This window comes from Pimephales promelas, chromosome 11 (genome assembly GCF_988280905.1).
Source record: "Pimephales promelas chromosome 11, fPimPro1.hap1.1, whole genome shotgun sequence".
Taxonomy (NCBI): Eukaryota; Metazoa; Chordata; class Actinopteri; order Cypriniformes; family Leuciscidae; genus Pimephales; species Pimephales promelas.
The window spans coordinates 20096838-20168926 of record NC_142779.1 but is presented as its reverse complement, the minus strand read 5'-3'; the positions used below and the strand labels follow the sequence as shown (position 1 = coordinate 20168926).

General features: G+C 38.9%; 1 protein-coding gene and 1 long non-coding RNA gene across 4 annotated transcripts; both read left to right on the top strand.

Moving 5' to 3' along the window:
- Positions 1–223: 223 nt before the first annotated feature.
- Positions 224–2529, top strand: LOC148977170 (uncharacterized). The gene is made up of 3 exons (XR_016145652.1): positions 224–375; positions 2251–2320; positions 2402–2529. It is a non-coding gene; the product is annotated as an uncharacterized LOC148977170 (long non-coding RNA).
- Positions 2530–36881: 34352 nt separating this feature from the next.
- Positions 36882–59229, top strand: LOC120464051 (uncharacterized). Of its 3 annotated transcripts, none has more exons than XR_005618595.2 (17): positions 36882–37863; positions 37987–38037; positions 44820–44920; positions 45059–45188; positions 45478–45527; positions 46121–46226; positions 46628–46786; positions 46892–47009; positions 47136–47197; positions 47321–47446; positions 47921–48000; positions 48110–48241; positions 48511–48707; positions 50487–50616; positions 52867–53051; positions 55069–56337; positions 57793–59229. XR_005618595.2 is itself a non-coding variant. In XM_039653369.2 (16 exons), the coding sequence occupies exons 1-16, from the start codon at positions 37092–37094 to the stop codon at positions 55250–55252; spliced, it is 2586 nt and encodes an 861-aa protein (XP_039509303.2). In that variant the 5' UTR covers positions 36882–37091; the 3' UTR covers positions 55253–59229. The 3 variants fall into 3 exon arrangements, 1 of the variants encoding a protein (XP_039509303.2); XR_005618593.2 differs by having other exon boundaries at positions 46118–46226; XM_039653369.2 differs by having other exon boundaries at positions 46118–46226; positions 55069–59229.
- The last annotated feature ends 12860 nt before the right edge of the window (positions 59230–72089 follow it).

Here is a 72089-nt window from a genome sequence, read left to right as displayed (position 1 = left end):
ATAGTCTCCCTGCATTAGTCAGATTCTTGATTTGTCAAGGTGGTCCAGGTGGCCCTCAATTTGCGAGAGAGTCTACCGTTTGAACTCGGTCGGAAGGGTCTTTGTTCCCATTCTTATTGTCATTGACATTTATTGTCTGTGGTTGTTTTGTCAAATTCCTCTGTACTTCTGTCAAACATTCCTCTCCCTCCATTGCCTACTCTTTTTCTTGTTTCTCATTAAAAGTTCAGGGGGAGACAGATGGAGAGGAGGGAACATAGCTTGTTTGGTGCTGGCCCAGGGGCCTCGCGCTCTGTTGTGGGAAGCAGCGTGAACGGTTAATGGAGGGAGGTCTCACTCAGGGGGAGATGACACCCACAGTTACAAAGGAATGAGGTACTGTAACGCACATTGATGTCAGAATGTGAAGTGAAAAGTATGCTGCCCTTTTGGACAGTTGGAGAGGTGACTCAGGTGACAGGACGAAAGGAGAGCAGTTTAAATGCCTCTTTATGGCTCTGGCTGGACCGCTTCCCGACCTCCTGCATCTCTTCATGAAACAAAGCAGACCTTCCTTACATGAAAAGCTGCAGTGACAGCACCTGGTTGTTATTTGGCCTAATGGACTGAAAGCTTACTCACCAGAGAGAAAATCAACTTGGGGGGGCTAGCTGTTTTGTTGCGCACTCACCCGCTACTCCTTTTTTTGATTTCATCTCTCTCTCTTTTTAACAAGGTTATTGCAGTTTTACAAATTGCAACTTTTTTATTTTACTACTATTTTTAAATGAGTATGATGTTTTAGTTTAGGTCTAGTTAGTTTCACTAACCAATCAGCCATTTGTGCACAGCATTTAATCTGGTACTTGACAGTCATTCTAAATTAGCTGTGTATTGGGACTATATTTACACTACCATTCGTTCAAGGATCTAAGATTTTTTTTTTTTCAATGGAGAAAGTATATAGTATATAGTCTCTTCTGCACACCAAGGTTTCTTATTTGAATATATTTTAAAATGCAATTTATTCCTGTGATGCAAAGCTGAATTTTCAGCATCATTACTCCAGTCTTCAGTGTCATATCATATGATCCATTTAGAAATCATTCTTATATGCTGATTTGCTACCCAAGAATCATCGATTATTATTATCAATGTTGACAACAATTTATTTTCAGGGTTTTTTGATGAATAGAAAGTTCAAAATAGATAGACAGCCTTTGTAACATTGTAAATGTCACTTTTGGTAAATGTAATGCATTCTTGCTGAATAAATGTTTTAATTTCTTTAAAAAATTCTTACTGTGCACCAACTATTGAACAGTAGTGTATAATGTTACAAAAGCTTTCGATTTCAGATAAATGCTCTTCTTTTGAACTTTCTATTCATAATATATATATATATATATATATATATATATATATATATATATATATATATATATATATATATATATATATAATGTTTTTAAATACGTTTTCATCTTTTAGCCTTGACAGTTTAGTATCTAATAATAATCATAGCATAGCTATTCTGGTTCTCGTGTGTCTCCGCCTGTGTTCACCTCATAAGCTCTGTAGTCTACATACTGTAAAGTATCTACGTTTCCTCAAGTGAGAGAGAGGCCCACATGAAGTATGGTTCACGAGATCCACCAATGACTTGCGCATATCCACCACCTCTTTCCCCTGACCACTGACAGACAGCAGCCCAGAGTGTGTGCAGACTGTGCACGCACATATAAATGATTTCACCGACAGCCCTCTCACACGAGACTTGTTGTTTTGATGCGTGTCTGTGCGTTCAGAGTATACCTAACTTTTTTACCCCCCCTTCCACCCTGTCTTTTCCCTCTTCTCATATGTTTTTTGCGGGTCTGTGCATGGAGAATACTGACATGAGATTTCCTGCCAGTGTGTTTTTCCTGTTCAAAGCGCTATTACTTCATTCAAAGTGTTTTTTCGCTCTCTTTTTTGGCACTGTGCACATCCATCATCAGATTCCTTGAGGACGGAGCTCTTTGTGGACACACAGCTCATATGTCTAAAAATCTGAAAGGTCCAGTCGATTATTCCTTAACCTTGCCCTACCCTCCCATATCCTGGGAGAGACCGTGTCTCTTTCCATTGTAAAGTGGTTTAGATTACACTGTCTCATTGTTGATTTCTGTCTCTTTCATCCTCCGTAACTAAAATGACAAACACATTTCTCTTTTAACTTGCAGAACACAGTTCATTTGTCATATCTCGCTTGCATCTCCCTCTCTCCAGGCCTGCCGTAAAGATACAGCGGCTCAAAGGGGAAACGGCTTCGCTCTGCAGTCAGGGGCCTCCTAACAAGGTATCTGTGTATCTAATATTCACCATGTGTTTTGATGTTTCCACTGGAGGTCTTCGTAAAAATAATTTTTTCCTCATCAAGACACGAACTTGAGAAAGTGAAAACAGGAGAGGAGCAAAAACAAAGGTCTGACTGTAAAACCCAGAAAACTTCCAGCTCAGCATTCGCTCCTTTAAATCAAAGTGCCGCTGCAGAGACCAAACAGTGAGTCAGACACTGGAGGTAACACAATTTCCATGCAAATTCTCCATGCTTAATAAATCCAAGTTGTCGAAAACCACCCTTCGCGAGTGGCGATGGCCCCACTCGCACGCCTCCTCCGAAACCGTCTTTCCATTCCCCTTCTAGCCGTCTCTCTCTCTCTCTCTGTTTAACAGTTGAAACTTGAAGAAAAGGATCAATAAAACATTACGTTTCATCATTTTTTCCATTCTTTAATTTTCACCACAAAGCTGACATGTTTTAAGAGGTGCAACCTAATATTGCCTGAACTCCAGGACCCACCACAAAGATCTCTGGGTAACGGCTATGGGAGGAAGTGCACAGACAGGAAGACGGGCGTGTATGGAAAAGCACACTCTGCTTGGCTGCAGCACACCCTTAAGTAACAACACATGGTAGCGGAAGAATTCTTCTCGTTGACGGTCGCGGGAACGTCGCCCTGTCGCTGCGGACACTTGGCTACCCTGTGTCCATGTCGGAGGACTGATAAGACTAGCCGTACCTAATTCCTTTCCATGTTCTCATCTTGGAGTAGGCATCACAATGGGTATGATTCATTGGGTAATTCCGACAGCTACTGACTTGGCTCCCGCTCGCATTTGGGAAGAATGTGACCTCACAATACTGTTCTTTCAAAGGCCTATCCCTGTCTGTTCTTCTCCCAGACCCGGCCTGAAGCACGCCTCTGTTCCCAGAGTGGGAAGTGGGGAGAAACAGAGGGAGAGAAATAGTGGAGAGAGGGAAACTGTGTGTGTGTGTTTCTCTAATAGCCAGTACAGAGGAAGGCAGGTCAGTGTCGTTGCAAAAGCAAGCATGCACAGACAGTGAGTGAGAAGAATAATGCTGTCCATGGCATGCATATGGACCTCTGCATGTCCTGCTAAATGCTCTGTGCAGTTGCATATGTGTTTCTTAAAAAAATTCTAGTTGTCTAAAATGGGCAGTTGTATTAAATCAGAAATTACTGTTACAATTGGCAGAATTCATATTTGAAGAATTGGCTCCCTTGAATTGAAATGTTTATTTGAATTGTATTTGCCATACCACAGGAAGTTGAAATGAAAGATGACATTACTGAATTATTTGCAATAATATATTATATAGATTGGCGGCACGGTGGCAAAGTTTTACTCTTGTCTCACAGCAAGAAGGTCCATGGTTTGAACCCCAGCTGAGCCAGCAGTCCTTTCTGGTTAAAGTTTGCATGTTCTTCCCATGTCAGCGTGGGTTTCCTCCACAGTCCAAAGACATGCAGGTTAGTTGGATTGGATATGCCAAATTGTTGTGTGAGTGTGAATGTGTCAGGTAGGGCATCCGATGTAAAACCTGTGCCAAATCATATGTATTTGTGTGAAGCGGACCCTGCAAATTAGTCGGAATAATGCTAGGAAGATGGATGAATATATTATAAATCATTACTTGAGACATACATTTTTTTTTCAGTTGAATGATACAATTTCTTCCATCATTCAAAGCTTTTCTTGATGAACATTAAATTCAAATTTGAATTGTGACTCTACATCCTGTTTATTAAATCGGGATTTTAAAAGTTGACAACCCTAATTACACTGGAGTACTTTATTTCAGATCAATTAGTGCTACTAATTAGTTTTCCTGAATCACAAAGCCAGTTGTTGTTTTTATTATTATTATTATTATTATTTTTTTTTAAATTCAAATCAGACATGGATAATTACAGCTATATAGAATCTGTTTTTCTTTTCGATAAGAAGATCTTAAAGTCCCCCTGTGGTGAAAATCAAGCTTTTATATGTCTGTGTGGTGTTTTAAAAAGCTTTAAAACAAACCATGTACAAATGCATAAATCAAAACAATTGCTGGGCATGTTCTCCTTAAAACTGCAGTGAACCAAAGACAGTCTCAAAAAATAATGTCGGTTGGAAATCGCTGGTGTTTCTGACGTCACAAACTACTTTGTATCCAATCAGGTCAACGTGTATTAGTCAATGAGGGGATCTCTGAGCGGATATGAGTGAGTGGAGGCGGGGCTAACTAAATGAGGCAATGGTGTAGAGATACATTCAAGCTATTTTAAGACATGAAGACATTTTTTTTTCAAGGAAAAATATAAATTTAGTGATCAAAGATGAGTTAAGGAATACAATTATTTACTACAGGGGGACATTAAGACATTAAAAAATTATACATAAGAATTAAAGCAAGACAAAATATTTTAGAATTGCATAAATATATGTCTTTGAGTTCTTACATATATATCAATAGTTTTAAATATTTATACTGTATGATTTAATTCTCACTCATTCTCACAAATTCTTATCATATATGTTGTTATAAATTGCAGACCCTTCAATGTGCACAGAATATTATTTTGCATAAGTCATATACAAACCATAAAATAGCAGCATATTTTAGATGTATCAAAAATCTGGCACACCAAGTTCTGGAGCCTTTGCTAATGGGCTGTGTTTCTCAAAAGCATTGTGAGCTAAGTTGATCGTAGAGATGATTGGCAATGGTTCTACAATTTACTTATTGGCTTACAATACTTTTAGGAAATGCCCTGATGAGTTAAATCAAGTGTGTTAGATATCACAGACGTCCAAAATCTTTTTTTTTTTTTTTTTGTGGATCATTTCCTGGCAGAAAATGGCCCATACTTTTTCCATTTTCTGTATATATATATATATATATATATATATATATATATATATATATATATATATATATTGCTTAAAGTGTGAGAGAAAGAGAGAAGGCTGGGGGTGATGCTATGGAGTTTCCTCTTCATGGGCCACCAACTTACTCAACACAAGCCTTTTTTTGGTAAACACATGCTTTTCAGTCACATCACAGATACACATAATAGACAATAGACTCTCCAGCCTGTCACTCACTAACTGGGTCACTCAAAACAGCTGTACAGACTTTAGTCTGTTGTTCACCCACACATCTCCCATGGCAGGCCAAAACCACCACATGGTTTGTCATCCATCTCTACGCCAACTGTGCACGTTAGATCTCAAATAAGTCATCCATCTCTTTCATATTAGGCGTCTCACCATACAAACAGCTCTGAGTCATATCCTAAACTTCTTCAACTTTATTTCAAAATCATCATGTTTTATAGAAACTCTACAAGTGAGCACCTTCAATCAGCACTAGACCAAACAAATAATTCTTAAATATAAGTTGCATAGCCATTTAAGTCATTTGTTTTATCCCTTAAACTGTGCTGCTAGAAAAGAATGAGACATTTTGGGGCGGACAATGCATTGGCAGGAGAAGAAAGGTTGAGCGAATTGTTAAAAATGGGCTCCTGGGCAATCTCTCAATTCTTCCATAAGTGCACACCGCTTAGCTTTGAACCGATCTAATCAAGACAACACACTCTTATTTGCGCTGTTAGTCACTTCGCTAAGTGCTAAGTAAGTTGATTTCCTGTAATTGTCTCATTTGGTCAGTGAAAGAAAACTGGCCCTTAGTCATATGCAAAACAACCTCCAAGGAGACCAGGCTTGGCTTTTTATTTTTGGCTCCCAAAAAATATCAACTTTTTTTTATTTATTTAAATGCATTAATGATAATTAATTATCTAACTGAAGTGGCTATTGTAACAAATATACTTTGATTTGAAGGGAATCCGGGCTTTTAGACGACCATTGAGTGTGGAAAAATGTGCAATTTTTGGAAGTCTCAAAAAAAGAATGTCTGCTTTTCAGAAGCGATGATTTCAAGATCCGACAATTAATCCTTATCTGGACCAAGAATGAATGTTTGATATCTGGATATTTACTGAAGGTACATTGTTTTACTTGGAGTTATAGCATTTCTGATTACTGGTGTTAATGGAAGCTTTGAAACTCATGTTCTGATACATCGTTAAATACAACAAAAAAAAAGTCAAATATTTTATCATCTTGTATAGCACTGCATTAAACTTGATGTTTAGAAGGAAAGTGATTCACTTAAAAGGCTTTAGTGAATGTTATTCCTTAAAAAACCTTTTTATTAGCATAGTTGGATTACTATAAAATACTATAAATAACTTTAAAGACATTGTGAGGAGTTTTGCACATGGTCTTGTTCCATAAGAGCCCTTAAAATCCTGTTCAAATGCATGAGACAAACCTACTGGAATCCATACAGAATAGCTGTTGGTTTGACAGGCAAGTAGACTAGACATCCATTTTACAAAAATAGAGCTTGGTTTATTTCCAAACAGGAGTAAAAAAAAAAGTTAAATAAATCTCATGAGGCAAGTCCAACACCAGAGCGCTCCAGAACAGCCCAGGAGGTCAGATAGGAAAACCGTCCAGTACAGATATAAATCCAATAATAGGAGCAGATGATGTCACCCCAAATGTTTTTATTTTTTATTATTTAATTCTTGAGAAAAGTTTTGTCTGAGCTTGTTAAATGTCTACATCAGTGTGTTTTATTGGATCCCTAAAGTAGCCATAATTGCTTGTAATGCAACACACAGTAGATCTGGCAAATACATATGAACAACACCGCTGCAATAGCAATGGTTTATTTTATATACACAATTAAAGTACGTGTATGTAGCCTTTTACTTCCTGTATAGACACAATAAATAATATTTTCACTTCAAATTTTAACATTCAACAAAAACAATGTTGCTGTTACTATTTACAAAGACAAAAAAAAAAAATACTGTTTAATTTTACAACGTGGCTTGCACGTCCAATGAAACAGCATGGCATAAAGCAACTGTTGTTAAGCATCCAGAAAAAGATGCACTATACTCTAAATAAATAGTTAAAGCCTGGGACTGCAGAATTAGCTAGCTTCCCCGTGATTAACCAGTTTGAATACCTCATAATAGAGTTTCTGTCATCATAGCTTCCCAGACATATCCTTCGAAGATTTCTATCTGCAATGCAAACACACCCTGGGAAATATCATGCTAATCACTGTGATTCCAACATGTGCCTCATTTTCCGCTGGGAGTAATTTATCTAGAGCTTAATGCACAAATGAAAACAACTAAATCATCTATTGAGGTAAAGAAGAAAAATTATGGAGGCCATGCTGGTAAAACCACAGATTAAATATGCTTAATAGTATGTTGTGTGCAAGTACTGTAAGTGCTCTGAGAAAAATGACTTCTTAATGAAATTTAAAATGGTCCTGTTTGACTTGTCCTTTATAACTACTATCTTACAAGATTGTTTTATGTTCTTAAAACAATGCCAGTGGGGCAAAAGGCAATTTGGCGTCTCAAACGCAAGACAAAGAAAATTAACTGATTGAGAAAAAGATTTTTTTAGGATTTACTACTATTCCACAATGAATGCATTGCAAGTTTTGGCAGTTTTGCTGCACCCCTGCACATTTTTAAAGCGCTGATGATTCATAGATTGCGAATGATCCATCTGTTAAGTCAATCAGTAGTGCAGTCGCTGAGTCAGTGTCTGATCACAAAACCTCAATCGACAACAGGATGACAATACATGCTGAAGCCTTTCCTGTCAATGAAACTACATATTGTAGAAGAATAAATAGGGAACACTTAATATGCAGTTGGGTTAAATGAGGGGTTATACTGAGTGTAAGGATTGAGAGAAAGAAAGAAAGAAAGAATCGGTATCTGTATCTGTATGTAGAAAGACAAAGGAGGAAAGATATTAGAAGTCTTGCATTTACGTTCCTAGACCACATTTGAATGACTGAACTGTCATATCTAAGCATTTTCATTTAGAGCAGGCCTAAATGTTTATATATTGGTTGATGGGATTATTCTTTAATGCATTCCTAATCGTATTACTCTGTAAGTGTTGACTGAGCAATTCATTTCCTCCATGGATTTATGGCAGCTTCCAGATCGGCTGGCTAACAATCATGCAGACTTGCCTAGAGCGATTCCTCAAGTGTAGCAAACCCACAGAAGGAAGGGCAAAGGTCATCGGCCTGCCATTAGTGGTTCATGGAGTTACTAATTTCCCATTATGTTTCAAGGCTGGAATTAAACCTGTTAGTATCATTTATGGATGATGGATGGATGGATAGACATAGTGATGCTCATGTGTGTTGACCTACTTTATTATGAATCCCCCACATGTGTACAGATGCATATGTGCAGTGATGTCAGCACAGTCCGATATGGGTCCATCTGTCCCTCTTTAATCAGCTTTAGCTCAAAGAGGCTTCAGCCCGTCTCGTCTCTGCTCCTGCCATTGCAGTATCTGCTTTAAACACTCTCAGCCACACCGCTCTTTAGCACTTGCATTAAAATCTTCACTGTCTGAGGCCTTGAAGATCTTTTGTTTGAATGTTTGGGAACCACCTCCACATTTCATAATGTACAGTATTATTTAATCTTCTTTACTTTATCAGTGGAAGCTGATTGGTGCCCATCAGTGGGTCAGTGTGCCAACGTCAGTGGGATGATGGCCCATCTGTGGATGTTCCCACATCTGCACACTCTTAATGCTGTAATCCTGCAGTGTCACACACAGATATAACACCCACTCCGTTCGCAGTATCTACTGTGTCTAGCCAAAACAAGTGGATTGTGTGCAGTGAGTGGTGTTCCTAAATGGATTTCTGACCACAGTTTAAGAGACTTTAAATGTGAGTGGAATTTTTTTAAGGCATTTTTTGTTTTTCTTTAACCTTTACCTTTTACATTTGCAAGGCTTTTGCTGTTACTTACTTGTGCCAGCATCTCTGCCCTTCAAACTGGCATGCCTGTCACTCTTCATCTGAATAACAGTCACAGGTTTTGTGAATCCTGAGATCTCTTTCTGTCTGAGTCTGTTTAATACATGTGTTGTCAGTATCTGTTGCTTTCACATTTTCTCATTTAATACCAATGGCTATTTTTCCAATAAATGAGGCAAAAAGGTAGATGACGAAAACAGCAGAAAATCTTGGTGGGATTCTGCAGACCATGAAATGGTATTACTGCAGCATCAATAACATTGTCATATTCATTCATTTTAGTCACTTTTACTCTCACCAAAACAGCATCCAATTTTAGCCAACAAAAATAACATTTTAGTTGACATGAATGTTGTAAATTAAATTAAAAAATTAAATTATTCAAAAATCTGATATTTAAATGTTTATCAACATTTAACACAAACAGGGTAAAGTGTACTTATTTTCAAAACAGTCTAATATTTTTTAAAAAACTGAAATATTGTGAAATAATACAATTTAAATCACCTTTTTCAACCTTCTTCCTTCATAAAATGTAATTCATACATGTTTTGAAATTTTAGCATCATTACTACAGTCTTCTTCAGTGCGATCCTTCAGGATTACTTCTAATATGCTACTGCTAATTTATTATCACTGTTGAAAACAGTTGTGCAGCTTAAGTTCTTTGTGGAAATCATAATAAATTGTTGGGTTGCACTTTATTTTACAGTACGTATATAGTGTACTTACCTAAGAGAGTACTGGTTAATATAAGGTAACTATATAGGGTTAGGTTTAGAGGTAGATTCAGAGTTAGTACTTAGTTATTACCCAGTTATTGTAATAAATATAATAAGTCCTAAACTTATAAAAATATCCTAAACTTTGCAACAGTATTGTATATTAAATAATAATAGCCACAATGCACATTTAGCCTCACTTCACTGTTGTTAACAAAAAACTTTTCTTTTTAATATTTATTTAATTTCTTCTTGCTGAAATACTTCAGTTCCAAAATACTTTGTAGATTTCTGTCAATTAATATCAATTTGATTGGTTACAGGAGGTTTGTACAGATTTAACATTAAAATCTTTCAGTAAATATGTCAATGTCGAAAAAAAAAAAAAACTGCCCCTACAGTGTTTTAACATTTCTTAGAAATAATGACTCAATCATGATAGTCAGAGCACGTCTTGTTGTATTTGGACGACACTCAACAAGCTCTAGGGTGGTGCTGGTGGTTTTGTCACTAAACCGTGAAACTAATCATATTGTCTTGTACCAAACCTGTACAGAGAGGTGGATTCTCAGGTCCTCTCGTGTTTGTTGGGATAGGGAGTGGGGTGGCTATATTTTGTTGGGTTACTGTCATGTTTTAGCCATGATTCATCTCAAAACCTATTGCTGATACTCTAGTGTAATTTATCCCTCACTTCTATAATGACCTTTCTTGATTTTATTATATCCAACAATTTGTTGTTGTTTTTTCACTTTCACTTTCTCGCAAGCAATACAGTTTGATAAGAACTCAGTCAATCGTGATCTTATCCACATTTGTTCACCCTTCAGAGACCTGAAAGATTTCGCTGAGGGAACCCAAAGCAGCAGAATAAAGGAAAGTATTTCCCTAGTCACATACCAGACAAGCGGATTTTTTGCTACATTGAGCAGTGCCTGCTTCTTTCACTGACAGGCCAGGTAGTCCTGAGTCAGATAATGCCTTTGAGAGACACAGACACAATAGTTCAAAGGAACTGCGCTGGCATTTGATCCATTGTCCCGACAGGCCTTTGGAGACCACCACCCACAGAGCATCATCTTACCCGGGAGAAAGCGAGAGAGTGTGGCTTGCTCTGGAATAATTGCAGGTGAGCCATATCGGTGGACCGTATAGGCGACAATCATCCGAGTCATTGTTTCGTAATCTTTGATGGTTTCGAGAGGTTTGTGATGACTTCTTGGGTTGGTTTGCATGCAACTTTCCTCTCATGCTTTGGTCATATGGCTTGAGTGAGTGACTAAGGTTGGATATAAATACAAAGATCTGTCTTGCACGTCTCTGGCTGTCTTCAAAGCATTGCAGAAAGTGATCGAGTCTGTTTGATGTGATTTGATGGAAGGCCTGTTCGTCTGTGTGGTCCTGGTTGGAAAGTATGACCCAGATTGATGTCATGGGTCATCAGATCAGAACAATTTAAATCCACCCTTCTCTCTCTTTTTCTCTCTTCAGGCTCTCAGGAAGATTAAGCAATCTCCCGGTAGTGATGAACAATGATCATATGATAGGATTAGCCTCCCAATAATGATGACAGTGACGATGTGAACTGAACACCTTCTGTCATTATATCACGGCTAATGCACAGGACACATGCACCTACAAGGGTCACTGTCTGCTGTAACATTGTGCTGATACTAGCGATCTTGTTGTCTCACACCCAACTGTACGTTCACACCGCCACCGGAAGTCATTCATTTTCAATGGAAGCTGGCTTTTCTCGGCTGCAAGGAGCGTCATATTCATCGGCGTCGCGTTTTTTAGCATTTTGAGCGTCAATCAGAAAGTTGAAAGAAACTTAACTTTTATGGTTTTTATGCGGCAAGCAGCCGCAAAACGCCAGCAACCAATCAGGGGTGCGTTTCCCGTACAACAACGTAGTTCACTGCTTCACTACCATAGTGCGATGCATTGTTGGAGAAATCAACTAGCTAGTCACGACTTTTTCCCGAAACCCACTGTCGCAAAGTATCGTTCAACCACGTTGGTTTCGCGTGTGGTGGAGTAATAACTACTTTTAATGAAACTGTTTCAGATCCAATTAACGCTAGATTTGTTTTATATAAATTACAGACATGTCATCTGAAGACTATTTCTAATTGTTCTCAGTTGTTTTGCTTTATTATCAGACTCAATATTTTGCTCGTTCTTACATAGAAGAGCGTGTTTGCACATGCGCACTCTTCAAACACAGTACTTCAAATCTTTTGAAAAACTGTTCAAACCACACAACTTTGCGATGCTGTTTGCGAATGTTCATTGGAACGATTGTTTCGGGAAACACCGACTCGTTGAACTATGCTGATAACGATGGTACTTGCGACCATAGTTGGCTAACGATGCTTTCGGGAAACGCACCCCAGAATAGATGTCCTTCACGCTGGCTGATTCTGGAGAAACATACAATGTAAACTTTCGCTCCAACCAAAACATTAGTTTCGAGAAAATGGAAGATAAGCGAACAAATGCCGATAGTGGGTTGCCTACAGGTTTCCTATAATTTATGACTTGACGTTGTTTGCTTATCATTGCTTATGCATGAACGTAACTTTTATTTGAAATATTGCGAATTACGAATAATACGAATGCTCGTTTTAAAGCGGGAATGCAATTAATTTGCTCACAGTGACACCGATTTGACCAATTGTACCGCGAATGAGAATGTTCTGGAGAGTGATTTTGAGGCTCTCTGTGATGGCACCATCAGCCGTCACTTCTGGTAGGATTGTAGACTAGTAGTAGTGAGTGGAAGTAGAAAGCTGATCCTGGTCAATCTTTAAGCAAGTGTCAATGCCTTAAATTTGAGCAGCGAGTGGTAGCCAGTACAGAGAGATGAACAGAGGAGTGACGTGGGCTCTTTTGGGCTCATTGAAGACCAGACGAGCTGCAACATTCTGGATAATTTGTAGAGGCTTAGTTCCACATGATGGAAGTCCAGCCAGAAGAACATTGCAGTAATCAAGCCTAAATGATCAGGGTCTGGACGAGAAGTTGTGTTGCATGCACAGTTAGGAAAGGCCTGATCTTCCTGATGTTGTGCATAGCAAACCTTCATGATCAAGCTGTCTTTGTAATGTGGTCTGTGAAGGTCATCTGATCATCAAAGATTACTCCAAGACTTCTGACTGACCTTGATGTGTTGATTGAGGAAGAATCTAGCTGGATAGTGAAGTCGTGCTGTAGAGACAGATTGGCAGGGAGGACGAGAAGCTCAGTCTTAGCCAGGTTGAGCTGCAGGTGATGTTCCTTCATCCATGCCGAGATGTCCGCCAGACAGCTTGAGATCCGTACAGCTATGGGATCATCTGGTTGAAATGAGAAGTAGAGCTGGGTGTCATCGGCATAGCAATGGTAAGAGAAACCATGTGCCTGTATGATGGGTCACAGTGATGTGGTGTAAATGGAGAAAAGGAGCGGTCCAAGAACTGAACCCTGGGGAACCCCTGTGATCAGTTGATGTGCTTTGGATACCTCACCTCTCCATGTGACCCTGAACGATCTACCCGTGAGATAGGACTCAAACCAGTGGAGAGGAGTACATGTGATGCCCAGTGATGAGAGGGTGGACAGAAGGATCTGATGATTCAGAGTGTCGAATGCGGCAGACAGATCCAAGAGGATGAGAACTGATGATTTGGAAGCAGCTTCGGTGACCAACAGCAATGCAGTTTCGGTTGACATTGGTTGTTCGATTAGTTGACATCTAGCTGGTTGTTCAAGCAACTCGTTCAAGTGTTTTGGAAGATTGTCATTTTTTAAATGTATTGCCATTGACACTACTAAAAACAATATTAAGGCTCAGTTATAGTTTTTAAAATAACTAAGTCACAGTCATGAGTGACAATGTTTTACTTTACTAATGTTTTATTAAAACAAAATATTTGAAAAATATTACAAATATCTGTACTTTTTAAACATTTTATTTTTGTATATAATGGGCTATATGCTCACATAAGTTCCGCATTTGACACAAGGATGCTCGTCCATTTCCGGTTGTGGAGATTTAAGCGGAGGAAAACCGAGGAAAACGGGATTATGGCAAAGTCTTCAAAATTTACTGTCCTCCCGTCTTTGAAACGAAATGTACGTACGTTTAGATGTAATTTTATATATAGCAATGTTTATTTATATAATTTAAAAAAAAGCATAAACACAACGAGGTGTGTCTGTTTTATCTGTTTTTGTGACGAACGTTTCTTTAAGCCTAGTTCACACTACGTGATTTTAAGCCCGATTTAAGCCCGATTTGCAAATCGTTGAGTCGCCGACAAGTCAGGGTGTTATCGCGTGCAAATCGCGGGCGATTAGCGGACGATTAACGCTCGCCAATCCGTTAGTGTGAAAGAGCCAACAACCCATCAAAGACAGCTCGCAGACACCTCGCAGACAGGTCACCGAGCTCAGAAAAATATCTAGCATGCTAGATATCTCGAGCAGTCGCGCGACTCAATCTCAGTGATGTCATGAGTACAGCCAATCATAGCAACGCATGGGTTGAGGACACCAGGTAAATCTTACTTTTTCTTTTCTTTTTTGCATTTTTTTTTCTCAGAGCAGATCGTCGAGCAAACAGTGTGCAGCACTAGTTTCTGTCTGACGTCCATATTCGCGTGTTGTGTTCTTCTCTGCATTTTCGCGTCATTTCTGGTTCGTTTTATTGCGTGGTTTTCGTGACAAAACATGGTTTCTAGACCAGATCGTGTTGTTGTCAACTCGTTATTTGTTTGATTATTTTCATGATTTAGACCGTACCATAGTACTGAAACAGCTCTCATTGAGTCACAAATGATATGCTCTTATCATCCGATCGTGGTTGTATCTCTATGTAGTGCGTTGTTAACTCGTGTAGTGAGTTACCTCCTGTTGTTGATCAATCACGTTGTGTTGTGTGGTGTGAACAGCTAAACAACTTGAACACTCATGATTTCACTGAGAGCAAGTCATGTAGTGTGAACTGCACAGTTCAGCCCGACGTTTTAAAATCATGTAGTGTGAACTAGGCTTTAGTATAACCATGGAGAATAAAATTCAATATAAATTTTCGGTATTGCATTGGACTCTACGATTGGTGGAAGTTATCGAGCATCCTTACACCTTCACCGGAAATACCGCCGTGCATAGAGCCCATATATAGCTGACATTGCAGCATTTTGAAACACAATGCTATTTTCAAGAAATTGCCGTCTTATTTATTACCTAACTACTTAGCAATATTTTTATTGCTACAGGTTGTAATTTAAAAATAAATCTGGTTCTGCCAGTACCTGAGCCAGAAATGTTGTGCGTGTGTGTGTGTTTAAAAAAATACATAATTTCATAACCAACAAGTTATTATATTTTTAAGAGGATTATCTTAAATTTGAATTTAGAGCTAAGATATTTGTATCCGTAACATAATGTGGACGTAGTGATCTTTTGGAGTTTTTCTTTGTATTTTAAAAACATGCATTGTTTAGGATTGATACTTTTCTTTACAATGGTTTTCTTTCTTAATTTTCAGTAAAATTCCCTTTTAGATGAAAAACAAGTGGAAAAAAATATAACAATATATATACATTTATATTCAGATATACGCAGGTGGTTGTCAGGCAATTTTTTTCTTTTATTTTTATTATGTATTTATTGTAAGAATGTTTAGATATATTACAGGACAACAGGACACACACACACACATGGAGTATACAGGCTGATGCTCTACAGTATGTCCGTCCCTCAAGGATAAATTTAAATCTTTAAATCTCAGTGGCTCAGTGAATGTGTGAATTGCATAATTTAGGGGGTTTGGAGTAAGGGCAGATCTTTATCTGCTGGATGGGATACTCAGTCATTGAACAGGAAAGATAACTGTTGACTCAGCAAAAATTTCTGAAGAGTGTGAGAGCAGTTTAAATACAAACGCACACAAACAGATTCCCAGAGACTTTTCCCCCTCCCACAAAAAAAAAAAAAAAAAAAAAAACACCTCAGGCACAAGCCGTTGAGGTCATGACTCATGGGTAAATATACTGTATGGGTTTATGGGTAATTGGACTGACAGCCATGGGGAATCAAGTCTGCTGATGTTTATTTACCTCTTTTGTTGTGCCATGAACAGAAACAACGAAACGCTCTGGCCTGGACCCATGATGACATCGCCTCTTGTTGCTGTCAGGGCCCTGGATGAAATGAGCTTCTGCAAACCAAACTTCCTCTTTGCCGAAAGATTTCCTGGGATTCTTCTGCTACGTCAGCCTGAATGAAGGTACAGGCTGAATCTTGATATGGGGTGAGGTCATGGAAGACCTGAGTAGCAATAAAAATCTGTCTGGGCTTGTTATACAGAAGTCATTGTCATCTTCATTGAAGGTGTGGTGACTGTATAAACAAAACTTCACTCTCTCTTTTTTTAGACACTATAAGTTGTTAATGCTTTTTTAAAGGTTTTGTATGTAGTGCAGGTAGAGCTGCTTTTGGGCGTCTCAAGCGTTTAACACTGCAGTGTTTTTGTTCACTCCTCTCTGTTGTTTTGTAGGTTAAGATCACACACCCTTATCAAAACACAGCTATCAGATCTTTGGCATTCTGCTCTGGTTGTTAGCATGCAGTGTAGGTGCTCATGACAGGCCGTTTCTATGATGCATTGGAGGGCTGTACTCTTCCAAGGAGAAGAACTTCCCTTTTATAGCACATTCCTGAGTGTGGCTGTAGGCAAGGGCTGGGCTCACAACATGTACATCAAGAGAAATATCATCAATACCTGTTTGACGCAACATTGTCAATCAGTGTCTTAACACCCCAAGCTCATTTCCACACTTTTCCACACAAAAAAAATTACAGTTTAGTTTAACGTCACTTTATGGAATTAACCCAAATGGCACTCAGGAACTTTTTATATATATAAAAAAATAGTGTAACATAATGTTATAATGTTTTATAAGTGTTGTATTTTACAGGAATTATGCTCACATGCCCCTTTACAACTAATTGCAAAAATAATTATAATAATTAGTTGTATAACAATTGCAATAATTATATTGTATTATTGTACAGTTAGTTGACATGTAGCTGCAAAGTTACTTAGTTAGTAGAATGTCTAAAGTGGACAATCGAAATAAAGTGTTACCCAAAAACCTAATGAATACAACTTTTAGTTTTTGAGCAATGAAATATGAGAAGCACACTCTACTAAAAGTACCATTTATCAAGAGGACTTTAAAACAGTTTTGATTAGTGTGTGTGTCTTGGTAATGCCTAATTTATTGGGACAAAATGTCCCCACAAAGATGGCAATATCCAAAATCCTTGTCCTTGTGGGAACATTTTCTGGACCCCATGAGGAAAACAGCTTATAAATCATACTAAATGATTTTAAAATGATCTAGAATGCACAATTTTTTTCTGTGATTGCTAGGTTTAGAAGTACAGTAGGGTTAGTGTAGAATATACAGTTTTTACTGTATAAATATCATTATCTCTAAGTCCTCATAAAACATGGAAACCAGATGTGTGTGTGTGTGGGTGCATCTTCCAAAGTGGTTTTCAATTCTTTAAAAGTAGGTTTTGCACTTACAAGACACAGAATGGAGATTAGCATCTTGATTGCTAAAGCAAGTCTATGTGGAAAGATGTGTTTTCATAGTCATCATGCCTTGAAGATTTTATCACTTCTTGGATAGTGCATGATTCTGATTGCAAAATATTTTCCTGTTGGTTCTGTGCTGTAGTTTTGCCTTTAGGCTGAGGGACAGATGCTCTATGAAAGAATGAAATGCTGTGAGGAATGCAGTGCTAGCCTGAGAACACGCCATTGGCAGCACCGGTGATCCCGAACTAATTCGGACAAGAGCCGGAACGAGAGACAGCAACCCAAGCACCACTTGCTTAACCCTCAATCTCTCCATTTAAACATTATGCCGGAAGAGCGAGCAAGAGAGAGAGCTGATTGTTAGAAACCGACTGTTGCCGTTTACTCTGCTCTCGGCCTTGGATTCCCATAAGCTTAGAGGTCACCACAACCAAACAGCAGGGGTGTAAGAATGATCCTAATGTTTCTTCTTGAAGGAGGAATAAAAGATGGCTTTAGGGGGATCGGGTGTCAGCCGGGGTCAAGGCAAGTGGAGGACCTTTGGCAACTTGAGTATGTAGCAGCTTGCCGCTGTCTACCGTAGGATATAATACCCATGAGACACCAATGGGCGGAACAGGAAAAAGTGATTAAAGAACAGTGATTTAAATTTACCCTGGTGCTTGGCTTTTAATAGCTAAAGAGATGTGTTTTATCCCATACTAGACAGGTGGCAAACATAGGAACTTTTTTATATATAATAATATTTAAATTTTTTTTAATTATAAAAAAATCCCTTGAAAAAGCAACAATTCCTAACTACTGCTTCTTTTTTTTCATAATTTGATTAATATCAGAATCAAAACAAAGTGCACACAAACATCTATTAAAATTTATTTAGCAGTTTGAAAACCTGTTTTTGCCCCATATTAAAAAAATAAAACTGGTAATTGAGATAAATAGAAGTTAATAAGTGTAAATAAATACGTGTGTTTGTACCAAAAACAATGGCAGTTACTATAATCTATGTTGCATTGCCTTTTAGGTCCATTTAGCTAAAATGTTCAGTGAAATAGACTTACCAACTAAACAAACAAAACTTAAACTTGCTGAGACAAAAGTTCCATCAAAGCAAGCACTTAAAGAGATCTCTCTGGGTTTTGATTATAAGTCGAGCATGAATAACCCTCATGGCTATTCTTGGTCATTTGAAAAGTCCATTCAGTGTCAGGAAATGAAACAGTGCTATTCCCTCATAACCTAATTGGCTGGATTGCAGGTGTCTAGTTTCCTATAACCGTTTTTCCGGCACAATAAATGTCCGTTCCCTTGGTTACAGGGCCTATTGGCAAGCTGAGGGTCTGTGTTTGTTTCTGATGAGGTGGAGAAGTGCCCTTCTCTGTATGAGATGTAGGTGCTCTATTCCCAGTTTTGTTATTACGTTTGTGTTCCTGTGCTGAAATATTTTGTCACGATGCTCATTTGTGCTCCAGGGACCCAGCAGGACACCACAAGCTCGAGAAGTGGTTCTCACGGCTTTTGGCAGCAGATCGCAGGACGTTCATTAGCCTCTGTCAACATGTATATTGTGTGTGTGACTGTGTGCATGCGTGTTTGTGTTCCTTCAAGCGCGGCTTTGTGCTTTGTTAGTGTTCTGTTACTCCGGTAAGTTTATATGATGGTACTTTGACTGAGACCTTCATTGGCGGCATATAATAGACAGCTTGAATGTTCTTTTATAAAACAGTTCTATAAACAAGAGGTTTCTGACTTAAATTTGGCCCCAAATTAAAGTCTTTTTTTCCCCCTGCCATGCAACTAAACTGGTCACAAACTAATTTTCATAGGTATTTTTGTATCATCCCGCTTATATGTCTTCCAAATCAGAGAAATGTCTTGTGCATCACTTTTGGAATGCTGCTAAGACAATCAGATTAAGAACACGTTTCCATTAAGTTTGAACATGTTTTATAAATAAAGAATTTGATCCGATTTCATATGATTTTTTTTAAACTCTTTATTTTAATAGGTGAATTATTATGCATAAAAAAGGGTGAAACAGGTGGATACATAATTACAGTCATCGCTGCAAGTTTCCGACTTCACACAGCTGTCTGTAATCCATCTGAGAACATTACACTGTGTCCAACAGCAATGAGAGAGAGGAGCGGCGGTCACATAATTACTCTCACTTTTCCTCTTTTCACACACCTTCACACTAGCTATGTTTCCATCCAAAGTTGTGAATTTAACTGTGCAAAATGGATTATTGCATAAAACATTTGCGAATAAAGCACCATCCAGTGAGTCGCAGACAACAAAATCTTCACTTCCTGACAAACGGGCGTTAAATATCACTTAGAAAATTAGGAGAAACCACTGAATCTAATAATTTTCATATATACTGAGAAGCGTCTCACTGCAGCCTGTGATGGACAACTAACCCGCCCCACATCCATGTGAGGAACCAACACCCCAAGTAGAGTTAGCTCCCACCCAAAGTGGGCACGGCTCACTTTGGTCCTGGTACGCCAAGGCGATGATATCCAGTGGGCCAACCTCTGTTTGGAGTCAGCCATTTACTTCTGCTTACCTCCAAAGCAGACAAGGAGCATAGGATTTTAAGCTCAACTGACTAGTGGCTTGAAGGGCGACGGTGGAGGCATCTGTTGTAAGAACAACATGTCTGGACACTTGTTCTAGGGGCACTCTGGCTGTAGAAAAGCAAGGTCTGGCCATGGTGACAGCTTGATGTTAGCCCGAAACGTGCCGTGGCATCATGCCCATCTTGGGACTTGGTTGTGTAGCCGTTGCGGAAGTGGTCTCCTATGCATCAATTCGAGCGACGTGACCGTGGCTGCGGATACCATATGCCCCAGGAGTCTCTGAAATGGCTTAAGTGGAACCGCTATCTTATGCGTGAATGTATTCAGGTGGACAAGACTGAACTGGGGGGAACAGCTGGCGAACTGAATCGCTTAGAAGAGTCTGACTATCCGAATGAGCTAGAATAGCGAGTTGGAAAGCTCTAGCAAGGCTACCAAGCTCAATGCAAGCAGCACCAGAGGGACAACTGACGCAAGGAGCACTGGGGAACCGACGAAGGTCCAGAATCCTAAAGTATAGGCAGTAAGTGCGGTGCACTTACCTGGCTCCATAGGTCCATTGAGGGACTGGCTAGGGAGGCATGAGGAAGCATTGTGTCCCTGAACGCACACTCCCTGCCTGTAGCAAAACAACGGGGGCTGGGAAGAAGGACACAGACCGTCACTGACAGTGTTGTAGTCGAGACTACCTCACTCGAGTCCGAGTCGACACCGAGACCAGAGAGAGTCGAGTCCGAGTCAAGACCGAGTCCATAGAGAGTCGAGTCCGAGACCAGAGACGGTCGAGTCCGAGTCAAGACCGAGACCAGTGAGGGTTGATTACCTAATTTACTTTTATTTACTTAGAGAAATCCTTTTTTTTTTTTTTTTTACTGAATTTGCTTATAGAGTTTAAAAAATATGATCAGTTTAGGGTAAAAAGGCCACATAGTAGGTGGTGTTAAAAGTAATTTTATTACAATTTGTCATGCGCAGTTGCGCACTAGAAAATCACCAATCACTGGGCGTGTCAATCAATTTAAAGAAATATTTTATTCACATACATTAATAATCATGAAAAATATTTTTAATTGAACTCGAGTGGACTCGGGAATAATTCCGAGTCCTAAAAAAAACAAATGTTCGAGTACGAGTCAATTCCGAGTCCAAATGGACACGAGTCCATGACAAGACCAAGACCATTACAATATGGTCTCGAGACCGAGTCCGAGACGAGTCCGAGTCTCCAGTACTACAACACTGGTCACTCACTCCCCACGCACAACCAGTATGACCAGAGAGTGAGGAAACTGCTCTCTCTTGAGAATTTGGGAACCGCTGACCACTGGGGCAGTGGCGGAACAGAGCCAAAGTAAAGATTCTCCTCCAGCCCTCCCTGGGGTTAGGAGTGGTGCGTACAAGAGAGCTCCCCTGCAGCTCTGGGTCACCCGTCTTGGGGCCGCCTCGCTAACTGTTTAGGTTTTGTAGTGGCCTGGGGATGAGCTGCATCAAATAAATTTGCAACTCAACATGTAAGAATACTTTGTTTTATAATTATTATTATTATTAATTGTGGCATCATCCTAATGTTGTTGTTTTTTTGCCTTGGGTTCTGTCTCATAAAGCCCTTGGCAGACCCACTCGGTGTGAGTAAACACATTCCTCAGCTGCACAGCATGCCACAAGATTAGTTATGACTTAGGAGAATGATTTTAAGAGGGAAACTTTGTCTCAAAAGAAGATTTGTGTATGAGGTAAGCCATGGGCCATGTGTGCCTTACATGTAAAGCATATGTTTGGCCAAAACAAAAATCATCAGTATTAGAAGTTCAGCCCACAGAGCAGACAACAATTAAATTAAAGCAATCATAATGGATGTATGCGTTAAATGTGACATTGTCATGATGCTATGTGAGAATGAGTTAAATCATGAGTAATAACAACTTTCCTTTGTTTTATTTAAGGGGTTGTTCATCCAAAAATGAAAATTCTGGAGTCATTCCCAAACCTGCATAATTTTCTTTCTTCTGTGGAACAGTGTTTTCAGTCCACACAATGAAAGTTGAAGATTAGACTGAGACTGAGGTTTATTTTGATTCAGAAGGGGCAGTCAGGCTCTTCATGGCTTGTCAGAAAGCCCCCTCACTTTTATTCATGAGCACTTTTCAGCCTTTGTCCCATTAAGCGAGTGGACTTGTGGATTAGGTCCACCTCGTGTCAGTAATATCATCATGAAAAACTCATGACACCATGGGCCATTTGTTCAAAAAGGAGGGAATTTGAAGAATAGCGCTGTAACCACCTGCTCTTTCTGCTTGTCTTTCTTTGAAGAGGAGGTGTCTTTCTCCATCACTTCCCCTTCTAGTGATCAATATGGGCCATCCAATCAATTGCCACACTCAATTAAACCTTTATAATTCCTTTCAAGCAAAAAAGAAGCGTGCTTCTAAAGAAGCGTGAACTGAGAGGAGAAGCCCATCCAAATTACACTCTAGTGGCTTTTATTAGGCTGTCATACAATGGAGCTTGACGGAAAACAATCCTCATGTTTTGGAAATTAGGTCAGGCTTTATTGAAAAGGACAGTCTGCTAGGCAGCCAGTGTAATCTGGTGGGGATGGACTTGTTGTCTGACCTGCCGCTCGCCATATTTGATGTTTCATTGTTTCCTCTTCTCCTCTAATCTACCCATTCTTAAAGTGTTGCAATTCATTTGGACTGATTTCTATGGCAGGTCAGACGCGAGGGCCATTAAAGGACTTTAAAGGGGTGAGCGCATGAACTTACATGCCAGTGGTGTGCTATTGTGCCCCAAAGGCTTGTGTACCCGCTGCTTGTGGGGGAGCGGAGGGTTTCTGAATGGAGCATTGCACAAGGCGAGATTCTCGTAAAGTCTGTGGTGTTTAAAGTTATGAATTTATATTTACAATTATGTCTTTATACTTACTTGTGACTTAATTTCCCACAGTGATGACAGTATACTCACAACTGTGACTTTATATCTCATAGTTGTGACTTTATTGCTCAAAATTGTGAATGAATACCATTTAACGTTAACATTCAATCATCATAGATTTGACGATGTCTCATTATTGTGATGTTACAACATACAATTATGAATTTATACACATAACGGTGCCTTTATATCTCAGTGTGACTTTATGGATTTATACACATAATTCTGGCTTTATATTTTATAGTCATGAATTTATACAATATAGCTCAGTGTGAATCTCACAATTATGAATTTATACACAATTTTGACTATATCTCACAATTATGAATTTTCTTCACAATTGTGCCTTTATGGATTTTTACTTATATCTCAGTGTGATTATATCTTTTATAAATTTAAACTCACAAATGTGACTTTAAATCTCACAATTTGGAATTCATACACACGATTGTGACATTATATCTCATAGTTATGCATTTATATTCACAATTGCTATCTCATAATGACTTTATATCTAACATTATTGACTTTACATGTTAATTGAGACTTTGTTTCACAACTGTAATTTCACACAAATGCATCTTTATTTCTCACAATGGTAACTCTCACAAGTGTGGCCTTATTTTAAACTTCTTCTCACAATCACTTTTTATTTATTTTTTACTCTGTAAAGTTCTTATAGTTGTTTTATATTATATTTTCGTAAGGACCATTAGAGAGAGCATGACATTTACAGTTAAGATGGTCAAATTGCCTTGTTCTGACTAGAAATTCATGGTGCTTCATTTACATTCTCGCTCTTTGAACTGATAATGCGTTTGTCACAATGGGACCTTTGACCAGACCACAGCTCCCCCTTGGTTACCACAGAAACCAAAGAGACTTCTCTCTGCTCCTCTGGGCCCTCTCTCTACTACGGCGACAGTTTTTTCCCCCTCTCTGCTTCCTGTCCTCTGTAAATTTTTCTGACTGAAATATTTTACATCTGATATGAGAAAAAAAAAAAAGAATAGTCAAGTTCTTTGGCAGTGAATCCTTGATAACAGTGGACCTGCGTCTTAAAGCAGTAACTGGAGCTCATAAACACTATTCCCACGGGAAAGTTTGTAGAAAGCCTCAGTTTGTCTTTTCTTTTAGTGCAAAACGTTTCCACTGCAACTCATAATGCCATTAAGTGAGTGTGTGTTTGGGGGGTGAGGGGGCTAAAAGGGTTTGAACACGTCAGGAACCCCTAGCAAACCCACATCCTGTAAATCAGATCTTCATGAGCCACATCTCTTCACAAACAAACACACACACACACACACCTTTTCATTATTTTGCTCATTTTCTCCCTGCATGAAAGAGAGGGGAGGATAAAAGAAACAATGCTGACATGCATGAGATGAGTGGCCTCTTCTATAAAAAGATAAACAGAGGACCAACCAAAAAAAGGGAGTGAGAGAGAGAGATTAACTCATGTCATCATCTTTACACTCTAGCTGCTGAGAGCCAATCAGTTCATTTAAAGACAAATGAATCGGTTCTTTAACCACACTGGGTGTGGGAACAGCACGGTTTCTTATAAAAAGAGGCACATAAACTATTCCTTGACTTTAACACAAAGCCAAATAGAGGCAAGATGCCAGTGTATATATGTGTTTTAGTGTATAGTCTCTGTATAACTTCTCTGTTTGGTACATTTTTTTTTCTCTGTGTATTGAAAAAAAAAAAACACGAAACAATAAACCATAACTAATAAAAATAAACCATAACTAATAACCATACACGAAATATCAAAATATTATCATAATTTTAATTATAAATTATTTATATTGAAATAATTTAACAATAAAAATAATAAGTATTTTTATTATTTTATATTAAAATTATTATATAATTAATATATTATAATATGTATTAATTATATAATATATTATAATATAATAATTATTATTGTTAAATCATTCAATATAAATTATTTATAATTAATATATTAATATATAGTAATATATTATACTATACATATAATAATAATAATAATAATAATACTTATTATTATTTAATTACTATTTTATTATATTTATTTTATAGTATATAATAATAATAATAATAATAATAATAATAATTGTTATTATAATTAGGCTACATTATTATTATTATTATTATTATTATTATTATCATTAAAAGTAAGTTTCCTGTTGTTTAAAAAATTATACATTTTTCATTCAAACTGATCAAATAAATTCTGATAGGATCGAAGCTGCGCATTTTATATTAATGTGCACAGTTGTGTTGATAAGCGACCATCAACAGCTTAAAGTTTTCAACATTAATTAAAAAACGATAGTTCAGGTCCTTGATTCTGATTGGTTGAGCCGCGTTCGAAGACAATGTAAATTACTCAACAAGCATTACATTAGTATTACCAGAGACTATTTGGTATTACTTCGCAACTGCCGTTTGTGATTATTTATTCTCCTTTGCTGCATGTGTTGCTTGGCAACCTCTTTGGAACTACATTGCTTGGAGGAGGGAATGATTGTGTTATAATCACTGATAGATCACTGATAGAATGCTACAACCACTGATAGATCAGTTGTTATAGCATTCTATTTTTTTTTGTTGCTGGTGTTTATTTTATGAATAAAATAAATATTACCACTTTATAAAACAGCTAAAGCGTGTTGTTAGGCACGATGTGGAGCGGGGTTCAAGTGGCATATTGCTTTATTATATAATTCATAATATTGCATATGTTTTCAATATATATATACACTGTAAAAATTCCAACCTACCCAACTCAAAATTTTCTAGTGACAGGTCACATCTAAATATTTAAATTGGCCAAAAGTGAAATTCTGAAATTGAAAATCTGTGACATTTACTGAATTATTGCTGTATTTTTTGTTGTTGTTGTTGTTTTATAAAAGCTAATAGGCCACCTCTTAACCTTGGTAAAATTACTGTAACACATGGCACCTCGTGACTTATCAACATACATGACCTCTAGCTTTAGCAAAGACCACAGCAATTGTTTCATAAATACATTTGAATGTAGTTCCCCTTGCACGTTGAAAAAATAGCCAATTGCTCATTCACACAAAGTGTTTGGCTTTAAAAAAAAAAAATATATATATATATATATCTGTAACACCTCCACACATTCCCACACAATCCTGCAGCCCTGTATCCTCACTGCAGCTAAACTTTGGTGGTCTTCAGCCTTCAGTGGATAATTGATTATGGGATTGAAGCCACAGGGCTTTAAAGGGGGAGAGGTGAAAGAGGTTTCCAAGGTCAATGCCTCCCTCCCTCTTCTCTGCCTCTTTTCTCTTAATTATTTGGACAGAGTCTTCAATGCACTAGTCATTAAGGGCAGCCACCAGGGGAAACTCCAAATATTTGGCCACATTTGCTACAACTTTGGAGTCAGGAGCTCTACACAAACATGAGGATGTTGTTTAGGTGCGTCCTAGTAGTTTCTGGTTCACAGGCAATGAGAAAGCAGACTTTTAAAGAAAACACAGCCCCGCTATGCTCTACAAAACATGCTTTGGCCTCACCATTGATGACTAAATATTTGTACTTCATATGCTCCTTATTTTGGAGCTTTTATGTGGATGTTGTTTAATCCACTTTGTATTTGCTCCTGTCACGTTCAATGACAGTTGCATTGAACACTTTTCCAAATATTATGGATTTTTTTTTTTCAATGTAGAGTTTTTTACAGGAAAAGAATTCCAGAAAAAAAGAGGCATATGCTCATTTAATGCCCTGAATCACAACAATGCAGATAAACAGCTGATTACCTCACTCTTGCAAAAATCTGTCCACCATCCCTCCAGAGCCAACTTTGTTTCTATAATTGTGTCCAGGAGGGGAAGTTGAGAGCACGAGTTGAGTCTTGTGCTTGAGCCTTTGTTGAATGATCATTTGAAGGATGGCCTCACACTAGTCATGCTAGTTACTCACTCTATGAATAAAATTGGTTAGTTGTTTGCTCAAGGCTAAAGTAAAAGTACTGGTATCTCAGTAACTCACTAATCCCTGGTTTGTGCACCAATGGGAAAGCATGTTAGAAATCCAAATCTTTAACCATTTGGCATTGTTGCCAAATTTCGCGTTGCCAGGTCTTGCTTGATCGGTATCACTAGACTTTCAAAACAAACCCATAATAAGTGACTTATACCTCACCAAAATAAGATTACACAGATGGATACAAGACAGTAATAAGAGCCGTCAGGTCAAATTGATTTGTGTAGTGTCTTTAACAATACTCATTGTAGCAGCTTCATAGAAAAGCATGACATTAATGTTTATAACATTTTCTTAATATCTCCATGCCTAGTTGCATTCAGCATATTTGAGTTGAGCGATAATATAATACATATTTTGCGACGAGACGAGGCTATATTCCCTTACACTAATATAATGTATTATGAAGTTAGATGTACAGTATAACTCCAACTTTACATAAAGAACTGGCTGATAATATAGTAACATTTTGCAACAATAGTAAATCAGGCAGTTGCTAGTACATATTGCTTTATATGAGTGTATTGTATATGGATGCAGATACAATTGGATTTAACATGTATTTAACTTTATTTAAAACGATAGTGTGTGCTTCACATGGATTTGGAGATTTGCAGATATCATTTTGTGTCAAAATGTTGAATTTTGGGGTAAAATCATACCCTACATATTGTATTGTTTTATATTGTATTGACAAACTCATCACTTAAAATTTACCATCATATGTTCTGCATAATTGGATGTTTTTAAATGAACACTGGCAAAAACTATACATGTTAACATTTATATAAGTGATTACCCGGATTTAGACCTACCTATATTGTATTTATACAAAGCATTCACAGGCAAATTTGCTTTATGTATTTCCCGCCATCAAAATCAGGCAGATATAAATGTCAGGAAACACAATTCCTGGCTCCATGTCAATATGGATCACTGGATTTTTGGTAAGTTGTGAGGAATATATAAAATCCAACCTTCAGTTGAAACTGATAATCGTTTGTTTTACTTTTTTTTTTTTTTGCAGTTTCTCTCTATTAAATCCAGTCATCCAACTCTTTTGCCACTCAGTCCAGCTGAGAGGGCATTTTTCGGCAGGGAAAGTGATGTCAGCGCATACTCTCTATCCACTTAACTGTCACCGTCCCACAGGTGGGACGTTTGCCACTATATTTTTAAAACAATAATATCTTAGTAAATACCTTAAATAATATTGACAAACTATATATCATTTGAAAGCTTACAATCTCTAGTTTCCATATTTGGTGACTGATTTTCAAAATATATTACAGAGGAGCCATAATTTATCAATATAAAACAAGAATATTTTCATACTCATAAGGCGTGTTCAGACCTTTATTTTAAAATAGCAGTAAACATGAAAAATCATGAAAAAATGGTAGATACCTCAGTTTGTTTTCATGCCAAAAGTTCAGAAGATAGAATCCATTCAATTATTTTGGAAAAAAAGGTCTGAAAAGTTTGAAATATCAAGAAAAAAATAATAAATTCACCATTTGTGACGTGGCAGCTAGCTATGACTTACATGCGTGTTCTTTGTATGTGTTTCTTAGAGGTTCAATTCATATCAAAATCTGCCAAACTTCCCATGCTACTTCTGAATAGGATCTCTACTTCAGAAATTGTATGAAAATTGTGAAAATAATGGTTCATATCACTCAAAACACGAATGGAAATGCAGGCGCCCTTATATGGGCAGTAATGGAGTCTGATTGTGCCCTAGTGAAAAAGTTTGGTACTGCGCTCAAACAAAATGTTACTGAAAGCTCATTTTTTGAGATATCAAACTAAAATTTGAAACACAACTTGTTAAGATTTTTGGCTTTGATCTTTCTGCCATTTTAGAGTAACCCAGGTTTTGAAAATATATATTTTATGTAAAATATGAATAATTAATATTTTTACATTGTACATTTCCATAAACTCAAACTTCTATAACTTTTTTTCTGTTTCACTTTCTTAATTTATTTCACTTCTACAAAAATCTGCCAAATGTCTTCTTTAAAACAAGACCAATCATATGTCTATATTCCAAAGCATTCTTGAATTACAACCATTTAAGTTCGAAATGTGCATTTTCATGTCTATTCAAAAAAGGGGGGGTGACAGTTAACAGGTTTATTCACTAACATCAGAGCGATGTTAAGAACAAATACATGTGTGCACCAACCCGGTCTCATCCCAAATCGTCATATAACTGACGTTTTGGGACGTCTTTTGACCATACATCAATATTCGCCTTTTTAGGGCCCCCTTAAACGTCGGTAGATGAGGTTATGGGATCCTAACTCTACCCCATACCTAAACTTAACCCTAAACCTAACCCGTCACCTAACTGACGTTAAAGGTAAAGCGTCAGTTGTATGACGGCCCGGGATCGCCATCTACCGACGTTGAAGGGGGCCCTAAAAAGGCGGATATTGACGTATGGTCAAAAGACGTCCCAAAACGTCAGTTATATGACGATTTGGGATGAGACTGTGTTATGTGCACTAACGTGTTGGGAATTAGGGGGATATTTTATTGTGAGAAGTTCTATTTTGTGTACAAATGCAAAATAATAATCCATGCAATTATTAGTAAATGAGAACCAATATCCTGTTACACATCCTTAACATTTCAGCCGAGTATTAATTAGAAATGTTAACTAGATGTGTTCTTTACCAGCTATGTTTATGACATATATATATATAAAAAAAATTACTTGTCTTTTCAAACCTTCTATTGCGTGTCATTATATGTATTGAGTTGGCTTGTTCGTTTTATGCATCAATGATCCCTGGTTTTTGCAGTGTGGATTTTTTAATTTTTTAATTTTGTTTTTTTTTTATTTTAGGGCTCCAGTGCACTGAAAGGTCTTTGCGATTGAGGCAGCCCTTAAAACGCCATTGTTGTGTAAATGAACGGCCAAAACACATAAAAAAGTTGAAAGTGGTGTAGTAGAGGCCCCTTAAACTAATGTTATGTATAATTGTCAGTTGATTATAATTAATGTAAACTGGTAATAATTTGCACCAATTCAGATGGTTGTTATTCTGGCGAATTCCTAGGAAAAATGCCAACTGAGGATCCGTTGCCTATGTGGAGGCCTGGGAAGGTGGTGAAAGAACTTGACTGTAAATATATGAATTAGTCTCAACCAATTAGATTTGCTAAACCCAAAGTGGGCGTGGCTTTACAGAGCAGCTTGCTCAGTGACAGTGAACAGGAGAATGGCTCGGAGAAACACGAGCAACACAGGAAATGTTCAATATGTTGGAGAGTGTTAAAAACCGGGCAGCAGCTTTCTTTAGCGAGGAGCCCTTTCTGACAGTGCTGAAACTCTCTGTTGTTTTTGGCTCGGAGTCTGGGCCCTCTCCCGGATCTACCTCTCCCTCTCCTCCTCCTCTCTGTGGTGGCGAGTGCAGTCAAAACCAAAAGAAAACATGCTTCGAAAGAGAAAAGTTGGGAAACAGTACAAGGGGGATAGAAACCCTCTCCTCGTTTGTCATAAAGAATGTATTTATTACATGTATTTAGGACCAGTGCCTAAGAGAATCTCATTATATAAGATGTATAGCCACCCCCTTAAAAAATATTAACTTTATTTCATTATTTTAGTGCGCTATGTGTTACATTAGCTCAAATTAGTGCAAAACGTCTTTGCGAAATTTGAAATAAGAGCTCTTTGGCAAAAGCTTTTGGATAAAAATGTTTGACAGAGGAAGAGAGCATTTGGTTTGCAGTCGTTCTCAAATGGCCTTTGAATATCGTGTAAAAGAAATGAAGGGGAAAATTGGTATTCCTACAAATATTTGATCAAGGTATCATGCCGTATCTGTTTTGCTGAGTGGTAAATGAAAAGCATTTGTGTGGTTCTTCAGTAACACGACCCAAAACCTTGGAATACCAAAACTCGCCTCTCCCTCTCCTGCCCCCTTCTCTCATAGCAGAACGTCTGCACTCTAGTGACACTCTGTGGCAACCATAGGGAATCCTCCACCTTCCTACATTTCACAGATACAGCTTGAATTTACTTAATGTGTACTGAATGTACAGAGGCGCTACAATTTGGTAATTTAAATGAGTTTGACAGACTGTTTGAGGTTCATCAGAGGTGTTTCCTGCACTGAGACCCCAGTAGGGTTTTAGTTCTTTAACAGTCTGGGATGTTAATGTGTGTACTGGATTTTGGAAGCTGAAGAGGAGGGGGAGTGGGGAGAATTCAGGCTTTTTACTCAAAGTCTTTAAAATGGCTCAAACCCATTAAATGTTTACTGCAGCCTTTAAGGAGCGCACTCAGCCTATGTTCCCGAAAGATAGCTGCAGTCAAACAAGTGCCATGTTTCCCTAATAGCAATGCAATTGGTATTATTGTGAAAGCAGCTGCTTGATTGTTGTAGATTTAACTGCAAGATGACCCACGTAAACTATGCTACCAGAAAGGACACAATGTAGGGCAATTGCTTCACAGCATTTATTTTATTTTATTTTCATCTTTTTTTTTTTGTTGTCTGAAATTTCATTGCAGGATCATGTATCATGTTAATGGGCATTGCAATGAAAATGTAATTGTACTGTAAAATAAAGAACATGATTCGTATTTTATTTTATGTGAATTATATTTTGATGAATGAATTGCAAATCTTGTTCCCTCTAACCTGCTTCACTGATTAGAAACATTTATGTACCAGTAGCTTTTTTTATGAGCCTGGAAAAGCAACAGCTACTGTACCTGCCAAAAAGAAGGGAATGACGCACTGTGCAATTGTTTATCAGAAATGTAATACATTGCAAGATAGTTTTCAGTGTACATGTTTTCATTCAGGATTATAAAGAGTAAAAATCATGAAATGCACTCCAGTACATTCTTAGGATAGCAGTTGTCTGTTGTGTGGTTTTCATCAGGTTATAGTAAACTAATATAGTAAAATAATCCCATTCGTCAGTATTGTTCCCTTTCGTTCAGGAACTCCTACGTCTCGTCAGAGGAGTTTCCAACAAATTGGGATCATCACGCTAGAGAGACCAATATCCTTTGAGTGAATTAAAACAAGCCAATGAATGTTGGCATGCAGGACTTGCATTCCGCGCCCTGTCTGCCAGTGCGGGTATAAAGCGGAAGTGAGCGCAGACACATATGCTTTTATCTTCGGAGCCGACCGGTTGTGTCATGAGCGGATGAGTGGATGAGCTTCAAGTTTAGTAATTTATCTTGACGCTCAAGGAGTCTGCTGTTTTCTCCGAGACCTCTCTGTATTGGTGTGACGGCACTTCAGCGTTCTTCGTGATGTCCTGGGTACCAGCTGCTGCTTCCTTTTTTTTCAAAGAGCTGTTGTCACAGCTGGTATTCGGTTGGGTGCGCACAGCGGGCTTGCAGTTTCCCCACTGTGTTGCCACGTTTATCCCTGTGTGCTTCAGCACAATAAGAGAGCGTTTTCTGTGAAAAGAGCAACACGGGTGAAGATTGCGTCCTTTTCAGGATGACGTTTCATCCGTGTGTTTCTGGATGCGGTGGTTTCCTGTCCTCATTTGACGGCCACGATCACTGTTTCACGTGCCTGGGCTTAAGCATGTGGAGACTGCGTTCGTGGGTGTTTTATGTTCTCTCATGAGAGCATGACCATGTCAGGACGTTGTTCGTCTCCCCTTTCTCATAAAGGCTTGAGCCACTCAGCATGCCGTGTGCTGTCGAGCTGCGCGGGTTGTCACGGCAACCCAGCGTGCGTCATTCGGCGCTCTAGATGCACCGTCAAGACTCAAGTGCCTCAAACGACGTGGAGTCCGTTTGCCTATTCCCCGATCTAGTACCTCTTCTGGTGGCCACTGTAAAAGGGCTATTTTGGTTAATAGCATTGATTATCTGACGATTACAGTGAGCGTTTTCCAACGAGACCACCTCCTCGGACCCCTCACTCCTCTAGCAAATCGGCATGCTGAGACTGTGTTCGTGGGTGGTTTATGCTGTCTTATGAGAGCATGACCACGTGAGCACGTTGTTCGTCTTGCCTTTCTCGCGAGGGGTTGAGCGCTCACCGTGCATGCCTAGCAGCTTTCGGGTGGAATTTCTGATCCTTATCATGAGGTAACATCTATTTCATTCGGGGCTCCAGGGGAGGATCAGATGTTGATTGCTGCAACAGGAGGGCTGTTACACTCTGGAAATGATGATGCTGAGTCCCCCCTGTAATGGTTTGTGTACTCATGCTAAACCAGAGTCGAACTTGACAGCCACACTTACCAGGCTACTCTGGGGGCATAGGGCGATGCACAATCGCCTTACCCCACCCCCGTGCCTGCCCGGATGTTTGTGATAAAACTTTAGCAGTATGGAAGCTTTTGGCACCAATGGGGAAAACCAAACATGCCAAAATCAAGAGTTTGTTTTCCTCTCTCACTACCCTTGGTGGTAGGGTGGCTTTGCTAATGGCAGACCACCTCTTCTCCACATCATGTCTGTGTGAGGCCAAAACACGCAGTACACAACGGTAGTTCTGAGTCGGGGTTGAGCTGTGCATTGTGACTGACCAAGAAAATTAAATCACAGCACTGGCCCTCGGTCAGACGATGTCCACACTAGTGGCCCATAACGTTCCCACGGCCAAACTTTACAGAGGTGCAAGACATTGCCAAAGTTAGTTTTCTCTGTGCTCCTACTGTATCTCACAAGGTTTGGCTTTTTCAGCGACACTGTTGGAGACTGTGCTCAGCGGCCCTCCACAGTTCAGAAACAGGTTGAGGAGACCAATAGCTTGAGTGCTACTGAGTCACTCGTGGTTTCGCCTCAGTTGGTTTGTCGCCAAGGGTGTCGCCAAGGATGCCAAAGGGTGTCCTGTGGAATGGATGTCACAGCCAGCTCTATTGTGACATCTAGCTTTCGCAGGAAGATTGCGTCCCCTGTCTCAGCAGCCCTGTCCTCACCTCTCCCTCCCCCGGAGGAGGGCCTGGTGGAGAATCTTTGTTCATTTTCTGTTCCACCACTGGTTCCCCAGAGTCCAGTGGTACCCACATTATCAATAGGGCAATTTCTTCCATCTCTGGGTCACAAGATGGGTTGGAGTGAAGGCGGTCCACCCTCAAAGTTTATTTTGCCGCATTAGCCGTTCATCAAAATAGAGTAGATGGGAAGTCATTAAGAAAGCATGACAGGTCATCAGATTCCTTAAGGGTGCTAGGAGGCTAAATCCGCCTCATAATCCGCACCCTGTACCCTCTTGGTAACTCTAGTGCTCAGAGCACTCTAGAAGCCCTCTTTTGAACCCTTAAATATGACAGAGTTAAATATATTGTCTAAGAAGACAGCTTTCCTGTTGGCTCTGGCCTCTTTCAAGAGGGTCGGGCATCTGCAGGCATTTTTGGTCAATGAATCGTGCCTGGAGTTTGGACCAGGTTTTTCTCAAGTTATTTGGAGACCCCGGTTCGTATATGTGCCAAGGTTCCTACCACTCCGTTTGTAGATCAGGTAGTGAACCTGCAAGTGCTGCCCCCAGAGGAGGCATACCCAGCCATAGCTTTTCTCTTTCCCATATGCACTCTACATTGTTATGTGGACAGAACGCAAAATTTTAGGACCTCAGAGCAGCCCTTTGTCTGTTACAGAGGCCAGCAGAAGGGGAAGGCTGTCTCCTAACAGAGATTAGCCCACTGGCTAGTGGATGTTATTGTCCGCTGCCTTGCCCACCTAGGTTGACGGCACACTCCACTAGGAGTGTCGCCTCCTCCTATGCGCTGGTGCAAGGCACCTCGCTGGCAGACATCTGTAGAGGTGTGGGCTAGGCGATACCTAACACGTTCGCTAGATTTTATAGCTTACGTGTTTCCTCCGGTGTACTTGCTACAGTCAGTAGTGCAAGGAATTAGGTCATGTCGGCTTGCTACACCAATCACACCCTCTTGGCCGGCGTGCACTTTATGCTCAGTTGGTTCCCCAACAAACGGGTAACCTCGTGAGTTCCTCCATCACCCCTCCAGCACCAGGCGAGGCGGATCGCCCGGCGCCAGGTCTATTACCTCTCGTAGGAGTTGTTATTAGACTGGGTGGCCTTAACAATGGTCCCTATGGTGACCCATTTCTTCCATGTTCCAGCTACCCTCCGGGTTAGCACCGTGTCTTCCCCTCGACAGACCCGTTCTGTCGTCGTTGCTGAGTACTCTACCATGGCTCCCAAAGGGAACGTCTCGGTGACATATGGCAACCCTTGTTCCCTGAGGAGGGAACAAGGAGACGTCTCGTCCCATCGCCATGCTTGCTGAACCTTCGCGTAGGACTGGACACCGCCCGGCTCCTCATCGTAATACATATGTGTGTGCGCTCACTTCCGCATTATACCTGCAGACGGGGCGCGGGATACAAGTCCTTCATACCATTATTCACTGGCTTGTTTTAATTCACTTGGAGGCAATTGGTCTCCCTAGCGTGATCTCAATTCGTTGGAAACTCCTCCAATGAGACCTCTCCGTTCCCTCTTAAGGGATCGAGGGTTACCATATGTAACCAAGATGTTACCATATGTTCATGCTCTTTGGTTATGACTATACTTACACAAAATCTTACATGAAAACTCCTCTGTGCAACCCTTACCCCCCTTATATGTTTGTTTATCAAACCTTTTGGCTAATTTTATTTTTTCCCCCAAGTAACAGTTAGTGTATATTAACCTTTTCTCAGCTCTGCTTACCATTTTTATAAATTCAGCAGACAACTACAATACAATGCCGATAATTCTGTCTTGGCGTATAGTTGTGATGGATGCTAGTCATGCAACATAGTTACTGTAGCCCACCATGTCATCCCTTATTGTGCACAAATGTTTTTTGTTTAAAAACATATATAAATATCAGTGGAGCCTTTGATCAACAGGCTTAACAACTGGCTCTTTAAAAAGTACTGGAACATGGTGACCTTTTCTTCTGCATGGAGCGCTTGATACAGTGCTGACAGTTATTTCTGCTCCGACTGCGCTCAAATGCATTAATGATAATTAAAACATTATGATTTCTGCTTGCATTCATTTAATTGGCCCTAAAATATAAAGGTTATACAAAAGGGCTCCTCTAAATGTAATACTTTATTTTGTCAGCATCATTACTCCAGTCTTCAGTGTCAAATGATTCTTCAGAAATCATTCTAATATGCTGATTTGGTGCTCAAGAAACATTTCTTATTATCATCAATGGTGAAAACAGTTGGTGTGCTGCTTCATATTTTTGTAGAAACTGTGATACATTTATTCATTATTTTCTTTGATGAGTAGAAATTTCAAAAGAACAGCATTTATTTTGAACATAGTTTTTTTTAATGTAGTTATTTATTTAGTTATTTATTTAACTTTAACTTTTCTTTGTATCTCAAATTATGAATATTTCACTCCTATGGTCAGATATCACTTTTGCACTGTTTTACATTGTGTGTGTGTGTGTATATCCTTAATAATTAATTAAAACAAAGGAAAAGATCATTAGAACCAGGCAAATATGTTCATTCTTAGTGACCAGTTCCAGAAAGCTTAGCATTAGCAGCATAGCTTAGCATTAGCAGCAACTTTTTAAGCGGAACAACAGACAAAACAAGAAAGAACAGATTTCACAGATGTCCCAAAACTAGTATAATTTGTTATCTATACCATTTACTGCTAAAAACTGTATTTTTTTTAAGGTTAGCTATGCTCTTAATTTTATTCACACATCTCTTTGAGGACAGAGCTGTGTCCTTAGTACTTTCCATATGAAAGGCCTTTAATTGAAACTAGCATTCATCTCAAGTATTCATCGAAGCCAAAGCATAAAGCCTCATCCTATTCTCTTTCAGGCCACTGCTAAGCAACAACCTACAGAGGATTTATTTTTTATTGCTCAGAAGGGTTTCGGTGAGAGGGTCTTGCATATTGATGCTTTTAGGGGGTCTGTTTTCCTTTCGGTGAAGGTTTAGGTGATAGAGGTGAAAAAGCCATGCTTTCTGTTTCTGATCCACAGACTTTTAGTCTCATCTTGGATTGAGAGGGTCAGGGAGTGGGGAGGAAGTAGCGATGGACATGGCAAAGCATGTGGATAACCGACATTCCAGACAAGAAAACATCATCAACATTGTAGAACGGTTCCTGTGTTGCTCTTGCTTCCGAACTGTTGAAAATGACTGCTTGGAGTACAGTCAGGAAAAGCCACAAAATCCCAAGCCTGTCGTGGTAGAGGAGAATGTCCATGTCGTTGTTGAAGATTTGGGAATAGACAACCCTGGATTTAGCCTTGCTGAAGTTAAGCGCTACGGGCCACCACAACAGATCACTATTGGCCGCTCTGCTAGTTCTGTGTCCGTGTGCCAAAGAGCAGCGCTAAAGAAGAAGCTTGCACCACTTTCTTCTTTACCATTTCAGTCCAGAGTGATCCAGAACAATGAGGATGACTCTGCTGTTGACTCTCTTCTGTATGGTTCTGGCAGCATTAATGTTGAAGATGGTGGTCTTCTCACACCACCAGTCATTAACCTCATACCTCCGACACCTTCCGACGTAATAGATGACGACCAGTTCTTTGAAATAAACTCAGAAGAAGAAAGTCTGCAGCAAACTTCTGGCAGTGAAGGAGTGGACAGTATCGGCAGTGCTGCTACAGGAGAGAAGGAAGGGGAGGAAGATGTAGACCAAGATGTGGAGTTTGAAGGTAACCATGAGACCAAAACTCAAGAACGTCCACAGGTGGAGCCTCAAGACACAACCAAGAAGAATAGCATGGACAAGTCTACAATTCCCTTCCTGCGCAGCTCCTTTCAAGTACCCCCACTTCCTGAATACCCACGAAAAAGTAAGAGGCGTCAGCAGTGCGATGAGCCCACTGGCACGTGTACAAGATTGTAGTTAGAAGTGTGTAGTTTTGCTCTTACCATGATACATTCTGAAATAGTTACTTGTTTGTTTGCGTTGTTAGGAAGCCTCAATACTGGAATCAGTTTGCTGCAGTTCACTGAACATAATCTGGGTGAGTCTGTTTTGATCGTTTTGAAGAGTCACTTCTAAATTTAACATTCTTAACAAATGTCATATGCACATTTGTTAGCACTATAGCCTATATAATATTTAGTATTTTTTTTCTATATAGTATAGAGTTATATAAACAGTCAATATTATTTATTTATTTATTTTATGTTTTACTGTTGCCAAAACTGGCATCAAAGTATGATTGATTGTTGCAGCTTGACAAATATTCCTGGTGTCATATACGGCACTTTTCACGAATAAGGTACAAAACTTAAAAGAGACATACAGAAGAGAGTCCAAATTAATATTGAAATATTCTACTGTAACAATTGTGCAATTATAATTAGTTAATATTAGTTAGTGTATTTTTACTACAATGAATCAAATATTAATATTTAAATAGGTATCAATAGCAATAATTAAACTGATCAACTTTTCTCAATATCAATTTTAATGGTTAAATTCCCATTTTAAGGAGGGAGCATACCAACATTTGATGTTTAATACTACCTGCTTAATTTGACTTTTTTTTAACATCATGGACAACTACAGTGCACTGTATTTGTGGAATGTAGCTTATCACCAGAAAGAGAAGGAATCAGAAATGTTGAGTATTTTTTACCTAATCGCATTAAAATTATGGCGCATGCACGTCTACAAATATTTAGAGGTTGGTATGTGACACAACTATAGTATGTAACCTTTAACTTAGCAATTTAGCAAAAAAAAAAACCTACTGCTTAGCAATTTTCAAGAGGTGGCAGAAATCTGAAACGGTCTGAATAGTTAATCGTTGACGTATTGGTCTGAAATGCTGAAATCTTGCCTCTCATGACTCATTCTTTTTTTTTTTTGGACAATTTTACTCATGTCCTCATCCAGGTGTGGTTTTCTGCAGAAAGGGCACAGTTCAGAGGGTGTGGGTGGACATGCCACTATGCAGGTCTCATCATGCACAAAGCAACTTCTCACAGCAAAAATATTTAGACCCTTTAGAGAAGTGAGCTGTTGCTCCTTTCCGAAAACTAAGGTGTTTATTGTTTGGTCTAGAGAAATGACTGTTTTTTTTTTTGTGACCAATGGGTAATCTTTTTAGGACAATGGTGTCTGGGCTGTGTTGAGGGATGGCCTTTGTACACATTTAAGCGTGAAGCCATATGACCTGTTTCCAAGCATTGTATTCCAGTCAAAAACCTTCACACGGTTGCTCCAGGCATTTGAAGAAGTTGCACAGATCGTCTATGAATGAGTCTGTCTCAGTGTCTGTTATACTTCTATTTGTTAGTACGCCATTGACAGTTGTAAATAAATGCTGACATCACACAGGTGTGCTTTACAGTAAAGCCTTCAAATGATTAACACTTGAATGTGTTTGTTCATAATGCACTTTTCTGAAAGTTCAGCGAGCTTGGTTTGGAGGACACTGTATTCTCTGGTGCTCTGTTTCAGACTGGTCCACAGTACATTGGGGCCCTGTGGAAACTGGGTAAACAGCTGGCAGGGCGGAAAGACTTAGATACTTCCCACGATCCCAAAGGCATCTCTCGCTCTGATCCTCTGAATATCTGTACCTCTACCTCCTTCAGCCATGTGGTATTTAATTAATCCAGTTCGCAATTTATTGGCTTTTTTGCAGGGAGGAGAATGAGTTGGACTGCAGCACATACAGAATGCATGTTATTCTCCTGCAGCAAGATCTGGTTTTGGCTCCCTCAGATCTTGACCTGTGTTAAGTCCTTGGATTTACTGAGTTTTCCCTCCAGTCTCGGGACAGGCTCTGCACATATCCTCTTCCTGTTCACTGTCTAGAACGACCAGAGGCTGTCAGAGGGCCGACTTCAACGACCGTGTGAAGTGGCCCAGTTTCTGAAAGCCTTCTATCATTTGCTAGACCATTTTAGCTCTGGGGACTAAACACTGTCTCACTTTCTCCCATTTGAAATCATTATGTTTTGTGCTTTTGTATTTTCTGTAAGTATCTAGTTTGTTTAAAAAGGACAGTTTCACACAGTCCATGAAGTTGAACCAATTCTGAATTTGAAAGGTCAATTTAATCTCACAACTGAATCACACTTGATAAGTCACACTCCCTTCCTCTTGCATGTCAAATTACATTTATTTTCATTAACGCCGTATAGAAGTAATAATTTCATCAAGTTTGCAGTGCAAATCAATCATCAAGAACAAAAAAAAAAAACTACTTTTTGAGGTATTGCAGAACAGTTCTTAAACATTGTCACAATTGAATTTTAGTTGTGTGAAATATGTACATTTGTGTTCGGACTTCATACATCATTTTTGTGGGCATTAAGTGAAATTATGTATGGGATTTCTATTTTGAGGCATGATTTGCATGTGACTGGATATTGATATTATTCAGTGTTATTTATGTTTCTGATATGTTAGTGTAACGGAGGCCAGCTAGTAGTTGCTGTGCGAGTAAACCTCACTCCCCGATCTCAATAGGCGCTCTAGCGACAAACGCTCTAGTCTGCAGTCTTTAGCCTCCTTGTTAGCGCGCCCGACTCTCACGCTGGAGACCCGGATTCGAGGCCCGCTCGGCGCGGGTTGAGTGGGACCCGAGTGTGAAGGGTTACATTAGTCATTACCATTATGTTGAAGACTTCCATTGTACAATTTTTTTTTGTCCTTGTGCTTGTATTGGAAACGCCATGCATACAATGCACGCCATACAAACAATTTTAACAAATAACATACTAACATGTACTATTGTTGGCTAGTAGTTTGCGACACAATATTAAATTTAGGTTTACTTGTCTGATTCATGACTTTTCAAGTGAGTTTCCAACAAACAAAGTATTTCAGTTGAGTTTACATGTTAATGAAAATCAGTTCTGAAAGAACTTTAGCCAAAATCGCTTCTTAACCACAAAGTCAATGCTGTTTGTCTGGCACAACTACAATCACAGTCTTATCGCATTCAGAAAGTCAGTGATAAATGTGTATTTATTTAAAATCGATGCCTGAAGAGGGAATGAGACGCTGCCTCAGCGCTGTGGGAATGCCCCTGCGCGTGTGCCTCCTGAAGCATGTATTGAATCAGGAATCAAAAAAACAAGCGTGACAGCTTCTGATAGGCCAAAGCAAGTGCTAGCTGTTTTCCATTGCAGGCATGCTGGGAGTATGGCTTAACGATGCAGCATCTTGTTCCATCTTCAGGGAACTAGGGTTACAAACGTAACCGAGACGTTCCCTTTCAAGGTTGCGTCAACACTGTGGGAACGCTAATACCCACATCGCCATAAGAACAAGAGCCCGTCGTGTGAAATCAGAGTGCACAGAGGACGAGAGCACCTGCGCTCTTGGAGTGGAGCTGAGGTCCAAGTCATAGAACCTAACAAATGTGTGCAGTGAGGACCATCCAGACAATAGAGTTTTAGAAGGAGCCATACTCCTAGTTGAGTGAGCTCGAACAGCCAAAGATGAGGGCTGACCAGCCAATTCGTAAGCAAGTGAGATGGTCTTGACCACCCACATGCTCATCCTCAGTTTAGATGCAGCACACCCCTTCCTGGTTTGTCCAAAGCAAACAAACAACTGTTTAGAGTTCCTCCACACTGTGGAACTGCAACACTGTGGACATAAGCATGTCGTCAAAGCGATGCCTTTCGTTCCTTGTTGCCCTATCAAGCTATCCTGGTTTGACCACGGTGTATTCTTCCAAGTTGCCATAATAATAGTAGTAAGTTTAGTAACTATCTCTGGCCAAACTATTTAAAAATGGCGGGGATATTCTGGATACTCCATCTGGCGTGTGCAATGATGACGCAGTTAATGGTGACGATTCTCTCTGACCAATCAGCAGTCGGCATTGTTTTCACGTCCTCACGTCCTGTTTTCATCTCCTCAAAGAGTGCTCAGCGGAAGCGGAGCGTTCTAAGGGGAAAACGCTTGCAATGCTCGCAATCAGGTCCCTATATATATATAAAAACTCCTGCCTAGTGACAACTAAGGACAGACAAAAACACTTGAGACAATGATTCACATACTGTATAGCACTTGCTGAAGGAACATAAACTGTTGCGCTTGTGTTTTTGGGGTGTTTAATAGTCTCCTGGTCAATGACGTCACCCGCCTATAACGCTTTGTCTCTCCATTGGACTGATTCCTTGCGTGCTTCAGGACGCACACACGCAGGGGCGTTCCCACAGCATTGACGCAGCTCGAGAGGGAATCTTCTTCTCCCCAGAAATTTTTTGTGCATCACTTGTAGTTTTAGCAGTTGGTCTCAGAGAAGCAGTACTTTATCCTTGAGGAGGGAGTCAGTATCAGGGCTTTGAGGAACTTGAAGGAGGGGAAAATGTTACGAAGTCTCTCTGTGTTGGCCCCATACTCACGTAAGCTTTTTTTTAAGGGGGCAGAGAGTTCATTGGAGAGACATGTGGGGTCTTATGTGATGCCCTGGGTCTTGTTCACACACCGTTTGAGGTAAATGTCTGAAATTGGAGAGAGTGAGCTTCCAATAATTCTCTCAGCTGTTTTGACAAGGCATTGCAGGGCCTTGTGGTCTAAATCATTGCAATTTCCAAACCATGTTGTTAGGATGCTTACAATTATTTCTCTGTAGAATGTGGTGAGGATGGGTGGGGGAAGTTTGCCCTCATCAGTCACTGCACAGAGAGTCCTATGCTTTCTTGGAGTGATGCGATTGATGTGCAAACACAGAAACGTCTCAATCCTGACTATCTCTTTTGGAGACCCATTGATGTGCTTTGGGAGGTGGTCAGTGCGGGACTTTGTGGAATCAAAGTCTCTGTTTATTTTGTCAACATTTAGAGAGAAATTGTTGTTTGGACAGCAGATGCTCCAGCTCCTTTCTGTATGATGACTCATTGTCGCTGATGAGGCCCACCGCTGCAATGTCATCCTCAAACTTGATGATGTGGTTTGTACTGTGTTTGGCACTACATTCGTGAGTCATCAGGGTGAACAAAAGTCCTAGTCCTGTGGGGCTCTAATACTCAGTATGATGGTGCCGGACCAGTTGTTGCCTATTCCGAAGGTCTAAGTTCTGCCAGTAAAGAAATACAGATACAGAGAGAGTTATTGTTGTAAATGCTCGGTTTATCTGTAAAGTCTTCAGAAATAATTATGTTGACCATATTTCATGATTCTTCAGAAATCATTCTTATATGCATATTTGGTACTCCAGAAACATCACTTGTCATTATAGTGTTGAAAACACTTCTATCATGACAACTCACTGTTTATATATATTTGGTCTTGGCGAAATAGATCTGTTACGCTGCTCCTGCTGAATTGCTGCTGCTGTTGATTAATGCTGCTGCCGCTGCCGCTGCTGCTGCAGAGCAAGTACAGGAACTTGCTACTGCCAATACATATGCCATTTTGCTGCTGTGAGTATGTATACACACTACTGCTGCACAAATAGCATATATCAATTACCCATAGTAAGTCTATAAAAGTGGAGCTGGGGAAGGTGGAGGGTTTTAGACTCTAAAAGCATGCTGCAAACTGCTATAGAGTCTGTCTACATGTTTAACCAGCCTTTTAAATGTTGAGCAGCAAGCTCATTGGCTGCAGATGTGACATGAACCTATCAGCTTGTGTCAAGTAGTTAATGATGTGAATATCATCAATTTGGGTTAAGGCCCCATCAGCATGCACCATCTAGAGATTCATGACAGCACGAGGCATTTGTGCTGCTAAATATTTTAATGGAAACCAGGATGCTTTTTTTTCAGAATTTTTTGTGCTTTTACTTGCTTTGTCACCTAATTGTGTTCTCATTTGCAATGCCTTTTTAAACATTCTTGTTCACTCAAAAGCTGTCCTGTTGGGCTGTGATACCCTAGTTTCTTCTGTCCATATTGTGTTTGAGAACCAGTTTGATGAAAGTAATTAGTATGAGTAGTGACAAATCTATAGGTTTCTATGGTCCTATCTCTATGGTCAGCCGCTCCACCCATGTTTTACTACATGTTTAATATTTCACTTTATAAAAGACACCAGTAATATTCCTCAGGCAATGTACAAATATGGCACCGATGCCAAACACATACTATTCCCTATTATGCAGAATCACCAGGGATCAGACAGTGGGCTTTTGATAGGACTTAAGACCATCATTTCAGTGTGTCAATTCCCAGTACTTGTTTGTTTTTCCTGCTTTTTTTATGAAGGAAGGGGAGGGGGTTTAAAAAGCATTGCGGTTATGGGAATGTTAGAATGTCTGCTGTCTGTGGGAAAACATAGCATGTCACTGTTCACTAAACTATGCCACTGGCCAGACAGTCCCTCACTTGTCCTTTTCACTGTCAACCCAGTTTTGCAACATCCCACAGTCTTACAGTGCAGTTTGCGGTGTGTTTGCATTTATTTACAGAACGTGCAGACAAAGCTTATGATTAAGTTTTAATGACTGATGCTACAGAGCCTGTATATGAAAAGAAATGCCCTCATTCCTTCCGTAACATTATTAGCTCAAGTATTAGCACTAGCATACAGAGATTAAGTAGCTGTTTCCGGCTGACATTATTAATTTGACACAAATTCCAACCAAGCTTTCAAGTGTGTTCCACGGAGCACAATACACCAAATATGGTGTTCTGGATTGTCCAGACTTGAGTTTGGGACCATTTTTTCCCATGTTAGCTTGAAGTTCTACTTGTTTTGTTTCCCAGAGATGGGCTCAATGACCCAGACAGAGTTAGGGCTTCTCCACATCCAAAAGTTATTTCCCATCAGCTCAGGGATCATGTGCTAATAGTGTTGACATCTTGTGTTGTTTTACTCATTTAGATGACCTGAGTGACAAGGATGCCAGCAGCCACGAGTTGCTAAAGGAAGAGTTGAGGCTACTACCGCTGAGCAGTAAGATAAGTATGCTAACCCACCAAAAGGTAAAATCACTCAGGATTACCTTTGTAAATAAAACGTTTATTAATTAATAGACATTAATATAATCCATACTTCACACAGAATACATTTAAAAGGTAGTAAACATGTGCAAATGTTCTTTTTTTGTCATCCTGTCACAGAAACTAGCCACTAGGTCCTGTAGTTTGGACGAGACGGTGGCGAAAAGTCACACCTTTCACTCCACATGCCAAGGGCAAAGTGAAATTCTTGAAGATGAAGAATCCCCACGTCAGAGAAGGATAACTGTTGGTAAAGATGTGATGTGACTTTGTATGCTCTCCCTATTGTATTTATTGTTTTGATGACTCATATGATATATGTTTTAGATAATTCCCACTTGGCCTTTTAACTAGGGTTACCAGAAAGCCTTTTTTGGTCGATAAGCTTCACAAGCATCAAGTTTTGCTGGTTGAAAAGTATGCAAAAGCAAGTAGTGTCCAAAAGCAAGACCCCAAACTAGCACTAATCATAAACTAGCATAAAAATTAAAGCTAGTCTTTTTAGAATGGCAGTGATCATGTTATTTTTCTCTTCCCAGCATCCTACATTCCCCAATCAATGGACCACACTGGAGAAAGTGCAGTGAAGGTATTGGCATTTTTTGCTGTTTTTGTGTGCAAGATTGAGAAAAATATTCTGGAAACATTTATTTATTTATTTATTTTGCTTTTTTGTGTTTTGGGGTTGATGATAATGCAGTTACTTTCATGATAACATTATGTAAGTTGTCTCATGATTTTAGTCTCTAAGTAAGTCAAAAGACATTCAGTAGCAGATTGTATATTCCTACATAATGTGAACATACACTCATATTTTAACACCAATTATTAGATGAGAATTGCAATATATGCTATATGCTGTTTCACATTAAAATAACCCACATTTTAATGTAGTCAGATTATCCACAGCTTATGCAAGTACACTCATGCAGCGTTTCATGAGAGCACCGAAAATTCTCCATGGTTAAAGAAAACAACTCTTAATGTCCTATTTTCTGCCTTTTATGGTGGAATGTTCTAACTTGGTCTTTTTTGTGTGAATACGTCTTCCATTGTGTTAATACTCTGCAGAACTATGTTCATGAACTGTTATTTCAAGTTGATGAATGTGTCTGCATGCATACATTAAAGTAATTTGTATCATGTATTGTGAGTTTGTCTGTATCTGTCTGTGTTCAGCAGGATTCTAATGGGTACAGTGCCAAAACTTTAGCAGGGCTGAACACGGAGGAGGTCTGCCAGTGGTTTAGTAATATTGGTCTACAGAAATGCCTGCCCTTCATTAGAGGTAAAGTGCAGTTAGCGCATTTGTTTTTGTCATTTTCCCACCCCCTTTAAATGTTTTAATTCCCCATACATTCAAAGAGACAAATGCTTAGACCACAAAACAATAACTCTTTAGAATTTAGATTATGTATTACTCATTTGCACTTTTAAGTTATTGCATCATTATTAAGAAGTATTTCCATGCATCAACTTAAAAAGAGATGGAAAAACAACATTTACTAGCTAATACAACACCACAGAGACTTTTACCATTTCTAGCTAATGATTTGCAGTGCCTATTTGTTGAACATTCAAACCAATAAAGATCTATTTTGGAGATCCATTAGTGTTATTTATCAGAAGCAACATTTTGAAGAGATGTTAATAATACTGTTGTGGCTTTGGGTGGATCAAAACCTACAGAGGCAGAGTTCAGTGGATCTCACATCGCTTCGATTGATCTCCACACCCTTGAAATTCTTCAATTGTCCAATCTGGAGGAGAGAGAGAGGCTGCTGTCTGCCATCTACCATGAGTTACACCCACCAAACGCCACCACCCAAAGACTCAACTCCCTCCTGGGTACCATTGCACAATCATAACATGATCTGTTTGAGTTCACATCTCAGTACTTTTGTCTGTAAGTTTGTGGAAGCAAACCTGAACTTGTTTTCTTTCCCATAAAAGAAAGGGTTGGTCCACACAATGTTGAGAAATTTACAGCGGCTTTGGTGTCCATGACCAAGTCAAAATCTTCTCCTCAAGTCAGCAGCATCAATATGAACAGATGCTCATTCAAATTCAGGTAGTGCGTCCTTCCTCTCTTTAGAATGTAAAACGATGTGTAATAACAACTTGTTACCAAAATGGAATTATGTTAATGACATTATTTAGAGATTGACCTGAAAAAGTGTCATGTTCTCTTTCACAGACAGAAAGAGCAAAATGCTAGATTTCAGAAGAACTCCCATCTCATTGAAATCACAGTCAATGGTACCATTCTGCCTATGCATTTTTATCCCATCTTATATTTGAATATACTGTATATATGTATATATTTACATTTAATTTCAAGGTTTTGACAATTGCCTAAATCTGTCCGCTATTTTTATTTAGCATCAGAACGTACTGTTCACTTAAGGACACCCAAAGACACAAGTTTGGGAAAGGTAATGGAGTCCTGCCTGAAGATGCTGGGAATTAATGAAGACAAAGATCACTTTAAAATAAGAAGCAATGAAGGTCTGTATATAAAAGCCAAACGGAATAAATTATTTACAAATTTCGTCTTTTTATATGTATGAGGATCTACATTTTAGCCAAAAGAACTTATTGGAGACATTTTACAAATTGTTGTTGTTAATTTGTTAACTTATACACTACCAAAGATGACACCAACACTTGATAGTCAATGCAAATACTTGTATATTATTTGCAGTTAAAAAAAATGAATATAGTGATTTATATGTGCATCATATAATATATGATTTATAAGTGTATCCTTGGGGATTATGCACACATACACAAAATAAATGGACTTACGCTCAATTTATTGCATTATTTTTAGGGCTTTTTCTTTTGTCTTATTTGGAAAAGATTAGCCATTTAGTCTTGCATTTGGAGAGAATCATATATGGCTTGTGGCTTGTAAGTGCTCTGGAATTTACACAGTGAATTTACTTTTACATACCATCTCTATTTTTCCACGTTTTTCAGATGAGTTCTCCCCTGAGCAGCAGATTGGAGATTTGCCTGGCTCAGAAACAAGACTAATGGAGCTTCACTTATGTAGGAAGGTATAGACAGAATTGCATGTTGTGAGATGAGTATTTCAATGGATTAAATGAAAACACACAAACGTAACTTTAAAATAAACTTTTTAAACTTTTGCCTCTCAAAACACAGAAAGATGGTCCTGGTTCCCCAAATAACATTTGTACCACTGATAATATTAAGAGCAAAAATCTGCTAAACAACACCGGCAAGATTCGAGAGCTTAACCAACAGGTGGCCTCCCTTCAAAACGTCATCATAGAGGTAAATACTCTCTGTTGTCCTGTTGGAGAAAGACAAAATAAAACCAGAAAAGTCTTCTTCTTTTTCAGCATTTTATTCAAATGAAGACTGGGGTTAGTTGTCACACCATGAACTATCCTGTTTTTGAGTCAAAAGTCCAGTAACCAAATGCTTATTTTCCTTCACAGAAATAGACTTTCAAAAATAAACCTGCCTTGAGGGAAAAATGTGACAACTAACCCTGTTCTCCTCTATTGCTTTTAATTGATCTATGTCTGTGTTATTACCAGGTTCAGGAGCTTTACCATGGACTGGTGGCCTTCTGTTCAGAGCTGAAGAAGATGGAGGGGGACATGGATGCAGTCCAAACAGACAGTTTGGAAGTGAAGAGGCTCCTCAGTGAAGCCCAAGACAGTCTTAAGAGGAAGAGACAGAGCCTTCAAACACTCAGGGAAAATCTTAACACAGCACCAGTGCAGAAGAATAAGTAAGTATATCCTCTCATTGTAAAATAGAATAGAATGTGCTGGAGGTTAATGCAGAGTAGTTGAGTAATTACATGGGATTATCACATGGAATTGGATAGGGAAAAAAACTGTTCATTAATGCATCAGTCTTTATGGATAATGATGTGTTGCGTCTTCCAGAAGGACAGGCTGGAAGAACTGATGATCAGAGCTGGTTTTGGTTGCCCTCAGTGTAATTTCCTTTTTGAGACTGAACATCCTGAATTTTGATGCTCTGTTTACAGTCTGTTACAGTTTATTTTTCTGTGGCGTCAGTGCTGAAAGTTGCATTGGATGATGGTAATGGGTAGTCCACAGATCTTTCCTAATTTCCTAAAGTGCAGAGAAAACTGCTGCCCGGTCTGTCTCATGATTGGACCATTATGCCAGTGTTTAACGTACTTGCTTAACATATTAAATATCTGCTTGTTTCTGACAATGTAGGAAAGAAAGTTTCATCATTTACTCGGCCTTATGATATTTCATGATGTTGTTGTTGTTTTTTCATTGGAACACAGAAACTTTTGAATTTTTGATAAAGAACAGCCTTATCATGTGCAAATAGTTACTGTTGCAAAACAGGAATACATACCTGTTTAATTTATGAGGTGTGCAAATAAAGAGAGGGTGTTTGAGGAAAAAGCCAGCGTAGGTCTCACCCAGTAGTTTCCTGCTTTTTCTCCGATTTACGGCGTTTGATTTATTCTGACATCTTTTCGAGCTGGACAGATTGAAAGCAGGAATGGATAAGGGTGTTAGAAAATACCATCATAAATCAATATGTCCAAGTCCTCATTAATTACCTGATAAGCCACTTAACTTGAAGGCTTATTGTTTTTTGTTTCGTTATGTCCTTCATGTGCTTGGCCATTTCCCCAGGAAAAATGCAAACAAATCTTTCAAGTATCAGGGTTTTTGGATGACATTAATCTAAGATATTTGAGTCTGTGAACATAAGAGGTTTAGTCGACTTACATTTATTTAAGATTGAGCCACAAAATAACAAAAAGCCTAATCTTTGATATAAAGTGACAGAACATTGGAAATCTGTTCAGATCAAAAATAATAGTATTCTAAAAATGAAAATTTCCATCATTTGTTTTGTTCCAAACCCATATGACTTTTGATTTTCTGTGAAATATAGGATGATGTCCCCTCTGAGATATCGTCAAAGTCCAAACAATAATAATCATACATAATCAAACAATCAAACAGCTTAAAAAGTAACACAAAAGTGGTCCATATACGTTGTAAGTTATATTCCAAGTCTTCTGAAGCTGTATGGCAGATTTGTGTCAAGAAAAGACTGAAGACTGAACTCATGAAAAAAAAAAAAAAATCTACAGAGTTTATATTTTTAGATGAACTGTTCCTTTAAAGGTGCATTGTGTAATATTTAGGAGGATCTGTTGACAGAAATGCAATAGACCTTGTCACTATGTTGTTCTTCGTGCAAAGAAGCTTGCTAAATTCAGTGAATAAAACACTGACACAATAATGAAAAAGTAACAATAATATTTGCAATAACACCGTTTTACTGACTAATCAAGTAAAACTAATTTCTTAATTTATCTTTGTATAGAAACCTTATTGCTTAACTGGCTACTCTCTACTGTCCCATATGACAACATCATTTCCAGTCGGCCACCGTAAATTCTGTTGGTTGCAATTCACAACCTCACCACTAAAAGCCGCTAAAAATTACACAGTGCACCTTTAAGAGAGCTTAAGGGAGCAGCTTGTGTTTGTTTACTCCTCAGGCCTTCAGAGGTCCGACTACTGGAGAAGATGAGGCTAAATTGCCAGGTGTTTAAAGATGAGATCACACTGGTCTACCTAAATCGGCAGGTGGCTCACCTGCGTGAAGTTCTAGAGAAGACCCAGGCCAAGGTGAGACTGGCACTCCCAATCTAGTTTCTCTAGGTTTTCAGAGTTTCCTGTTTCAGTATAAAATGATATAGTGCTGACATGTGAACGCAGGCCAGTAGTTATTATTTTAGACCACATTTTAATGAGGCTGAACATATGGTACTAATGTGAGCATTACAGTCTTGGTTTTTCCCAATATGCAAGCACTTTGTTGGACATACAAAAACACTTGGGAAAAAATGAATGCAGTTAATCGGCTTTTCTCATAATGTGTAATATATACTTTTTAATGTTGCCATCTTTAAAACTTCTCTTGCTTCCCATGGCGTTTCACAATGACAGTCACCACAACAGTGAGCCATTGCCACCAACACCACTCATTTTTTTTTTTTTCAAAAGCCAGGATGACACCAAACACTAGTGTAAAACTATCCGTGTTGTGGCCATAGCGGTGATTCTTTCCCACCTTCATTCTCCTTTAAAGCGGCTCTTTCATCTCATCGGTAGAAACCTAACGAGGTGCCATGAAAGGACACATGCCGACCGGGACTTTGTAAGAAAAGAGCGTGTCACGTTGCCGCCCTCAGGCTACAGTCTTTAGGTGCTGAGTTGGTGGGAAAGAGGTAGTGCCGCTAATGTTTATCATATGACCTAATCAGGGGAAAGGCGCAGGTCAGGCCACAGAGCAGTCTGGGAACTAATACAAGCCTTGGCCCTAATAAGGAGCAGTCTGACATTTATTTTCCCTAGATTATCTGACAATAAGGAAATATTTCATCATCGCCTCTAATCTCTGCAATCCGTCGCGACTGCAGTGCATCAAAAAAAGACGGGAAGAGGGAGGGCCGAGTTGTTAAAATAGAGCGAAAAATAACACATGGCTGCTAACGTGGGGTCTAGAGCAGAAATTCAAGGATTTGAGGGAAAACCCCTCTAAATAATATGGCCCAAATCTTTTCTAACCTTCCCTTTTTCGTATTCCAATTGAATTACATTTCATTCCCCTTCAGGCCAGAGATGTAGTAGTGGTTGCAGACCCAGATTAGGTTTCACTATTCTGGTGGGAAAAGGTTGTGGAGATACTGTGATTGTGGCCAAGCACGAGAGCTCCCAGTAGTTGGGCTCACTTTGATTGGTCCCTCTTTCCCAAGTCTTGGTGGTCACTGTGTTGAGCTGCACTGGCGGCTAAAAGGCCCAGTGGCTAATAGTTGTGGCAGCTTTTGGCTCTGGTTGGGATTTATAGTCCATTTTGAGGTTGCCATTTTACTGCATGCAACACTACCTTCCAGGGCCCTGCGAATCCTTTATTGTAACTGACAGTGCCTCACTTATATCATTAATACCAGCCACACTTTTCTAACTGAGTCCGAAATCCTTTCTCATGCGAAACACAATCCTACAATCCGGGGCTTGGCACGACTTCCTCTCCCATCTCATAAGAGTTAGGGGATTTCTGAAGGTGTGCCCGTTTCTCAACCAATTGTTCTTGTTCTTCCCAAACATCTACGGTTTAAAAGACAGTTGCCAAGTTATAATCTGTATTTCCATTGTTCAGCTTGCTCTCTAGTTTCTGTTTGCTCTGTGTCCAGTATCTGTTCCCTCACCTCACTCCATCACTAGGTTAGTATGAAGGCTGGACGACATTACGAGCAAATGAAAGTGGACTGAAATGATTAATTCTTAAGTACCTTCCCTTTTTTGCTTCTCTTAAATAATTGAGTGAGGCCTGAGCTATGCGTCCTGCCCTAGGGAATCCAAACAGTGGGTTGATCAGGGCTCCTAAGCATTTCTGCAGGGGGGTTTCCTGTGTGAGCGATCCGTCTGGTGCCCATGTCTGGGGAGAGGCTCAGTAGTCTTGGCCGCAGGGCTTTCACACGCCAGGAGACTCAAGCCCTCACCTCGACTTTTCTGCTGCTTGTTCAGAGAAACCTGATCACTTTGCATCTATCTATTCACTCACTTCCTGTATTCAGTCTTTGTCTCAGCTATTTGTTATATACCAGTGATGAAATCATTAGTCATGACACGTTTTGGCCCCTATATGCATTTAAATGCAAGGAGGGAAACACCTGTGTGACAAAAACGCTACTTAAAATTCTGCTTACTCCACAAATAATCAAGCCAATTTTCTTTTCTTTAACACTTCACACCTTTTCAAGGACAGATCCATAAAACTCTATCTATAAAATGAGAGCAGTGTCTCATTGAGGAGAGCATCCAGATATTCACTGATGCCATTTCAGCAATTTTCTTCTTCTTTTTTTCCTGCAGGAGAAAGCTGAAATAAAGACTCCTACTCTGACTCAGCTAGTCTCTTTGCAGTCTCCTGTCATGCTGGTGGCCACCCAAGTGAAAGCAGACTCAGACGGTCATTATGGTTTCTCTGCACACTGTGTAGAGGGCCAGGGATTGATGGTGGTACACACTGAGGGTGCTAGTCTCTGTCGGAATGACAGGTAATTGATATTAAAATATTTTAAGAATGTCTATTTGATTATTTTTTTACCATGTCTTCAAGCTTTCTTTTGCCTGCACCAAAATGTTATTGAAACATTTAAAGGAACCAGTTCACCCTAAAATGGAAATTGGAACAGCATTTTTGTGCAGTCTATTTTTTTTATGATTTCCACCAAGTATAACCTTTGGGTCATAGTCCTAAAACAACTGAAATACTAAAGAATGTGAGATCAAAGAGGTCAGCTCAGTGTAATGGATGTTTTGATGAATTAAGCCTCTAATTGGCCTTTCATAAAACATGCCAAGAAACATCCCAAATTTTCCAGCCTTTAAGAGAAGAGAGGATCACAGAGGTTCCATCAGCTTGTGTGTTTTTCCCCTGTTGCTATGGAAATTTGTAGGAGACAGGGAGCATAACAGGAAAACACTGAAATGTAAAATGTGGGTGGCTATGCACAAGGAACAGATACAAACATGAATAATACCTAGTTAAGTATTACATTTTTGAGCTGGGTTTTGCAGAACATAATAACCTTATGCATGCAAACACATGTACATAAACACAAATAAAATTCAAGTTATAATTAAGTGGAGGATGGATGAGGACCAGAGGGAGGGGGGAGGAAAAACATACAGTAATAAAAATTTGCATATGCACCCTCTGGAAGATGTGGATCTGAGTAACTGCATGTGTTTGGTAGCTAATTGCCAAACCTTTGGCAAGATTCTTTTCACAGTCAGTAAATGAACATAAAGGCCAACGTCACTTTTCTATTTTCAGAAACACAGTGCTTTAAGTAAAATCTAATGAGTGCACAAAATTTAACAGGCTTAAAATCAGTTTCCATTAAGATTCTGGAGATTTAATTTCACGCGTGGTGTGTTCTTATAACTTATTAGAAACGCTAACTATTGGAACCACAATGTGTAAAGTTTTTTTTTTTTTTTACCTCTTATTTAGTTTTCAGCAATGCAAAAATATTGCAATAGTTATAAGAGGTTTCTCACTCACACACACACACACACACACGTTTTCATGTTTTATAGGGAGATTCCATAGACATAATGTGTTCAAATTTATATTAGGACCCCTAATCCCACCCATCACAGAAAGCTTTCTGCATTTTTAGATTTTCAAAAAAACATCACTTAGTATGATTGTTTTCCTCATGGGGACCAAAATATTTCCTCACAAAGACAAAGATTTCGGATGTTGGCAACTTTGTGGGGATAATATTGGATTGTATATTCTATGTATTGTATGTAGCTTTTGAAACATGACATCATGTAATTTAACGGCGTCTCGTGTGTTTTGGACGATGCGTGACTTTGGAGACACTCTGAAGGGAAGGTGGGATCTAATGCTTTCAAAGCTAGCTTACAATCACCAGATGCTCCGAAATGGCCTACCCTCCCTCAAAATAAATATCCACACTGCTGCAATTTGATCCTTTCTCAACTTTATTGCAACCGGACCATGACACCATGGTCTCCCATTAATCGAAAACTGTAAACTACATATTTGTTTTCCAATTACTAAGTTGGTACTGTCACGATACACACACAGGAAATGGTGAGATCCAAATGCAGTATTTTATTAGGGTAATCCGTACTCACAAAACCAGTCCAGGCAAGGGTCAAAATCCAAATAGTCAGTCCAAACACAAGAACATAAACAAGAAAGCAGCAAACCAGAACTTCAGATTCTGGACTCTGTGACAAACACTGACAAACAGGGTATACATACACATAGATACTAACACGGTGAAGGGAACAGGAATGTGCAATGATCAATGAGTCACAGAACAGGATGATGGGAAATGTAGTATGAGTGGTGGAAGAGGACCTCTGGTGGTTACCCAGGGAAACACAAACCAGACACTGTGACCGGTAGACTGTTTTGCCTTATCTTTCCAATGGAACCAAATTACCCCTTTAAAGAACAGTTACGTAATGTCCCTGTTAGCAATGCCATCAGTGTTATTTTTCTGAGGTGTGTGTGTGTCTCTGTTTTAGGCTGGTGGAAGTAAACGGAGTGAGCGTCTTGGGGAGCAGTGAGGACGAGCTGAAGTTGCTGCTCAAGACACACATTGCCCACATCATTGTCTTACGCCAACTGGCCCAAGAGCTTTCACAGGAAGACCCTTCTGGCCTGAGTGATCACCAGGACATGTCAGAAAACACAGTCAGACACATCTGACACAATCACATCTGATGTTTTATCCCACTTATTTATCGTAATGACATTTGTCTTGTCTAGAAGAGGTTTATATGTTTAACCTGCATTACATTTTCTGGGTCATTTCGGGGCAGTTTAATTTTTGGGAGGGTATGACTTCATGTTTTGGGTTGATAGTAATGTAACAGCCATAGTCTCAAATAATGGGTGGGTCAGTCAAAAAATTGCTCATAAAAATGGCAATTGCATGGGAAAAAGGCATTCTGAATTCTAAATTGCATTCATCCATGAAGGTCAAGTTAGCAAAATAAATCATTGTCAAAACTTTCACTTTGTACAGGCAGCTGTGGTGAAATGGAAGGCATGGAAACTTTTAAGACTGACGTTAATGAGAATATAGATATCAAAGCTAAACTTTTTGAAAATAGCTAAATATTTATTTCCATGAAAATGCCTCATGTAGTAAAAACAAATGAACCACTTGCTTGTATTAACACGATGTTTAAGGGGGTTTTTATTATTATTTTTTATTAATTTATAACTTTGTAGTTTTATGAAGAGGTCTGATTAAAGTGTTTTACAATATGTGAAAACCTACAAGCAGCAACCATAGATTATTTCACAGAAATCTGAGAACAAAAGAAAATATATATGTTTTTTCCTACATCTCTCTTGGAAAAACAGAAGAGAATTGTTCAGGTATGGAATATGCTGTCGGGAAGGGCTCAGTCTGTGCTCTGATCTGACATTTTTGAAGTGTTTTTAGTAGATTAAGGCAAAATCTATGTTAAAGGAAAGCCACACACACACACAAAGTGTGACAGATGTGCTTTTTTAGCCTCACATCTTGATGCCTCTGTGGACCGCATATATCCGGTCTTGTGGTTCAACCTTGTGGGTTTCATTGTAAGCCTATTAATAAAGAGACTGGGCATTCTAACTGGCAAGTGGGACCCGCAAATGGAGGGAGGTGACCTGACCCATGATCTCTTGACCTTTGTGGTGGAATTATGTGGTCATGTGAATCTAACTGTGGGAGTTGAAGAAAATCTTAAAGGAAAGGAATTCTGCCATTACTGACAAAGTGGAAGTGAATTACACTGTGCGTAAGTATGTTCAAGTACAGTGCATGATTCATTTGCCATTGTTCAGACTGTGTTCACAGAGTCAGTTTTTCTCATAGGCAGCTGAAATGTACTTTGCATAAACACTAATCCATGGTACAACTAATACATTCATCAAAACTGGCATTTCCGTCAGCAAACAAATATGCCTTCGGTGTACTGGCACATGGGAAGTATTAAACAATCAACAGGAAGTGTCCATCCAAACTTTATACGATAAAGATAAAACATGATTTAGCTGCACAAACTGTTCACACAAGGGAGGGCAATCCAAACACACTTTCATAAACAGTGCTGCTGGCAAGGAAAGAAAGACATTGTGGGATTCTCAATAGCCTACGCCCTTCCCCACCCTCTCTAGTCGTGACATGTCTCCTATAAATGCTCTGTCTTTATTTTCTTTTTGATAAAGGAAGATAACCAACCAATCATAAGAATAAGGTAGTGAAGATTTATTTATAATAATATGAAAATCATAACTAGTTGTGCAAGAATTTAAAAAAGCATGAAAATAGAATAAAAAAAGAACTCTTCTAACATTAATGAATAACTACACAGGAACAAATGAGTAAAGCAATATTAACATTCTAGATACTCTGATTAACTAATTAAGTAGAGCTCAGTGGAATGAACTAGGTCACTATTAGCTAATCAACAACCTTACAAAAACCTCAAAAGCGTACAATGACTTCAGTCATTACTACGGAGTTACCATGTTTTTCACTTTAAAATACTGTTCCAAATAATTCGAAATTCCTTCTGAAGGATTTGGTAATACATGAGTCATTACTAGTGGGTTAACATGATCTTAACTTTAGAATTAATGATAAAGTATGCATTATTTACATTAATTATGAGCCTGTATAGTAGTTCTTTTAAGTCCTCAGGGAGGAATGAAAAAATAGTGATTAGCTAATAGTGAACTATACCTCATTCAACTGAGCGAACCACGTTTGTCCATGTGTAGCTATTCATTAAGGACTAAACAGAATTCTAAAGTGCTACTAAAAGAAATTGTGCCAAGAAATATTGAATATATCTATATGGTGAAAACAGTTCTCTCGTCGCTTGAGGGCAAAACATGTTTTTGTTTCATGTGTTTGATTGTTTTTTCTTTTATTTCTCTGACAAAAAACAAGTCTGGTAACTATAAAAAAGACACATGGCCCAAAGCCTAAAATTATTATTAATCTCTTAATCATCAAGATAAAAGCTGCAGTGTGAACAGAATGTGCTGAGTGACAGTGAAGATCAACCATAACAAACAAGAAAATGTGTTCATTATTGCAAATTATTAGCATTTTTGCAACTAGTTGATCATATATATTTAGTTTAATTTGCCCCTAACAGAGTATCTGTTCATTTTATGTTTATTTAGCACATGTTCAAATGAGCACTGTACTAATTGCGTTGTATCTTTCTTTTCTTACACTGCAGTTCTTGAAATGCGTCCAGACCTGTCATCTGTGTGTGGAAGACGTGAGGATGCCACAGCATGAATATTCCCATCATCACAGCAGGCATTGCTCCAGTGCTGACTGTCAGACATAGCTGCTAAAGTTTATGGAGCAGAAACATTTGCCGCATACAGACGTATGGCGCATTTCTGAGGGATCGCCTTCCCTCTGGCCAAAAACCTCCATACATGCATTCTGTTAGGATCTGAAGCCAATAAAAATAGTTTGGCCTCCTTAAGGGGAGAAAAGTTTCTCTTTAACAAATGGAGGGGGCAGTTCGGCATTTCTGAGCTGTTTTTTTTTTTTTTTTTTGGTTGGTGTTGAAGCAAAGTGAGGGTGGCTGTGGCTTTTCGAGGCTTTCTGGTAGTCTGTACTTCAACTTAACAGCCAGTGCAATACGTCCAAAGGACATGGCATGTGTGCGTACCCAATTCAAAGACTATATCAGTTCAGTCGGCAGGGCCGTTGACGTATCGGTTAACATGGGCACGTTTATCCTTGTAATGCATATGATGTGTGTTGTTAGTGTCAGTTGATATTTAAATATAAACCCAGAGCGTTTTGACCTTATGGTGTGTGTACAGAGTTAAACAGCTGCAGACAATCGATCCAAGTACACACAATTTAGCCTTCTATCCTTTCACTCCCTCTTTACATCCGAATGAGTCATTCAAGGCAAGGACATTTAGACATTTCGATATCTGCCAAGTTCCATAATGACCTGCTATGACAATCTTGTCTCCATTTACTCCAAACATCACTGGATAGACTCACGTAGCGGCCAAAATGGGTCACTAAAGATGATGGAAATGAGTCTGTTATTAACAACATATGCTATTTTAGCATATATGCATTTTTGGATCAGTACTTATAGGAGGAAGATGTACTAGTTGTGCACTCTTGCATTGCGCTTGTTGGCTGACCCTTGAATCGTACAGTAACACCCCTGGGCGTCTGTTCTGTTTTAGGTTTGTAGATATGACCATCTACAGCCTTCCAGATAAGCAGAAGCAGACATCTATCTCTCTCTCTCTGAACTCAGCACTTCCAGGTTCATCTCTCTTCCTTCTGCCCCCATAACATGAGCCCCACTCCTGCCCACCCGACATTTAAAGAGCTCCTGGCATGTGTTTGAAGTTAGTGTAGGCATTAGCTCTGGTTTCCTGCTTCAAATCCCTATGCAGGCCCAATAAAGGTCTGTAGGTTGAAAATTCACTGAAGTGGATTACTCCCTGTACAAAAATATAATACAAACAAACTTGGCATTTACTGGCTATTATGAAGAAATATCTGGCACCCAGTGACCTTCTTCCTCTCTATGGTTAGTCTGAGATGTCTATTCAGACAGAACCCTTTGTAATCTCTAACTGCCTCAATATCAGTTTATCGACAGCTGCCCAATTGATTAAATAACACAGTCTCATCCCAAGACGTCATACAACTGACTCTTTTGACCATACGTCAACATCCGCCATTTTAGGGTACCCTTAAACGTCGGTTAGATGACAATCCTGGGGCGTCATCCAACTGACGCTTTACCTTTAACGTCAGTTAGGTGACGGGGTAGGTTTAGGTCTGGGGTAGGGTTAAGGTTAGATAACGTCATCTAACCGACGTTTAAGGGTACCCTGAAAGGGTGGATGTTGACGTATGGTCAAAACCGTCAGTTGTATGATGTCTTGGGCTGGATTAAAGGGTACAACGGGGCTAAAAGTACACCCTGGGGAAAATTAGCCCCATAGTGTAGGATTACAGAAAAAAATATGTTTTTATTAAACATTGATAGATGAACATTGATTTTGTGTGAAAATAAATCATAAAACTTGTTTTTTTGTTTGTTTAAAAATCTTATTAATGTATGAGGTGTCAAGGTGGGCCTTTACCCCACATGGGGTAATACATACATAAATTATTTATACAAATACTTTAGCTAAAATAATAGATAAGTCAGAGTTAATATTAGTTATTAGTTTGAAACAATCACTTTATCAAATTTTGTACTATATGTTCAGCTTATTTTGAAAATATAATAATTTCTTTTTGTACAATAAATACTCTGTAATAAAAAAAATTAAAGATGCAGAGACACATTTAATATATATATATATATGTTAAAAAATCATTTAAAGGAGAACTCCGGTGCAAAATGAATCTTTGGTCTAATAAAACATCGGCACCTAGTCAGCCGTTCTCTATGATTTGTTTGCTTGATAATCGAAGAGTTTTATCTCCAAAAACTGTTTAGCGTATAATGCTAGTACTTGGGGCATTTACTAAGTAAAAAGAAATCGCTAGTAACGTAATGCAAAATGAAGCATTGAGAACTTTGTAAGTGTACAGACCGTTTAATAAGAAGAGACTTTATAAAGACAGTTCATTTTGTGTATACAGGCGGCGCCATCTTTGGAAAACAGTCATGACAAGTCAAACCGCGAACAACGTGCTGAGTGATCTGAACTGTATGAAGTTCAGCGAACTTCTGAACTGTATGAACGCCGTTCGGGGATCGACTTATCGAGACTATTTTCTAAGATGGCTCCTGTCTGTATACACGAAGTGAACTGTCTTTTTAAAGTATCTTCTTATTAAACGGTCTGTACACTTACAAAGTTCTCAATGCTTCATTTGTATGTATGGACCTTCATTATGTTACTGTGTTAGTGTGGGGCTATTTTGAGCCTTGTTAGTGGTATAAACTAGCGATTTCTTTTTACTTAGTAAATGCCCCCAGTACTAGCATTATACGCTAAACAGTTTTTAGAGATAAAACTCTTTACATTCGATTATCATGAAAACAAATCTCAGAGAACGGTGTACCGATGTTTCATTAGACCAAAGGTTCATTTTGCACCGGAGTTCTCCTTTAATATAGCTTTACAGTAGTAGTACCAAATGTTGTATGATATGACATGATTAATATCACATTTTTAAATATGTTTAATTAAATATGGTGATTATCTCTAAGGCGGACACCCAACTTGATTTAGCATCTGAATCTAATCAACAACAACTGGCAAAGGCAGTCAGATGTTTATCATTATGTTAATTATTGTGTCTTTAGCCCCGATAGGGGGCCTTTCACTCCCTAATACTATACTTTTACATATTCTTAGATTATTGAAAAACTGTTGCTGTAATTACCTTGAACAAAACTGAAAAAAAAAACATTAAGAAGACCTTTATCACAAAATGTAGTCAATAATTTTACTGATTCTCATTTAATACATAAATCTACAACATTTTAAAAACATTAGTTCAAATTAGCACTGAATCAGCTTTGCATTGCTGTCCGCGATCACGTCAAGGATCAGCCAAGTGTATCATCAAAAGCTGTCGTTAAAAGTGCCGAGCTGAATTTTGTGGTTTTAAAGAGAATCGTCTCAAACTGCTTATCTGGAATTCATTCGACTTTTGGCCTATAATCTATATTGAACTTGCGGAATCAACAATAAAATCTATGTTGATGTAACGACAAGCAGGTGAAAGAGACACATTTAGCTGTTTAGCCCCATAGACTCCCATTCATTCTGCGCTCGCCCGCGATCACCTCCAGTGGAATTCTAATGGGACTGCAACCAGATGATACACAATAGGGCTAATAGGAAGTGTCAAGGCTCTCCGTTAGACTATAGACGAATCCGGCGAAACTACCGGAAGTAAGCGGGCGCCATTACTGAGCTGTTGCTGGGTAGGCTTGCGCCATTGCCTCCTATTGTTTTAGTTGCAACTTGCGTCCACTGGAATAAACAGCCCACGATTTACGACTGTCACTAATGTTACAATGTTACCCCTTGTATAATGTCGAGTGGGTAAACAGTTTCCGTTATAAATTGTTTCAATGGTGGCAGTAAATTTTCAATTTTGAAGAGAAAACATTGTGAATACCCCGGGTCGACTGCCCCTGTCTGGTGCCGTACGGTTTACAGATTTCCTGGGCGAGTACAAGACGTGGACATTCGCGTATAATTACAATTATTTAATGACATAAGTAAAAAAATATAATAATGTGATGTAGTGATCAGCAAAATCTCCTCTCTTGCTATTTTTCTATTCAATTAACATGCTATGGTCATTAAATGGCTTTCCTGAGCTAAATGTAACATTATGCGACATAATTGTTCTCCTGCTGTTATATTGACCTCTTTCTATGGTTTAAAAACACTAATTGGTCGATATTATGTATACTTTCTAGCTGTAACGTTACCTTACCCTTACCCGTTGCAATGTGAAAATGAGATAAATAATGGACACAAATGAAAAACATGAATTTGTTTATTTGATTTCATTCATTTATTTATTGTTGCCAAATGGACAGATCTTTTTATAGTTTCCTCGTTAGCAAACGTTAGCCTAGCTAGCTTGCCAAGCTATTTTCATAAATAATCTGTAAGATCGTTTACCTTCATCTGACTGGAGGCCGTTGTCTAACATCATCAACCCAACAAGTCATTCTGCCTGGCTGTAGCTGTCATCGAGGGTGCGTTCGCGTTATCACCGAGGTTTGTTTACATACCTACCTTTTCCGTTTTGTCTGACTTGTCGTTGTGTTTTCTGACTTGTAAATTTGTTTTCAGATTTGTCGTTGTGTTTTCTGACTTGTTAATTTGTTTTCAGATTTGTTTTTGTGTTTTCTGATTTGTTAATTTGTTTTCTGAATTGTTATTTTGTTTTCTGAATTGTCGTTGTGTTTTCTGACTTGTTTTTTTTTTGTTTTTATAATTGTGATTTGTTTTGCACCTCTCGGCCACCGTACGTATATGCCGGTGTAACAGCTCAGTAATGGCGTCGCCACAAGATGGCAGCCTACACAGAACGCTCGTCGGATTCGCCTATTGAATAAAGCATTTAAAAAAAAAAAAAAAAAAAAAAAAAGGCTCTCCGTTAGACGGGTTCTGGCCAATCTCTGATTGGTCTTGCGTCATGACGTAATGTGTGACGGCTCATAGGCGGAAGCTATATAAGGACCCGGCAAACATGAGATGTCAGCTTTGTGTTCTTGATCAGCAAGCGCTATATGTACAAACTGTCTGTCTTATTTGGTGTTGTTTGTCCTATAAGAATTGTCCTGTAGCCTATTATTTCAATACGGAATTTAGTGGCTCGGATCTCGCGTTTGCCGAGGCAGCGTGTAGATTACGATACTCGGCAATAAAGATTCTGTGACTGGGATCTCGCGTTTGCCGAGGCAGCACGTTTATTAAATGTCTGTATTGCAATAAAGAATCCATAGTGGCTCGGATCTCGCGTTTGCCAAGGCAGCATGTAGATTACGAGTTTACTCTACAATATTCTGTGACTGGGACCTAGCGTTTGCCGAGGCAGCGCGTAGATTTCAGGTCTGCATTGCAATAAAGACTCTATAGTGGCTCGGATCTCACGTTTGCCGAGGCAGCGTGTAGATTACGAGTTTACTTTGCAATAAAGATTCTGTGTAGGTGCGGGGCATGCACAGTCAGCTCCTGAGGGCGCTGGCTGTGTTCATTGACAAATATCTCGACGCACACACAGCCGTGCGTTCGGGTGTTTCAGCCTCGTGCCCATTGTTTCAGCCTCGTGCCCACACATGGTAAAAATGCAGAAGAGGTTGCAAAAAAAGTTGAGAGACGTTATGGTAAAAGTTACATCTTGGCTTAATCAGAATTCTCTGAGGTTAAATGTGGCAAAAACAATTTGTATGTTCTTTTCTGAAGGACATAGTTCTGATAAAAAAAATAAATAAAATAAAAACCAGGACATTTTTATTTCAGTAGAAAGAGTACAAGTTGTTTCAGAATGTAAATATCTAGGGGCACATCTGGACTCCTATCGTGGTTTTAAAACTCGCGTAAAAAAAGTTTGCAAAAAGACTAAATTTAACTTGGTTAATTTAGGTTTATTAGAAATTGTTTATCAAATCAGGCAGCAAAGATATATTTCCATTCTATGATTCTTTCTCATGTCATATTGTTTGACAAGCTGGTCAAATACACTTTTGATAGTCCTAAAACCATTAGAATCACTATACAAACAAGCACTAAAATTTTTAGATAAACAATTCAGTTTTCATCACTGTCACATTTTAAGTATAACCTGTTTAACTGGGAAAATCTAATCAAATTTAAAAATGTTTGTTTAGTTATAGGATTACGCATGGTTTGGCTCCACCTCCTTTGGCAGATTTTATTAAATCTAAATCTGTTGAAAACAGAAGTACAAGAGGTGTAGTTAGAGCGGATTGTATAATTCCACATAGGAAAACATCGTTTGGTCAAGCTGTTTTCTCATACAAAGCTTCACGTCAATACGGTACCTCAACCAATTAGACAGTGCTCATCATTTAACTCTTTTTTGCTTAATCTTAAGAAATGGCTACTTCAATGTGAACATTAATGCTGCTCCTCTATTATTATTATTATTATTATTATTATTACTAACCTTATTATTGATTTTATTATAGACCTATTTATTCATATTTAACTAAAATATTTTTTTTATTTTCGTTTAATTGTGTCTGTATATATATATATAGTCTTTTTGTATACTTCTAGTTTTATGACTGTTGTATGCTGTAACGTTTAACACTTTTTTTTCTAGTTTAGAGCCTAATAACATCTGGCAAAGGGACTACCAATGAAAACTAGCCTTCGGGGTAATTTGGGTACATTTACATTTAAGAATGTTTATTAATGTACACTGTCCCTTTTCTAAATAAATAAATAAAAATTAATAAATTGACTTTCTTCTCGAGAAATGAAAGACAAATATATTGTGAATGACTAGAATCTCGCCGTTGCCGAGGCAGCACGTAGATTACGAGCCTACAATGTTAATGACACATAATCTTAAAAAAAAAAAAAAAAGAAAGGGAAATAATACTGTATTGTTGTAAGGCATTCACAGTTAGCTCCTGAGGGTGCTGGCAGTGTTCATTGAGAAATAGCACGACGTGTAGGCCTACAAATTAAATCATGCGCTGTTGAATATTTCAGCCTCACACCGGTTGACTTTCTTCTCAGGGGATGAAGCCAAATATATTGTTACGACTCGAATCTCACTTTTGCCGAGGCAGCGTGTAGATTACGAGACTGTAATAATATTAAAACATATTGTTTGGTGGAAGAGTACCGCTTCTAGAGACCCTCCTCAAGGAGCTTGGGGGCATAGACGGCACTCTCAGGTGAAGCCTCAGCCTAAACAGGGCAACCTGAGGGTCGTTCTGCGGGTTATAAAGGCTTCCTCAAAGTGGTCCTAGCCAGCCTAGGTTCTCCCCACCCGCGGTGGAGTGACCGAGGTCGTCCCTTTCGCGGAGCCCGCAGGAAATCGATGTTGCTCTCCCGCCGTTAAACGCGTTTCGGGACACATCGGTTTCCAGCAAAAGCAGGCTGCATTGTCCATCCCCCAAGGGCTTGCGGCCAGTCAGCAATCGCTTCCACCCATCAAGAATCATTTTTGGTGGAGCGACTGAGGTCGTCCCTTTCGTGGAGCCCGCCGTTAAACACGTTTCGGGATGCATCGGTTTCCAACGAACGCAGGCTGCACTGTCCGCCCCACAGGCTTGCGGCCAGGCTTGCGGTCCACCCATCGAGAATCGTTTTTGGTCCAGCCCTGCCAGAAATCCGCTTCAGGGGGTCGAGAACGAATCCCGATTAATACCCAAAGCCAGGTTCGAGAGCCTAGTTCCCTTGGTAAAATAGGGCCATGCGCACCATTCAGAATGAGTACAGGCTGCAGTTCGGTTTCCACCCACCCAGACTCAACAGGGTGATCTGGACTGTAGTCGACCCAGTGCAGGGTCGGGTATTGGGAAAAGAGACCATAGACCGTATTGGGAGTCCGGGCTCTACAGGTACTACTTCATAGATCCCAAGAAAGATGGGGGGTTTGCGTCCGATAATAGATCTCAGGCTCTTGAATTGTTCTCTGAGGAGATTCAGATTCAAGACGCTCGCTATACCAAGAATAGTGAACCAAATTCAATCCCAGGATTGGTTTGTTAAGATAGATCTGAAGGACGCTTTCCCCAAAAAGGAAGTTTCACCAAAGTTGTCATTTGACGCAGTTCTCGTTCCCTTCTCAGGGAACAAGGGTTACAGTCGTAACCCGAGGACGTTTTCAGGGCATAGAGTTCCTGAACATGATAAATGAATGATGAGATACGCTTAGCCTCAAATACCGCTCCGAAGCCATATAACAGATAGTGAGCATTTAGTGTGCACTGGCATTTTTAGACCTTGTGCACTCCTTGCCATTCTTGTGCACTTCCTGTCACTTACAAGCTCTCAAGTGGCCGTGAAGTGCGGGTGATTGATTTAATTACTCACTTATAAGGTTGTTTGTCACCACTTGACGTAATGATGTAACCTGAAAAATAATAACAATTTGCAGCACGCATACAGTAACCTCCGTTACTCATGTTGCTTATGCAGTATTTTAAATAAAATGCAGATGATGTAAACATTCTGTGTGTCTGCCCGCATTTTATAATCAATTTATATAAAAGCATCTGCTAAATGATTTATTGTAAGTGTAAGATACACATGTTTTCCTGACTACATGTCTCAGAATAGCAGTACAGAGCTGAAAGGAACTGGTTTGTCTTTGACATCTGGGTTGACTGATTTAAACCGCATACTTGGTGAGACAGGGAGTATGCTTATTGTCAAGGGTCAGAGCCAAAGTTTTTCTGTTAGTGAGGGGAGTTTTCGGCACGTAAATCTGGCCTCTTTGGGACCGTCTGGCTGGCAGGCAGGAGTGCGGCTCAATCGGCAAGGACTCCTCATACTCTTCAAACACGTGGAGACTGGCCAAAGGGCCGAAATTTTGTGTGTGGACAGGAAGATGGTTCAAAATAAGGAATAAATCTGGAGTAACATGCAATGAGCAGAGAGGAGTAAAAGTGGGACAGTTTGATTTGTAAATGCCTAACTAGTTCTGACAGGTTGCCTACAGCTTTCTATACACCTGTGGGAAGGTAGTGCCATCAAACTAGTTATGTCAGTTGTAAAACACTTTGGGGTCATCCAGCTGTGAAATGTTCTTTGGAAATTCTCACCTGACTAAACATCAGTACCACAGTCAGCTTTTTCACTGATCTATGAATAAGTGTATGTATCGCAGAATTATAGTCAAAGGTGTCATGCCCATTCAATTGGATATGTGTGTAAAATCAGTGTTATCAAAAAATCGAATTATCTGTTATATATGAAAATACAGGGAAATTGTTGGCAGTCAAGTTCAGTTGCATTATAAAAATGGATAAATAGAGCTTAGTTCTTAATAAAAATGTATGCTATTAGAATGTAAACGGATAGTTCACTTGAAATAATTTTTTGGTATGTTTGTGACCTAAAAATATCAAAATTGAAACCACTGCAGAAACAAAGACACCTACATCTTGGATGCCCTTGAGGTAAGCTAAAACATACCAAAAAATTATTTCAAAGTGAACTATCCCTGAACCCTGGTTCCCATGTACACTATAAAATTATGCCACTATCATGGCTCATATAGCTAACATTTTGTCATAGCTTACTCACCCTCAAGTTGTTCCAAACCTGTATGAATTGCTTGACTTCCAAAAAAATACCATGGAAGTCAGTGGCTACAGTCAACTGTCTGGTTAACAACATTCTTTAAAATATATTTGTTTATGTTCAGCATAAGAAGGACATTCATTCAGGTTTGGAGCAACTTGAGGGTAAAGAATCACAAAATGTGAATTTTGGGGTAAACTATCCATTTAAGAAGAAGTGCTATGACTGACACTTGTTCCCTTTAAAAAATACTAGGTTTATGACTCCACTGAACAGAATCAGACCAATCGCTTAAACTTCCATGATGCATTGAGTTTGTAGTGAGTCAGTGATGGATCACTTTAAATTGGTGGATGAGTCAGTCACATGACAAGACAATAGGAAGGTCAATCACATTAGGGGCAAAGGTTTTATTAAAAGGAGTTGGGTCCAATAAGAGAAAATCCTCAAGGCTTCCAATTTCATTTCCCCAGCATTTACAATAAGAGACTTTTCCGTTCAAAACGGCAGATTTTACACCAAAAGGCATGTAGGCTTGAGAAAGTCCCTTAGGATGTTTATGTCTTGACCTTACAGTGATTGGCGGTTACCCCGTGACTTCCAAACAACTTCAGGAGTCTGAGATATTGTAGTTTAACAAAACATCTACTGCCATCTTCCTTTCAAAATCAGTACTGCAGCAATGCAGTGCAATTGAATTTAGCCAACTTTATGTTGTTACCTATCGATAAAAAATGCTTTTCTAAGGAGAAGAGATTGCAAAAAAGTATGTTTTGTCATAATGTTTTCAGTAAGTAGAGGTTTTTTGTCTATTGAAACGAAAAAAGAAAAAAGAAAAGAATAAAGATCAAAGGCTTTTCAAGCCTCTGGTGATCTTTGGCTCCTGAATTTGGTGGTGTTGGGTTTTCTTACATAATAAAAAATTCTTCCCACACTCTAAACAAGCAGCTCATTTATAAACACTGTACAATTACTGGCACCGGCTATACCACTGAAACTGGGAGAGAGGCAGATTGAGGAAAGAGGAGGGAGAGAGGTAGACCCAAAATGAGCAGAGCACTAAAAGAACCAAGCGGTGTGAAAACTGCAGGGTATAGCCTTGAAAGAAGGGCTATTCTGATCTGATGACATATAAAACACCTTGTAAATCTTAGCCTGGTCAGAGGGAGGAACCACAGTTTTTGCACATAATCTCCTCATTTTACCAGCCTAACAAATCCTAAACTGGTGTAGCATTTCACCATAATCAATTGGTGAAGAATATTTGTTGTCGTTGTTGTTGTTGTACGAAGTAAAGGCACATTCAAATATCTTAGAAGGCTTTTTAATATTCACCCTCAAGAAAAGAAAAAAGAAAAGAAAAAAAACCTGTAAAATAGCTGGGGCATGTACCCTTTCAAAGTAAAGAGTGCATATTAGTCCCTAAAAGGTACATATTGGTACCTAAAATGTAGACTAGTACTTAAATATAAAACCTTTTAGCTTTTGTAGGCTACCATTTTTTTTACATTTTTTTTTGAAAGTGCTGGATATGTCAAAGCATGTTTAAACTTTTCTAACTCTTGCTTTATTTTTTTATGGTCATTATAACATGCACAAAGTAATACTTCTACCTGATTTCTATCTTTCCTTTTTAAACCCCAGCTACATTGATAACCATTCCTGCATGTGTATGCCAGTTTGAATGCACTATTTGGAATATAAGTCAAGAGTCGTATAAACTTTGCTTGATGGTGGTGTTTGTTCTTTTTGAAGCTTTACACACATGGATACGATGAACTGTTTCTGTCTGGAAAGGAGCTGTGAGATTTTCTTACATTCCACAAAAAGATTATGCAAAGGGGTTTGAACCAATAATATTTATTAATTACAAATTTCATTAACCAAGTAGTTTACCTAATGCAAATATTGTAACACTTCAGGAAAATAAATAAATGAAAAAAGCATCCAACTACGTGATTTTTTTTTAATGTATGGCCTATCTGATTCTGAGCATTTTCCCTAACTTTAGCGATAAACCCAGTAAGGTGTAGGTTACCACCAGAGGGCAGTACTGGATTTAATAATATTAAAGCATTCGAAGTGCCACACATATAACCCACATGGAAATTTTAATTTGACCCACTTTTAAGTATAAAACGTTACGCATACATGTGAGAATAAGCTTTTCTCTAGACATGTCTTCAGTTAAAGAGAGAAAACCGATATAGTGGCGTAATCTCAAGTGTAAAGACAACAGCCTATTGTCATCCTTAGTTACTGTTTCATGTAGCCTACTTTCAAATGAATAACTTGCTCCTTAAACAATTTATGTTGTAAAGTTACCAGCAGTTTATTTGAGAATATTTATTTGAGAACATTTACAGTATTACAAAATTAAGGTGTGATTTTTTTTTCCCCACCTATTTTAAAGATTATTGACAAAAAAAAGAAGACTAGACAATGTTTTCTGTTTAAATTCTGTAAACGTATTTATTTATAAAGCACAATTCAAAAACAAATGAAGTTGACCAAAATGCTGTACAATAAAAAACAAAACAACAACAACAAAACAACAAGAATAGGCTACGTGCACAAGCGTGTGATGAACTTCCGTAATTGTCAGAAGTCGGCATATCAGTTTCCGGTTTACGACTGTTCATCCGCATCCGCTATAAACAAACAGGTTGAGCGCTGCTGTTGTACGAAAAAAAAATTCGTAAACACTTCTAAGTTTCTAAGAACTGTAGGTGGATCTAACGCCCGTTTCACACATACCCCGTTTGCAGTGCGTGTTGCGGTGCAGGAGCAACGCGTGCTATAGTGCTTTCACATATTATGTTGCGTTTGCAGTGAATAACTGATCCGCGGCTGTACCAAAAACACATACTTACTATTTAAAACCCAGAAGTTATGCTGCAGCTTTTTTTTTTTTTTTTTTTTTTTTTTACTTTGTGTCAGCATTACGATTCTTTGTATGCATGTTTAAACACAATTTAAACAACATAAGTTAGGGCTATTATTCCATGCATTTCTTGCTCAAGCAAGTAGTCAAATATTTACTATATTAAAATCGCAAATAATTTAAATTAAAACTTAAAATTGACAAAAACAGCGGATTCTCATGCCTTTTCTTTTGCATTTCAATTTTAAAACAATAGATCTTGCATGTCACAAAGAACTTGTTTTTCCACCTCCACGATTGAGAGTGTTGTTCATTATGTGGCCTTGTTGAAGTAAATTGTAGTTTTCCTTGATTTCCTAGATTAAATGCACATAAATGGTGAGATTACTACATTTTATTTAATCAAATGCATTTTTTGGTGAAATTACTACATTTTTAGGTCAATCTTTAACATTTTGACCACGAAACATGCAGTGTCACTTTAATTCAGCATTTGCAGCAAAGCTAAAATAGACTCGGTGTGGAAACGATCGCTGTGCTGCTGTTATATATACCGCACCAGTGAAAAGTGAAAGCCCTAACCTGTTAACATGGTGCGTTAAGAGCACTGCTGTGTGGCACTTTGCTCTGCTTCAAGTCGCTAACAGCCATTTGAGCTTCCATTGCTTCCTGAAAAACGCCAACCTTCGTGCGTAGTGGCAGCACAAAATAGACATTTTGGGTGACGCGCAAAAAAATAGTAAGTATGAGTTTGTGGTACAGCTGCGGATCAGTTATTCACTGCAAATGCATCATAATGTGAAAGCACTATAGCATGCATTGCTCCTGCACCGCAACACGCACTGCAAACGGGGTATGTGTGAAACAGGCATTAGATCCACCTGCAGTGCCTAGAAACTTAGATGTGTTTAAGAACTCTTTTTTTTTTTCGTACAACAGCAGCACTCATCTTGTTTGTTTATTAGCGGATGCGGATGAACAGTCGTAAACTGGAAACTGATATGCCGACTTCTGACAATAGCGTAAGTTCGTCAATATGCTTGTGCATGTAGCCTATTTCAAACAATAAAACACAAGCTGTAAAATAGGTGGAATGCTAGCCCGTTCTCATCCTTTAACGTCATATAGAACGCTATATGCAAAAACGACGCTATACTACGCACATGGCACACTTTATCGTTAATATAACACGCGAACCCAAGACGTCATAAATCCTTTAGCGTGAATATGACACGCACACCCTACCCCACACCTAAACTTAGCCCTCACAGCACGTGTTATATTAACGATAACGGGTGCCATGTGCGTAGTATAGCGTTCTATATGACATTAAAGGATGAGAATGCGTTGGGAATGCATGAAAGTAAAATCATAAAACAAGTCAAGGTACATTAAATCCCAAATAAAAACTATTAAAAATCTTTCAATTTTATTTTCCATACTACAAGCTTGTGTAACTCAAAGTCATCTTTTTAATTTGTTTTATAGTCTAACAAACATTTGTTTATACTTTTCAAAATGGGCACTTGATGGACTGCAACATCCTTGACAAGATCATCTTCCTCTATGAACCAGAAAGCAAAAGAAAGACAGACTGTGACTCTTCATGGCAGTCAAACTCTCAATGCCTGATGCAGTGAGACAAGCTAGTAAATAGAAGTTAATCGGTCAGGGAGCGTGAAAAACGTCCGCAGCTCCTGCACATCCGAGGCCCCTGGAGACCTGATGCCGCCTGACACAACGCCAACTTTTCTGAGGAAACCATCTCAGCCACCAGCAAGGGTTCTAGTCATCTCGCACCAGAGAGTGGAAAAAGGAGAACTAAAAGATAATTTCAAGGTTGAGTATAATAAATGTTTTTACCACACACATTTGTCAACT

Coding starts and splice junctions, on each gene's coding strand:
- LOC120464051 (XM_039653369.2), top strand. CDS start 37,092: ATGGACATGGCAAAGCATGTGGATAACCGACATTCCAGACAAGAAAAC. Junction 45,189..45,477: donor TCAGAGAAGGATAACTGTTG/GTAAAGATGTGA, acceptor TTCTCTTCCCAG/CATCCTACATTCCCCAATCA. Junction 53,052..55,068: donor AGTCTCTGTCGGAATGACAG/GTAATTGATATT, acceptor TCTCTGTTTTAG/GCTGGTGGAAGTAAACGGAG.